The sequence below is a fragment of the Jaculus jaculus genome, chromosome 6 (genome assembly GCF_020740685.1).
Source record: "Jaculus jaculus isolate mJacJac1 chromosome 6, mJacJac1.mat.Y.cur, whole genome shotgun sequence".
Classification (NCBI taxonomy): Eukaryota; Metazoa; Chordata; class Mammalia; order Rodentia; family Dipodidae; genus Jaculus; species Jaculus jaculus.
This window is the reverse complement of record NC_059107.1, coordinates 89,089,566-89,161,654: the sequence shown is the minus strand read 5'-3', so window position 1 is coordinate 89,161,654 and position 72,089 is coordinate 89,089,566. Positions and strand designations below refer to the sequence as shown.

The 72,089-nt window shown below is 41.0% G+C and overlaps 2 pseudogenes; one reads left to right on the top strand and one right to left on the bottom strand.

The window, feature by feature from the left end:
• Window positions 1-17,169: 17,169 nt before the first annotated feature.
• On the bottom strand, window positions 17,170-18,926 carry LOC101617858 (annotated as a pseudogene).
• A 15,280-nt stretch (window positions 18,927-34,206) lies between these two features.
• Window positions 34,207-35,119, top strand: LOC123461523 (annotated as a pseudogene).
• Window positions 35,120-72,089: the final 36,970 nt, after the last annotated feature.

The following is a 72,089-nucleotide window of genomic DNA, read 5'->3' as shown; positions in this document are numbered from 1 at the left end:
GAGGAGGGAATGAGCTATGTTGCTCAAAGTTCAATCCCCAGGCCCTGGAGTGTCACTGAGCACACAGCAAGGATTCAACAAATATTTATTGAATGAAAAAATGAACAATTAAAATCTTAAACTTAAAAACTTAAACTTCTTCATTTTTTATATACCTGTATTATTAGCATGGACTTCAAATTTTCTTTTATTTACTTATTTGAGAGGAAGGGGGAGGCAGGAAGACAGGGAGAGAGAAGAGAGAAATGGGCGCACCAGGGCCTCCTACCACTGCAAACAAACTCCAGATACATGCATCACTTTGTGTGTCTGGATTTATATGAGTACTGGGGAATTGAACCCAGGCTGGTAGGCTTTGCAAGCAAGCACCTTTAACCCTGGAGCCATCTGCCCGGCCCTGGTCTTGCACTTTTCTAAGCTGACCATAAGGGCCTACCTACTGTCCGTGTCTCTAAGGGCTTCTCATTCCCTCCGATGAGGAGACGTGATTTAAGACTAAGCGCCTCTGCACAGTGTCCAACATAAGGCAGAAAAGTTGGGTTTGAATACAGGTCAGCTACTTACTAGCTATGTGGCCAGAGATAAGTGACTTAATTTTGCTTACCTGGGCTGATAAATTGTTAATTCCTGTGCCTCTCTGTGATTATTGTTAAAGGTCTAAGGAGTTTAACGCAGTGTGTGGCATGTGATGCGTGTCTGTTGCACGTCCTTACAGAAGAATTGTTCCTTGATAGGATGCCTCTGGAGACGCGATGTTCATCCTGCTGACTGTCAGTAGGACACCAGCGAAGGGCGAGGTTCTACTCGGCAATGCCGTTGGGGCTTCTGAGGTCTCAGCAGCCTAAAAGACACTGAACTCCAGAGAATGACGAGTGCATGTGTTTAAGGAGACCCAGGGCTTCTTTGAATTTTCAGTTCAACACAGAAAGGCTAAATGAAATGAGAAAATCCACCAAAAGATAAACTTTCTGGCTCTTCATCGCACTCCAGTGGACTGTTCTGAAATAGGAATATATCCAGGTGCCCGGCTCCTCCCCGGCGGGCAGGTAGTGCTGAGGGGGGTCCAGGCCCGCTCGTTCCTCCCGAGGGGCTGAGGAGAAGGAGGAGCGTTGGACGGCTCAGAACCTCCCCTAGTCACCGGAGAAAAACCACACTGAGCCGGGCGGGAGTCTTGTGGAAGCAGGAACTCACAGGAACTCGCTTTATTGTTACAAGCAGCTGCCTACATAATGTTGGGGATGAAGGTGGGGATTTTAGGATGGAGGAAGAGGTAAGGGCCAATAGTAAACTGTGACTATAGAAATGATAATTCCAACTCTTGCGCGGGAGTGGCAGGCCAGAAGCCATTAGGCGCCTTGCTGAGTCCTAGCTGGCCAGAGACAGGTCGCCCAACTTTAGCTCGGCTCAGGAAGTTCCCCTAGGTCTCACAGCCGGGCCTCTCAAGGCCCAACACCCAGGAGCATTGCCCATGCCTCTCTGCCAAGGTTCACCTGACCTACAGGGGACAGTGGTTCCTTGAATGGATGGAGAAAACAGAGGGGATATTGGGATGCATTAGCATATCTGTCACTGTGGTCTGGCTAGCCCAGTTTTTATCCTGAGAATCTGACCCTGTGGTCTGGATAGCCCAATTTTTAAAAAATGTCTTATTTATTTGAGAGAGAGAGAGAGAGAGAGAGAGAGAGAGAGAGAGAGAGAGAGAGAGAATGGGCACATTAGGGTCTTCTAGCCACTGCAAACGAACTACAGATGCATGTGCCCCCTTGTGCACCTGGCTTTCATTGGTCCTGGAGAATCAATCAGTATCCTTTGTCTTTGCAGGCAAATGCTTTAACCACTAAGCCATCTCTCCAACACCTAGACCAATTTTTATCCCAAGACTCTTTTATCGTAAAGCCCATTCTTGCCAGATGCCTTCTAGCTAAGGTGGTCCTGTGACAAGTCTATGACTGATTACACGTAGGAGAACATCCGTGTGCTGAGGCAAGTGGGAAAGTTTTGCTTTTCTCATAGTAGAGAGACAGAGGGCTGGATAGATGGCTTAGTGGTTAAGGCATTTGCCTGTGAAGGCAAAGAACCAAGGTTTGATTCCTCAAATTCCACATAAGCCAGATGCACAAGGTGGCACATGTGTCTGGAGTTCGTTTACAGTGGCTGAAGGCCCTAGCATGCTCATTTTCACTCTGTCTCTCTCTGTTTCTTTCTCTCAAATAAAATAAAATGAAATAAAATTTAAAAAGAAAGAGAAGACCCAAATTAAAAGAGAGAGAGAGAGAGAGGGAGAGGGCTAGCACGCCCCATTTCCCCTCTGCCCTTCCTCCTCCCTGTTTAGGGCAGATGGGCTGTCTTGAGGCCTAGCAGCCATATGGCAACAAGTATTAAGAAAAGTGAATCCAAGCTAAGGAAACCGAGGGCGGGAGGGGCATGGAATAGAAAAGCGTGGGTCCAGGACACCATCGCAGAACTGCTCTCACTTTGGACTGCCCACCCTACCCTTTGTGTTGGCGATACGTAAAAAGGGAGACAAACTCTTTTATTTTTTTAATTTGAGAGAGAGAGGGAACAGGAGCACTAAGACCTCTAGCTATTGCAAATGAACTCCAGATGCATGCACCACCTTGTGCATATGGCTTATGTGGGATTTGGAGAATTGAACCTGGGTCCTTAGACTCCTCAGGCAAGTGCCCTAGCTGCTGAGCCATCGCTCCAACAACCCCCCCCCCCTTTTAAAAAGTGCAAGTTGGCTGAGTTTTCCTACCTTTGAGTGGATTTCTAACTAATAAATATTCACATAGCCTAAAGCTTTATACCACAGTATCTTATAAACACTGGTTTTCTTTCTGTTCTACTAAATGTCAGTTCCCTGCAGATAGGGCTCGGGGCTTGCTTATTTCTATGTCTTTGTCATATAGCAGGCTCCTATAGGTGTGCCATGAGTGGGCTCATTTACTTGATGTATTGTAACCAGGGGCCTGTCAGTCAGGGTCTGGTGTATGGAAAGGTCTCCCTTGATGTGGGGTCCAGTCGGAAGACGGGTGAGGCTCCTGTAAGGAGACGGGCTGCACTTGAGCAGACACGGCCTGGAGCCACAAGGAACCTTTCTAGTTTCTTTCATTTCTGGACGCACTAGGATAAAGCAGCTAACACATGTAAACAGGAAAACGAAGACATGTTGACTTGATAATGAAAGCATATGCTCTTCTCCGATGGAGTTAGGCTTCGTAGAAGGAAGGTGTGGGAGGAACAACAAAACAGAAGAGGGCCAAATCTTTTCCTCCCCTGACTCATCTTGCTGCTCCCTGGCGAGATGGACTTTGATTATGCCAGAAAAGTCCAGGCGTTTGTTCTTTGAAAGAATCTGGAGCGATGACTGATTGAAAAATGCTGGGTCTTGACCTTATCAGCTGTACTCGGGGCTTTTGAGAGGCTGTCTCACGAGGCGCGGCGCTTGCGAAAGGCCACTCCTCGGGCCTGTCTCTCTGCATCTGCCTTCCCTTGCCTGTGGCAGATGTCATTTCCTTCAGCCTCACTGAGGCTACTGAGCCAATTTACCCAGAGACTTCCTGTCACTTACATTTCAGCTGCCCACTTCTCTCCAGACCTTCTATTTTTAAAATGCTTATGGAGCAACTTTGAGTGTGTTAGGGGTCTTTTAACCCCAGTTGTAATGAGATTGGCTTGAATGCTCCTATCACACCCTGTGGAAAGTCTCTCTTCTCCAGGATTTCTGCTAATTCCCAGGGCAGCCACAGGGACACCTCTGGCTTCAGCTTCCCAATGCATGCTGGGCAGAGACCTTCTCCCAACATTTCACCAACACAGTTTTGGCCCCCGGTCCCTTTATTTCACTTGTCTTTCTGTTTTTGGGTGAACAGACTGACTTTCAGGACTAAATGTAAGCATTGTGTAACCCTTCTGTGTGACACCAATACTTCCTTAGTGACTAGCATGTGGATCTATTCTATGCTTGCCATGTTCAGGCCAAGGACACTCCAGTGACCTACACAGTAGGTGATGGAGAAGGAACCTGGGTGGGAGAGCAGCAATCCTTATTCACGCAGGGTAGCAGTGGAGCCAGCAGGGCTGAACAAGGGGTACCGTGACGCAGCGCTGTTGGCTGTGGGGGCTGGGACACACCCTGTGCTGCCACATGGTTCTGTGAAAGCTTGTTTCTTTTTTATTTAGTTTGTATGGTGTGAATGATGTGTTCATATTTGTGCGTGGCACGTGTGTGTATGGGCATATACAGGGTCTCTCACTACACCCAGAGCTCAATGATTCAACCAGAGGAGCTGCCTAGTAAGATCCAGGATGCAGGGTCCTGCTGGCTCTGCCTCCCATTGCTGGGATGACAGGTATGGCTGCCATCCACTTCACTGATTGAACTATCTTCTCAGCCCCATGACGTTCTTTCATATGCTGGCTAAGCTAGTGGAGTTGCTGTTCCACTCTCTCTGTTCTTAAAAAATATTTTTATTTATTTATTTTGTGTGTGTGTGTGTAAGATATATATATATATATATGTATATATATATATATATATATATATATATATATATATATATATATATAGAGAGAGAGAGAGAGAGAGAGAGAGAGAGAGAGAGAGGGAGGGAGAGAGAGAATGGGCCCATCAGGGCCTCCTGCCAGTGCAAACAAACTGTGCGTCTGGCTTATATGGGTACTGAGGAATTGAACCCCAGACCATCGAGCTTTGCAAGAAAGTGCCTTTAACTGATGAGCCATCTCTCCAGCCCTCCACTCTATTTTTTTAAAGTATCTATCTATCTATCTATCTATCTATCTATCTATCTATCTATCTATCTACCTACCTACCAAACCTACCTACCTACCTACCTATCTACCTATCTACCTACCTACCTATTCATTTATTTATTTGCATGAGAGCAAATTGGTGTGCTAGGGCTTCCTGCCACAACAAACATGAACTCCAAATGCATGTACCACATTGTGTATCTGGTTTTACATGGGTACTAGGGAATCACAGCTGGGCTGTCAGGCTTTGTGAGCAAGCACCTTTTGCTTCTAAGTCATCTGTCCATGGCCCATTTCTGTTTCTTTCACACTGTACACCTTTACAAATGAACTATTTCCTGCTTGGAAGCCCTGAGAGTTCAGTCAATGCCTGGTGCATTAGTGCCTGTAAAAACCTCACTCATGCTGGCCTAACGGGTCCCAGGAAGGAAAACGCTACTGCACTTAAGAAATAAAGCTTGATTTCATCTAGTATACACAGTAGGCCTTAGACCTTTGAATGAAATTTTTCCAGTTTTTTTGCGCACAAGAAAATAAATAGAGGTTTTCCTTCAGTATCTGGTCTACTTATATATTATAAACGTGTGTGTGTGTGTGTGTGTGTGTGTGTGTGTGTGTGTGGTGTGTTGCACATTGATAAATGTGGGCTTTAGTGCCATCTAGTGGTACATTTTCCTTGTGATTTCTTGAATATAGAATACTAAAACTTACCTGAGTGGGGAAAACAAATAACTTTCAAATTTGATACAAAGCAGTTCTTAGAACTTTTAAAGACAAATATCAGAAAACTTGTGGTATCTTATGTACATATGTATGCATGCAGACATACATCCTTTTTTCCAAATCAAAATGCTACCATATTTGCATTCCATTCAAATAATGTGGACACTGTAATAACCCATATAAGTTCCTGGACTGATAGAATTTTGGTGTCTCATAGGATGTGTAAGTGGTTTTAGTATCCTGACAGACAAGAGTTTACTGGCCCCAATATTCACATTTTTTTTTATTAATTACTTTTGTATTCAGCAAATACAGTCAGTTTGGTACCATTATTAGGCTCATCTGTGACTTATCCCCTCCCTTTGGCCCCTCCTTGTTGAGGTATATAGGTCGTGCATTGTGGAGTTAGCCATCAGTTATGGGTAGGATAAATGTCTCTGCATATCATGACCCAACATGTGGCTCTGACATTCTTTCTGCCCCCTCTTCCACAAAATTTCCCTGAGCCACATTGAGTTCATTTTTGGTCTGCTTCAGTGATGAGGTGTTGGGGGCCTCTGGGTCTCTGGCTGTCTGGTTTGGTAGGAATTGATTTTTCTCTGTGTTGATCTCCTTCACCCTTGTGCTGGTATCCGGCTCACCAGGAAAATAGCACCCTTGCTTGTTTCGCCAATATTTCTTAGTTTCAGCCGGGGCCCTTTTGAGGTATGATGTGGTGGATCTCTCCTTAGGATCTACATCTATCTGAAAAAGGGAAGCAGATTCTCCAACTGAGAGTAGGTTAGCACCAGGACAAATGAGATAACCCTTACTTTTTTTATAGAGAATTTTATAGGTGTAAGCCCTCTTGTAGCCCACAATTGATGGTAGCTTGATAATGGAGAGTGGGCTTATGTTTGGATATGGTTCTGACTTGTTTCCCAGCTCCAGCTATGGGTTTCGTACCACTGAGGGGATCACTTAGCTGAATCAAGAGAAGTTGGTTCCCCATCATGGCTGTGTGCCACTATTGCACTTGTGTGGGCATCACAACAGGTTGTTTGCTGCTAAGTAGGTTAGATGCTTAAACAGATATTGGTCATTTTCCCCCAGTCACCCATGTAGCATATTCTGGCACTAGACGTGCTGACTGTGGGGACTGACTCTCTTCCAGCTTCCAGCCATGCCATTCCATTTTACGTGTCGACCACATACAGTGGCTTCAGCAGTAGGGTCTTACCACTAACTTTTGGTGGGTCATCAAGTACTTGGACAGCAATCTGTTTTTCTTTTAGGAAACCTTGTAGGTCTCTCTGATCAAAAGCTCATTGTGGATGATAGCCACATGTTTGTACTGGGAGTTACAGGTCAGTGCCCACCAAGAAAAGGAAGAAAAAGATAACTAATAAACAAGAATTAGAGAGAAGAGAGAGAGAGAGAGAAGGGGGGGGGAAGGGAGGGAGGGAAGCTGTAGAAGATTAAGGTCAGTCTTCATCATACCCTCTCCAGTGTCTTGTGGCTCAGGTGTTCCCTCTAAGGGCCTGGTAAAGGTTCAGCCATTTGGTCTGCCTTTTAGGGAGTAGAATTTTATGGTACCATTGTCGTTTGGGTCTAGATTTGTATTTTCCGCCCCTCCATTGTCCTCCCCTCCCTCCCCATCCATCCTATTTCTAGTCCACGAGATGCTTGCTGGGTATATAAGGCATCTTAGGTAGATTCAGGTTAGGTACTGTAGATGAGTGTGACTATGTGGTGATTTTTTTCCCTGTGATTGGGTAAGTTCAATGAGAATGATCTGTTCCAGGTTCAGCTATTTTTCTTAAATTTCATTGTTTTATTTTTTCTTACTGTTGTATAGAATTCCATTGTGTAGATATACCACATCTTTGTTATCCATTCTTCTAGTGATGGACATCTGGGTTGATTCCAGCTCTTAGCTATTATGAATTGAGCCGCTACAAACATGGTTGAGCAAATCTCTCTGTCCTGTGGTTTGAAGGTTTTAGGGTAGATGTCCAGTAAGGGAATAACTGGGTCTGTTGGTATCTCTATAGTCAGCTTTTTCAGGAGTCTCCATATTGCTTTCCAAAGTAGTTGTACCATCTTACATTCCCACCAACAGTGGATGAGTGTTCCTACTTCTCCACATCCTTGCCAGCATTATTTTCAATTGATTTTTTGATGTTTGCTATCCTTACTGGGGTTAGGTAGAATCTCATTGTTGTTTTAATTTGCATTTCCCTGATGATTAGGGATGATGAACATTTTCTTAATTGTGGGTCTGCCATTTGTATTTCTTCCTCTTTGAACTTCCTGTTCAGCTCTTTGCCCCATTTTGTGAGTGGGGTGTTTGACTTGTTACTGTTTAGATTTTTGAGTTCTTTGTAGATTCTAGAGATTAGGCCTCTGTCAGTTGGATAGCCTGCAAATATTTTCTCCCATTCTGTGGGTAATTTATTGGCTTTGCTTATTGTATGCTTGTCTGTAAAGAAACTCTTCAGCTTCATGAGATCCCATTGGTTGAGTGACTGTTTCAGATTGTGAGCTACTGGGGTTTTGTTCAGGAAGTCTTTTTCTATTCCTGTATCATGGAAGGTACTTCCTAACTTCCAGTACTAGTCGAGTTTCTGGTCATATATTGAGGCCTTTGATCCATTTGGACTTGAGTGTAGTGCATGGCAAAATGTGTGGATCAAGTTTCAGTTTCCTGCATATGATTATCCAGGTTGTCCAGCACCATTTGTTGAAGATGCTGCCTTTTTTCCAGCCTATATTGTTAGGGCCTTTGTCGAATATCAAGTAGCTATAGTTGCTCAACCCAAAGTCCGGTTCCTCAAGTCTATTCCATTGGTCTATACTCCTGTTTTTATGCCAGTACCATGCTGTTTTTAATACTATGGCTTTGTAATATAGCTTTAGATCAGGCATGGTGATGCCTCCAGAGGGATTTCTTTTGCTGAGGATATGTTTGGATATGTGAGGCCTTCTGCCTTTCCATATGAAATTTGAGATCATTTTTTCTATCTCTGTGAAGAACCCTGTAGGGATTTAAATTGGAATTGCGTTAAACCTGTATATTACCTTTGGTAGTATTGCCATCTTCACAATGTTAATTCTGCCCATCCAGGAGCATGGGAGGTCTTTCCATTTCCTCAAGTCCTCTTCAATTTCTTTTTTGAGTGTTTTTATGTTTTCTTTGTATAGACCTTTCACTTCCTTGGTTAACGTTATTCCAAAGTATTTTTTTTTTTGTTGTTGTTGTTGTTATTGAAAATGGGACCATGTCCCTTATTTATTTCTCTCTATTTTTGTCATTTGCATATAGAAAGGCTACTGATTTTTGTGCATTGATTTTGTATCCTGCTACTTTGCTATAGGAGTTAATCACCTTCAGGGGTTTTGGAATGGAGCCTCTCAGGTCTCTTACATATAAATCATGTCATTGGCAAATAGAGCTAACTTAACTTCTTCCTTTCCAATTTGTATCCCTTTTATTTCCTTCTCCTGTCTTATTGCTTGAGCTAGGACTTCCAGTACTATATTGAAAAGCAGAGGTGAGAGTGTACAACCCTGTCCTGTTCCTGATCTTAATGGGAATTCCTCCAGTCTCTCTCCATTAAGTATTATTTGGGCCTTAGGAACTTTGTATATTGCCTTTATTATGTTAAGATATGAACCAACCATGCTAATTCTCTCAATGTTTTGATCATGAAGTGATGTTGTATCTTGTCAAAGGCCTTTTCTCATCTATCGAAATGATCATGTTGTTTTTATGTTTAACCTTGTTTATGTGGTGTATTACATTGACAGATTTCCGTATGTTGAAGCACCCCTGTGTTCCTGGGATGAATCCCACTTGGTCAAGGTGGATAATGCTTTTGATGTGTTGTTGGATTCGGTTTGTGAGGATTTTGTTCAGGATCTTTGCATCTAAGTTCATCAGGGAAATAGGCTGGCAGTTTGCTTTTCTTGTGGCATCTCTGCCTGGTTTTGGAATTAGGGTGATACTAGCTTCATAAAAGGAGTTGGGTAGCTTTCCCTGTTCTCGAATTGTGTGGCACAGTTTGAGGAAGGTTGGTTTGAGTTCTTCCATAAAGATTTGATATAATTCAGCTGAGAAGCCATCTGGTCCTGGACTCTTCTTTTGGGGGAGGTTTTTTATTACTTTTTCAATCTCCATGAGTGTGATGGGTTCATTGAGGAGATTAATCTGCTCTGAGTTTAGCTTTGATAGATGGTATGTGTCCAGAAATTTATCCATCTCCTCCACATTATCCAGTTTTGTGTGGTAGAGGTTTTTGAAATAAGTCCTGATGATTCTCCCAATTTTACATATGTCTGTTGTGATTTCTCCTTTTTCATTTTGAATTTTGTTAATTTGAAGCTTCTCTTTTTTTGATTGATCAAATTGGCCAGGGGTTTGTCAATCTTGTTTATTTTTTCAAAGAACTAGCTCTTTGTTTTGTCAATTGTCTTAATTGTTTCCTTGGTTTCCAATTCATTAATTTCTGCTCTGATTTTAATTATTTCTTTCCTTCTGGATCTCTTTGAGCTGGATATTTCTTGCTTTTCCAGTGCCTTTAGGTGGATGATTAGGTTATTGGTTTGGGATCTTTCTGTCTTTTTTATGAAGGCATTGAGTGCTATGAATTTTCCCCTGAGGACCACCTTCATTGTGTCCCATAAGTTTTGGTACAATGTGTTCTCATTGTCATTCCATTCTAGAAATTTTGCAGTTTCATTTTTTATATCATCCACTATCCATTTACTGTTTAAAAGTGTGCTGTTCAGTTTTCAAGTGTTGTTGGGATTCTTGTTGTGTCTTTTGTTGTTGATTTCCAGCAATATAGTATTGAGGTCTGATATTATGCAGGGAATTATGGCAATCTTCCTAAATAAGTGGAGGCAGTCTTTGTGACCCAGTATATGGTCTATTTTAGAGAATGTTCCATGGGCTGCTGAGAAGAATGTGTAGTCTGTGGATTTGGGATGGAAAGTTCTGTAGATGTCCGTTAGGTCTAAGTGATCTATGGTTTTGTTGAGGTCTCTTACTTCCCTGTTGAGTTTCTGTTTGGATGATCTGTCTATTACTGATAATGGTGTATTGAAGTCCCTAGCTATGATGGTGTTGGTGGTTATTTCTATTTTATTGTCAAGTAGGTTTTGTTTTATGAACTGTGGTGCCCCTGTGTTTGGTGCATACAGATTTATGATTGCAATATCCTCTTGATGGATCATTCCCTTGATAAGTAGGAAGTGGTCTTTTTTGATTATTTTTGGTTTGAAGTCTATTTTATCTGATATTAATATAGCTACACCTGCTTGTTTCTTATTCCCGTTTGCTTGGAATATTGTTTTCCACATTTGCAGCCTGAGGAGGTGTCTGTCCTTAGTGGTGACGTGGGTTTCTTGAAGGCAACAGACTGAGGGGTCTAATTTTTTGATCCATCCTGTTAGCTTGTGTCTCTTGATGGGTGAATTAAGGCCATTAATATTTAGGGTAATGACTATGAGATTTGATTTGATCATTGCCATATTGTGATGGTATATGTGGGTTGGTGTTTTCATGAACTTTGAAGTTTTTTGTGCCTACTCTGAATTTGGTTATTATGGTCTGCTTCTTGTAGGCATTTGAGATTGATTATTTGTTTCTTCTCTGTGGAGAATTTGCTGAAATACTCTCTGTAGGTTCAGTTTTGTGTTCATATAATTGTAAAGCTGAGTTTTGTCATGGAAAGATTTTCCTTCACCATCTATTATGAGGGATACTTTTGCTGGGTAGAGTAGTTTGGGTTGGAAGCCATAGGTTCTTAGACTTTGCAGTGTTTCATTCCAGGCCCTTCTAGCTTTCAGGATTTCCATTGAAAAGTCTGAAGTAATTCTGATGGGGTTACCTTTGAAAATGATGTGTTGTTTTTCCCTAGCTGCTTTTAAGGTTTTCTCTTTGGTGTCAATGTTTAGAGTCTTAATGACAATATGTCTTGGAGAGTTTCTCCTTTGGTCCAGTCTGTTTGGCATTCTGATATCTTCTTGTATCTTGATGGGCCTTTCTTTTATGACACTGGAGAAGTTTTCTTCAATTATTTTGTTAAATAAGTTCTCCATGCCTTTGGTCTAAATTTCTTTTCCTTCTGGTATTCCAATGATCCTGATATTAGGATGTTTAAGAGTATTCCACAATTCCCTCATGTTCTGTTCACAGAAACTTTTGAACTTACTGAAATTTTTGAACTCTCAAACTGTTTCTTCCATCTTGTCTTCAAGATCAGAGTTTCTGTCCTCCACATGGCTGACTCTATTCTTGAGAGCTTGTAGAGAGTTTTGGACTTATTCAGTTAGGTTTGCATTTTCTACTGCTTTTCTGTGTATAATTTCCATCCCTTTGTCAAGCTCCCTTTTCACATCATTTTCTGATTTTCTTGATGATTCCTGAAATTCATCCTTGCATTTCTTTATGTCTTCATTTATCATGGCCAGCTGATTTTTGAGGTCTTCTCTTTTTTCACTCTCCCCTAAATCTACTAACTCTCTTTGAACTCCTTCCATTTTCTTATCTATTAGATCTAGTTTAATGATGGTAGCATCCACATGATTATCAGTCCTGTGTTGCTTTTCTACAAGTTCTACCAGTAGCTTGGTCAAGGTTGCATTGCTCATAGCTTCATTTTGGTGTTCTGATCCTAATGACTCTTCTATGTTTTGATTTGAGATGTTCATTGTAGGACTGGGTGATCTAACTGCATTTTCTTGCATTTGATTTTTCATGTTATTTCTTTTGTGCTGTGGTTTGCCCATCACAGTGTATGGGTACTTAGGTGGGTGGATCAGCCTGGGCTCAAGCACAATGGGAATCTGAGGCAGCCTGAGGCAGTTGCCAAGTAGCCTGGCCTTTGGCTCTCACTTGCCAAAGCTGCCTGATCTACTGCCTGGCCAGGGCTCCAAAGTTGCTTGATCTCTGAAGTGGTAATACACAAAAGCTACCTGTGTTTGAGCTAGGAGGGACACTGAGGCACCAAGCACTGAAGCAGCCCAAACTCTGGCCTGGAAACACTGGGACCTGGAAGCAGTCTGTGCTCCTCTGCCACAGGACAATGGTGGATGGCTGGCACATCAGACAGGTAGGGGATGGCACCAGAGTTGGTGCAAACAACAGACACAGTCTGAGCTTGTGAGGCAGTTGCTGTGGGCCTAGACTCACTGAACGTGAGGTGGCAAGAGCAGTAAGTGGGAGGGTGGGTGGAGCAGTCTAAGCTTCCCCAGCAGGGATCGATCAGCATGTGGGGCACCGCTGTGGATAAGGTGGCTACTTGGGGGGAGGGGTGGGCTATCTGCCCAGAGGGAATCAGTGATTCCCTGGACCCACTGAACCTGTGGCAGCTGGAGCAGTAAGTGGGTGAGTGGGTGGAGCAGTCTAAGTTTCCACACGCAGTGATCGATTGGCGAGTGGTGGTGCTGTGGATACTGTGGCTACTTGGGGGGAGGGGTGGGCCACCCGCCCACCAGGGAATCAGTGATTCCCTGTTTTCCCCCCCTCTATGCCTCCCACTGGCAATCTATTGAAGATTTGCTTTCCCCTAAAAGACCCAATGAACCCTTAATGTCTTGCCTTTCTTTCCCCAGGATCTGCAGCATAGCTAGACAGTTGCCATCTTCAACAGAAGTCCCAATATTCACATTTTTTCCTAGAATATACAGTTTGAAAGAAATCAGTGTATCCATTGTCACATGTAAATCATGGCTTGTGATTTTAACTCACAGTTACAGTTTGTTGGCTGCTTGGCTATCACCAACACAACCTGCCTGTAAGTCAAGCTTGCTCACTTCACAAGGCTTTGGAATTGTCTCAGAGTGGGGGAAGGGAAAGGCCAAGTTCACTGAGAATTGGATGTGGGATTTCAAGTGAGTCTTTCAAAACGGGACTCAGGATTAGGTAAGGAACAGACTATAACAGTACAAGATTCTTGAAAATAGCAAGGCATGGGATCCCACTAAATTTAGGTGAAAATTGTCAGCTGGCACTTTCTGTCAAAGAAGTCTTTGAGAAGCTCCCTGGAATGAACATTCCATTCATTTGCTCAGACCGATTTGTGAAAAAATAAAGCCATGTTGTTAAGACAGAGGAGCAGCAAATTCACTTAATATAGAGAGCTGATGTGGTAGAAGTTTTCAGTCTAAGCTGAGGATCAGGGTAGACAATTTCCATTCTTAGTGACCTTCCACAACTTAGATACTATCGTGGATTCAAAGTTTTCTGTTAAAAATAGAAACATAAAAGACTGGAATATGGCTCAATGTGTATTACACTTGCCACTAAAGTTATGACCTGACTTCAGATCTACAGCACTCACATAGAAGCCATGCTTGCCACTCAAGTAAGACCTGACTTCAGATCTATAGCACCCACATAAAAGCCAGGCATGGTGGCACATGCCTGTATTCCAAGCTCTGGGAGGTAGAGATAGGTGGATCCCTGAGCTTTGTTGGCTAGCTAGTTCAGAAGCATTGGTGAGCTCTGGGTTCAGTGTGAAAGTCTATGTCCAAAAATAAGGTAGGGATGCTGGTTGTGGTGGCACATCCCAGCACTTGGGAGGCAGAGGTGGAGGATGTCTATGAGTTCGAGGCCACCCTGAGAATATATATGAATTCTGGGTCAGTCTGGGCTAGAGATTGAGACCTTACCTCAAAAAAAGAAAAAAAGAAAAAGAAAAAAGAAAAAAAAAGAAAGACAGAAGAAATGATAGAGAGAGCAAGACACTTGGTGCTGACTTCTAGCCTTCATATGCACACATACCCACACAGTTGCACACACATGTACATATACATGCATATACATATACATACATATGTAAAAAATAGAAACATGGAGAGAAGCAACACAATAAACTAATCCAAGTTGGACTGGGGATGTGACTCAGTGGTACAGCACTTGGTTAGCATGTGTGAAATCCTAGGTCATTCTCCAGTGTGGTGGTTTGAATCAGATGTCCCCCATAAACTCCTGGGCTCCACATGATTTTCCCCAGCTGTTGGCTATTTCAGAGGTGGAGTCTTGCTGGAGGAGGTGTGTTATTGGTAGGGGGCTTATAGCTAGCTCTCCCTTGCCAGAATTCAGCTCACTCTCCTACTGCTATTTTCCACCTGCTGTGGTAGAGCGATGTTCAGTCTCTGCTCATCCCATGATTTTCCTTGTCATCATATTGCTTTGCCTCAAGACTGTAAGCTAAACTAAAAACTTGCCTCCCTCCCACCCACTAGTTTCTGCTGTGTGTTTTATCTCAGCTATGAGAAGGTCACTACAACAGAAGGAAAATGGCTTTCCAAATAGGCACCCCTTGCCCCATTTGGGTAGCTTCTAGAATCTAAAGAGGTAGAGATGTGGTTTACAAACTTAGTCACCTATTAGAGGGATGTGAGTTATATGATTAAAATATAGATTCAAGGGCCACAGCTTGGGTTGCCTCACATAGTATGACATTTTCCAGTGTCATCAATTTTTCTTAAAATTCTATAATTTAATTTTTGTTTCTATCTTAATAAAGCTCCATTGTGTATATGTACCACATCTCCATTACCCACCCATTATTTGTTGGATGTCTAAGCTAATTCCATTTACCAGCTATTATGAATAAAATAGTGAAAAACATGAATGAGCAAGCATTTCTATAGTTAAATCTAGAGTCCTTACCGTATATATGCCCAGGAGTGGTATAGCTGGACCATATTGTAGATATATTTTGAGCTGTTTGAGAAGCCTCCACACTGATTTTTATAGTGGCTTCACCAGTTTACACTCCCACAAAAATATGAGTAAGTTTCCCTTTCCCCCCACATTCTCACCAGCATTTGATTTCTTGATGATAATTATTCTGATTGGAGAGAGATGGAATCTCAAAACAGTATTTTTTTTTTTGTGACCAAACCATTTAAATATAATTACACATATTTGCCAAAGTCAGGGGAACAAAGTTCATGCACACATAATTTCTATTTAACATGCACGTATAAGTGTCAATTATCACAGTTTAAAAATTCATCTGGGGCTGGGCAGTTGACCAATGTCTCTTTATTGTCAGGCTTACCAACAGTAAATTGTAGATGAATTTGGGTTCTTTTCGTTTCACATCGCTCACTCTCCTTGTCCAAAGATAATTCTCTGGGAAGTTTCTGTGCAGCTTATCTCCAGTCAAAGGTAATCTTTTGAGGTCAGTATTCAGTTGCTCTGAGTTTTGATTTAATTATAACCCATTTAATCACAGAAGAAAGCCTGCTGAGGTGGAGTTCCAGGTTGCATACAATAATAGGAGATAACAGTTTTGAAGTCTAGTACAGATTAAAATGCACAGAGGTACCATTTATATAAAGACACACTGATTGTCTCTGAAACTACATATTACCCACTTATGAACATTCTTTCTTTCTTTTTTTTAAAATTTTTTTAAAATTTATTTATTTGAGAGCGACAGACACAGAGAGAAAGACAGATAGAGGGAGAGAGAGAATGGGTGCCCCAGGGCTTCCAGCCTCTGCAAACGAACTCCAGACGCGTGTGCCCCCTTGTGCATCTGGCTAACGTGGGACCTGGGGAACCGAGCCTCGAACTGGGGTCCTTAGGCTTCACAGGCAAGTGCTTAACCGCTAAGCCATCTCTCCAGCCCTGAACATTATTTCTTTTTATTTACTTACTCGAGAGAAAGAGGGGGGAGAGAGAGGGAGTACTCCAGATGCATGTGCTACCTTGTACATCTGGCTTACAAGGGTCCTGGAGAATCAAACTTGGGGCTTTTGGCTTTGCAGGCAAGTGCCTTAATTACTAAGTCAACTCCCCAGCCCCAACATTATTTTTTTTAAAATAAAGTACTGTAGAAGAAAATAGAAATATTAAAAGAAACTTATACCAGGTTACAACCCCCACCCCCACCCCGCCAACAGGCCAGGAATTATTCATAGAGAATAGAGAGAAGCCCCTGGTCGCCCACAAGCCACCCACAAGGAGATCCCAAGGAACAGAGGGATAAACTCCCTCTTGCCCACAATTCCCCACAGGGAACAGAGAGATTAGTTCCTTTTCTGCAAGTTACCCACAGGGAGAGACCAGGAAGGGAGAGAAGTTCTCCACTGGCTCTGCGAGTCTCTGATAGTCTTGGGCTAAATGGAACAAAAATTACAAGAAATCTAAACTATGTAGCTGCCCACTTATGCCACATATGCTTCTGTAACCTTGCTGGCTTGCATCTGCTGTAGAAGGAAGGTATAAAAAGCCCCACATGGGCTGACGCCATTACAGAGAGAGCTGGGTGTCAGTCTGCTGGCATGAATAAATGCGAATAAATCTTCCTCTCCTCTGTCTGACCTGCTCTGAGTCTCAATCTGTCAGGAAATTCCTGCAACAGTAGTGCATCTAGGACAATCAGCTGCACAATTCACACAGCCCTGAAAATCTTTTCAGTGCCATCTACCAGCTGGTCATTGACTTGAGTGAGCTTGAGACACTGTTCATTATTAAGAGTCAATGAAGGATTGGCTAAAACATTGAATCACCTCGGCTTACGAAGGCTCTAGCTCCTTTCCCCCCCTTCCCTCACAACTTTATTTGATTTTCATTTTCAGTGAGTGTAGCTTGGTTGTACGTGGCTAAAATATATTTGATCAACACTTTGGGAATCAGAAGGACCAATGATGCAAAACAGGATCTTAAGTAGATTGGTTTGTCCTTTCCAGGTCACTGGTTGAGAGGTCAAGGCCCTTCAGTGTTCTTTCTGTGCCTCTTGGAACTTTGATCAGAGGAGCCTGAGCATCATGCCTTGGAATTCTTTTAAGCACATTGGCTAACACTGGAATGTCCAACCTAGCATTAAAAATCAAGCACACAAAGAGGTTCTGCAGGTCTTCACAAACCTGCAATTTCCACAAGGGTGTCTGATCTTTATTATCCAAGCAGTGAGCATCAAACTCAAGCTTTTAGGAAGCAGTTTTGTCCTTATAATCCAAGCAATCAGTGGTTGAATTAAAATCCAAGAATGAGGGCCTGAAGAGATGGCTCAGTGATTAAAGATGCTTGCTTATAAAGCCTGTGGCTGGGGTTTGATTCCTCAGTGTCCATATAAAGCCAGGTGCATAAAGTGTTGCAGTCCGGTTCGCATTGCTGGTAGAAATCACCCAACCAAGAGTAGCTTCTGGGAAAAAGAGATTTATTTTGGCTTACAGGCTCGAGGGGAAGCTTCACGATGGCAGGGGAAAACGATGGCATGAGCAGAGGGTGGAAATCACCCCCTGGCCAACAGAAGGTGGACCACAGCAACAGGAGGGTATGCCAAACACTGGCATGGGGAAACTGGCTACAAAGCCCATAAGCCCACCCCCAACAATACACTCCCTCCAGGAGGCATTAATTCCCAAATATCCATCAGCTGGGAACCTAGCAGTCACAACACCTAAGTTTATGGGGGACACATGAATCAAACCACCACATAAAGTATCACATTTTGTCTAGAGTTTTCACGTTGTATGAGCGCATGTGTGTGCATGCGTGTACGTGTGCGCGCATGCACGCACACACAGACACACACTTTTTCTCTTTTTCTTTCAAGTAAATAAGTAAAAAAGTATTTTTTTAGCCGGGTGTGGTGGCACACGCCTTTAATCCCAGCACTCGGGAGGCAGAGGTAGGAGGATCGCCATGAGTTCAAGGCCACCCTGAGACTACAGAGTTAATTCCAGGTCAGCCTGGACCAGAGTGAGACCCTACCTCAAAAAACCAAAAAAAAAAAAAAAAGTATTTTTCAAAACCCAAGCTTGAAGCTTCATATCCCTGGGTGGAAAGAGAAGCGGGGCCCTGACTGAGATGGCTGGAAACTGCATTGGCATGCACAAGACTGGCTTGGTCCAGGGTGCCCAGGGGTCAAGTAAGATCCACACTTCATGCCCCCAAAGTTGGAAGTTGAGCCAGTATATCCTTGACTATAACCTGCAGCCTGGATATAGGTCATAGGATAGACCTCTGAAAGCAGGAGGAGGGCTGGACCAGGGGTCTGACAGTGAGGAGGTGGAAGCTGGGTTTCAGAGAGACGCAGAAGCCCTGCTGCTGGCAGGGTCAGGACTAAGGTGCTAGAGTGCGGTGAACTGGCCACTTGTGCCGCTCTCTGAACTCACTTCCAGAGCTTGAGAAGTCTACTCTTTGTCAGGTCTCACTTTGTTTAGATGCCCACACTGCTGTCGTTAGCACTTAGCTGTTCCATTCTTAAACCATACCAGCAACCTGGACTCAGGCAAGTTGATTTTTAGCGCACCTCCTCTCACATAATGCTTGGATTCCGTAGCTTGGCAAACAGTGCTTCCAGTCTGTCTAGCTGCACCTGAGTGAATGTGGTCCTGTCCTGCCACTGTTTCTGAGGGTGGCTATGGGGGAAGAAGCCCAAGGTCCCTGGTAGCCCATGGTGTAGCAAATTCATGCTATTGTCCAGTCCTTGAGATTATTAGGTATATCAGCATCTTGGGCTGATCCAGGTTAGGCTGCAAATGAGTCAGACCAAGTGATGACTGCCTTTCTGTGACTGTGTGAGTTCATTGAGTATAATCTGTTACAAGTTTGACCAATTTCTACCAATTTCATTGTGTCATTTTTTCTAACTGCAGAGTAGAATTTCATCATGTAGATATACCAAATCTTGGCTATCCATTTGTCCAATGATGGGAAGCAGGGTTGATTCCAGTTATCATCTATTATGAATTGAGCAGCTATAAACATGGTTGGGTAAATATCTTTGAACTGAGGTGTGGAGCTTTTAGGGTAAATACTCAGTAAGGGAGTAACTGGATCTGTTGGTAACTTTGTAATCAACTTTTCTAGGAGTCTTCATATTGCTTTCCATAGTGGTTGTACCATATTACATTCCCACCATCAGTGGATGAGGGTTCCTATTTCTCCACATACTCACCAAAATTTGCTTTCATTATATTTTTTAATGTTTTCTATCCTTACTCGGGTAAGGTGGAATCTCATAGTTGTTTTAATTTGCATTTTCCTGATGGTTAGGGATGTTGAACTTTTTTTTTTTTTTTTTTTTGGTTTTTCAAGGTAGGGTTTTACTCCAGCCCAGGCTGACCTGGAATTCACTATGGAGTCTCGGGGTGGCCTTGAACTCATGGCAATCCTCCTACCTCTGCCTCCCAAGTGCTGGGATTAAAGGTGTGTGCCACCACGCCCGGCAAACATTTTCTTAAGCGTGTGTTAATACTTGTATTTCTTCTTCTGAGAACTCTCTATTCAGTTCTCTGCCCCACTTTGTGAGTGGGTTGATTTTTTATTGTTTAGGTTTTTGAGTTCTTTGTAGATTCTAGAAATTAGGCCTCTGTCAGTTTTATAGCCGGCAAAAAATTTCTCCCATTCTGTGGGTGATCTATGGGCTCTGCTTATTATATGTTTGTCTGGGAAGAAACTTTTCAGCTTCATGAAAGTCCAATGGTTGAGTGATTGTTTAAGTTCCTTAGCTACTGGACTTTTGTTAAGGAAGTCTTTCCCCACTCCTACATCATGGAAAGTTCCTCCTATTTTTTCTTCCAAAGAAGCCCTCCTCAATTTCTTTCTTGAGTGTTTTTATATTTTCATTATATATGTCTTTCACATCCTTGGGTAGTGTTATTTCAAGGTATTTTATTTTATTTTTTTCTATTGAAAATGGGACAGTGTTGTTAATTTCTTTCTCTGTATCTTTGTCCTTTGCATATAGAAAGGCTACTGAGTTTTGTGCATTGAGTTTGTATCCTGGTACTTTGCTAAAAGAATTAATCACCTTTAAGAGTTTTGAGATGAAGGCTCTTGAATCAGTTATGTATAGGCTCATGTCATCTGTAAATAGGGCTAACTTGACTTCTTCCTTTCCAATTTGAATCCCTTTTATTTCTTTCTCCTGTCTTACTGCTTGGGCTAGGACTTCTAGTACTATGTTGAAGGGCAGATGTGAGTGGGCACCCCTGTCTTGTTTCTGATCTCAATGGGAATTCCTTGAGTCTTTTCCCATTAAGTACTGTTTGGGTTTTAGGTGCTTTATGTATAGCCTTTATTATGTTGAGATATAAACTGTCTATGCCTATTCTCTCCAATGTTTTGATCATGAAGTGATATATTTTGTCAAAGGCCTTTTCTGCATGTATTGAAATTATCATGTGTTTTTCATGATTAAGCTTATTTATGTGATGTATCACATTGACAGATTTCTGTATGTTGAACCAACCCTGCATCCCTGAGATGAAGCCTACTTGATCAAGGTGGATACTGCTTTTGATGTGTTGTTGCATTCAGTTTGTGAGGATTTTGTTCAGGATCTTTGTATCTAAGTTTATCAGGAATATAGGCCTATAGTTTTCTTTTCTTGTTGTATCTTTGTCTGTTTTTGGTATTAAGGTGATACTAGCTTCATAGAAGGAGTTGGGAAACTTTCCCTGTACTCTACTCTGATTATGTAGAACAGTTTGAGAAAAATTGGTTTAGTTCTTCCATGAAGGTTGGATAGAATTCAGTTTTTTTTTTTTTTATTATCTTTTCAATTTCCATGGATGTGGTAGGTTTGTTTAGGAGATTAATCTGCTCTGAGTTTAGTTTTGGTAGGTGGTATGTGTCTAGGAATTTATCCATTTCTTTCTTTTTTTTTTTTTTACTACCATAATTATTTTTTTAAATATTTTTATTTTTATTTTTTTATTTGACAGAGAGAAAGGGGGAGGGAGAGAGAAAATGGGCACACCAGGGCCTCCAGCCACTATAAATGAACTCCAAATGCATGTGCCACCTTGTGCATCTGGCTAACGTGGGTCCTGGGGAATTGAACCTGGGTCCTTTGGCTTTGCAGGCAAATTCCTTAACTGCTAAGCCATCCCTCCAGCCCATAATTATTTTTATTTTTTATTTTTTTAAATTTAATTTATTAGTTTTCTTTTCAGTAAATACAGGCAGTTTGGTACCATTATTTAGGCTCATCTGTGATCTACCCCCTCCCATTTCTTCCACATTATCCAGTTTTGTGAAATAGAGGTTTTTGAAATAAGTCCTGATGATTCTTCCAACTTTACTTATGTCTGTTGTGATCTCTCCTTTTTCTAATTTCTAATTTTGTTAAGTGTCTCTTTTTTTGCTTGATCAAATTGGCCAGGGGCTTATTAATCTTATTTATTTTTTCAAAGAACCAGCTCTTTGTTTAATCAATTTTCTTGTTTTCTTAGTTTCTTATTCATTAATTTATTCTCTGATCTTGATTATTTCTTTCAGTCTGGAGCTTTTTGGGTTGGATTCTTCTTGTTTTTCCAATGTGTTTAGATGGATGGCTAGTTTATTGATTTGGGATCTCTCTGTCTTTGTTATGAAGGCATGTAGTGCTATGAATTTTCCCCTAAGGACTGCCTTCATTGTGTCCCATAAGTTTTGGTATGATGTGTTCTCATTGCCAATAAATTTTAGAAAGTTTACAATTTGATTTTTTTTTTTATTTCATCCACTATTCACTTATTGTTTAAAAGTGTGTCACTCAGTCTCCAGGAGCTGCATGTCTCTTGTTAATTTCTAGCTTTACAGCATTGTGGTCTGATATCATACAGAAAATTATGCTGATTTTCCTAACTATATAGGGAAGTATATGATCTATTTTGGAGAAGGTTCCATAGGCTTCTGAGAAGAATGTATATTTTGTAGATTTTGGGTCTGTTAGGTCTAATTGATCTATGGTGTTGTTGAGCTCTCTTACTTCCCTATTTATTTTCTGTTTGGATGATCTATCTATTGATGATAGTGGAGCACTGAAGTCCCCAACTATGATGACATTAGTGTTTATTTCTATTTTGTTGTCAAGTAGGTTTTGTTTTATGAATTGTGTACACCTGTGTTTGGTGCATAAAGATTGATGATTGCCATATCCTCTTGTTGGATCATTCCCTTGATGAGTAAGAAGTGGCCTTCTTTGTCTTTTTTGATTACTTTTGGGTTGAAGTCTATTTTATTTGATATTAGTGTAGGAACACCAGCTTGTTTCTTATTTTTGTTCATTTGGGATATCATTTTCCACCCTTTCACCTTGAGGAGATGTCTGTCTTTAGTGATGAGGTGGGTTTCTTGAAGACAGCAGTTTAAGGGGTCCATTTTTCTGATCTGCCCTGTAAGCTTTTGTCTCTTGATGGGGGAATTAAGGCCATTAATGTTTAGGGTAATAACTGTGAGGCTTTATTTAATCCCTGCCATATTGTGGTACTTTATGGGTTTTGATGTTTTCTTGGACTTTGTAGTTGAGACTTCTCTAGGTTTGGTTATTGTGGTCTGCTTCTTGTAGGCTCTTGAGATTGGTTGTTTGACTGTTCTGTGTGAAGAATTCCCTGAAGTACTCTCTTTAGGTTTGGTTTTGTGTTCATATAGTTGTAGAGCTGGCTTTTATTGTTGAAAGTTTTTCTTTCACCATCTATTATGAAGGATACTTTTGCTGGGTAGAGTAGTTTGGGTTGGAAGCCACAGGTTCTTAGATTTTACAATGTTCCATTCCAGGCCCTTTAGGCTTTCAGGATTTCCATTGAGAAGTCTGAGGTAATTCTGATGAGGTTGCCTTTATATGTAATGTGTTGTTTCTCTCTTGCTGCTTTTAGGACTTTCACTTTGTTTTCATTGTTTAGAATCTTAATGATAATAATCTTGGAGAGTTTCTCCTTTTGTCCAGTCTGTTTCGAGTTCTGTTAGCTTTTTGTATCTTGCTGGGACTCTCTTTTGAGAGGGTGGGAAAGTTTTCTTCAATAATTTTGTTGAATAAGTTCTCCATGCCTTTGGTCTGAATTTCTTCCCCTTCTGGTATACCCATGACTTGAATGCTGGGACATTTAAGGGCATCCCACAGTTCCTTCATGTTCTGTTTACAAAAAAATTTTGAACTTATTCAAGTTTTTGGACTTGTGAACTGTTTCTTCTGTCTTGTCTTCCAGTGTTGGGGGGACATAGGATGGTGCTGACCCATTGACAGGGGATGGGACTGCCAGGATTTGGTGGTGTGGCAGGGCAGGGGTATGGGACAGAATAAACTTGGTGATATGGACCCATGGCATGAGCCAGGTGACTCAGACTGGGTGTCTGGTGGGTTGGGGGGAATGGGATAGTGCAATCCTGGTGGCCGGTGGCAGGTGGCGGATGGCGGGGCAGGGATCCAGAGGCAGGGAAAGGGAGAAGGAAGAGAGGAAAGGTGTGGGAGGGAGGAATGATCCCAGGTCGGCAGGAGGAAAGGTGAGAAGAGTTTGGGCCGCAATCTGTGGAGCGAGCAGGTAGTGCAGGAGTGAACCTTGTCTGTGGATTGTGGCTGGGATGGCTGCTTGAGGGGTTTGGGGGACTAGTGGGCTACCAGAGAGTGAGCCTGAGAATCAGGGGATTCCCTATTGAGCTTCTTCATTCCCTCCCACTGGAGGCCTGCTAAGACCTGCTGACCATGGAACCCCACAGATCTTGCTTGCAAGGAGGAGAGAGAATTGGTATGCCAAGGCCTCATCCACCTAGTGGGCATGTGTGACCTTGCACTTGCCTCACCTGGGATCAGGAGAAAGATGGAACATGGGTTCTTAGGCTTCATAGGCAAGCCCTTAACTGCTAAGCCATCTCTCCAACCCCACACTCCACCTTTTTTTTTCTGAAAAATTTTTTTTTATTAACGACTTCCATGATTATAAAAAATATCCCATGGTAATGCCCTCCCTCCCTCCACTTAATCTAAGTTTTCATTGTAGGGATCTTTCACTTCCTTGGTTAAGTTAAAAATACTCCCAGGTCTTTTTTTTTTTAGGCAATTGTGAGTCAGATTGTTTCCCTGATATCATCCTCATCACACTTGTTATTGGTACACAGGAAGGCCAACTTCTATGCACTAATTTTGTATCCTGCTACTTTGCTGAAAGTGTTTATCAGCTCTAACAGTTTGTTGGTGATGATGTCATCTGCAAATGAAATGAATTTGACTTCTTTTTTTGTCATTTGTATCCCTTTTATTTGTGTCTCTTGTCTTATTGCTGTAGCTAAGACTTCCGGTGCTGTTTTGAATAAGAATAAAGTAGACAACCTTGTCTTGTTCTGACTTTAATAGAAATGTTTTGATATTTTCCCCCACCTAGTATAATGTTGGCTATAGTTTTGATGTATATATCCTTCATTATGTTGAGATATGTTCCTTTTCTTCAGGACTTTTATCATGAAGGTATGTTAGATTTTTTTAAATGCCTTTTTTGCATTTCTTAGATGAGCGTGTAAATTTTGTTCTTGAGTCTATATGATACTACATTTATCCATTTCATATGGTGAACCAACCCTGAATCACTGGAATGAAACCCATTTGATGATGGTGAATGATTTAAAAAACATATTTTTATTTATTTATTTGGAGAGAGAGAAAGATAGAGAGAGGGGGATTTGGGTACACCAGGTCCTCTGGCCACTGCAAATGAACTCCAGAACTCCATGTGCCACTTTGTACATCTGGCTTTACATAGGTACTGGAGAATCAAACCTGGGTCATTAAGCTTTGCAGGCAAATGCCTTAACCACTGAGCCATCTCTCCAGCCTGTGAATTTTTCATTTGTTCCTGTGTTTTGTTTACAAGTCTTTTGTTTAGCAGCTTTGCAGCTATGTTCATGAAGGAGCTTGGTCTCCATTCTCTTTATTGTCGTCTTCATCTGATTTTGGTATTGGGGAAATACCAGCTTCATATTATTATTATTATTTTATTTGTTGTTTTTTAAACATATTATGCTGCTTATTTATTTGAGAGAGAGAGAAAGAGAGAGGCAAATTAAGAGAGAGAGAAGGAGAAACTGGGCACATCAGGGCCTTCAGCTGCTGCAAATGAGCTCATAGACAGATGTGCCACCTTGTGCATCTGGCTTATGTGGTTTCCTGGGGAATCGAACCAGGGTTTTTTTGGCCTTGCAGGCAAGCACCTTAATTGCTAAGAAATTTCTCTAGCCTGGTTTTTTCCTTTTTGAGATAGGGTTTCATTTTAACCCAGGCTGACCTGGACCTCACTATGTAGTCCCAAGGTGGCTTTGAACTCACAGCAATCTTCCTACCTCTGACTCTGGAGTTCTGGGATTAAAGGTGTGTGCCTCCATGCCTGGCCTAGTATATGTTTTAATTGTATGTCCTCATGGTTTTCTGAATTTCATTAATATCTGTGGAAATGTCTCTCTTTTCTTCTTTGATTTTGATTTATTTGAATTTGTTTATAGGCAAGAAGAGAGAGAAAGAGAGAGAGAAGAGAATGAGCAAGCGAGAGAGAATGAGAATGGACACCCCAGGGTTCCTGGCTGCTGCAAATGAACTCTCTAGATGTATGTGCAGCACTCTGTGCATCTGGCTTTATGTGGATACTGGGGAATAGAACCCAGACCTTCATGCTTTGCAAGAAAGCACCCTAACTTCTGAACCATCCCTTCAGCCCCCATGTTTTTAAAATAGGGTCTCTTTTTCTTTTGATCAGTTTTGCTAAGGGTTTATCAATCTTGTTTATCTTTTCAAACAACCCACTCTTTGCTACATTGATTCTTGTATTGTTTTCTGTTTTTGGTGTTTCTATTCATTAATTCTGCCCCAATCTTCATGATTTCTCTCCATGTATTGATTTTGGGTTTGGTTTGTTCTTTTTTTGTCCACGGATTTAAGATTAGCACTAAATTACCTATTTGTGACCCAATTTCTTTTTTAAAAAATATTTTTATTATTTATTTATCTGGGGGTGGGGAGAAAGAGAGATAATGGGTATGACATGGCTTTACAGCCACCTTGTGCTTTGGTACTGGGGAATTGAATGTGGGACTTTTGGCTTTGCAGGCAAGCACCTTAACCACTAAGCAATATCTCTAGCTCTCTGATTTCTTGAAGCTACATATTTTCCTCTTAAGACTGCTTTCTCTTTATCCTACAGGTTTTGGTATGCAGTATTTTTATTGTCATTTGATTCTAGACATTTTTTTGACTTTATTCCATGACTCATTCATCATTCAGTAGTGTACTGTTTAATTTCCATGAGCTTGTGTATGTCCTATAGTTTTTCTTGCTATTGATTTTTAGTTTTTCTTTTTTTGTGTGTAGGATATGCTTTTATTTATTATTATTATTTTATTGAAGACTTTAATATATGAATGTATTGAAATTTGGCCATATTCCCAGTGGGTTATACTCTTATATCCCTCTCTCTCTTACCCCCATTCCACTGAGGAGGGTCTTCAGTCTTCACAAATGAGAAGTGTTGCAAAGGTACATCTAGAAATACCATGGCTGCCAGTACTGAATGTATTTTTTTTCACATTTAAAGCAAAGAAAGTCAAATAGCATTTTTCTTTGTGAATGCTGTAAGTCTATTGTGGAATGCTGAGCTCTGTGATTTGAAAATGGGGATCACCCACTTTTCTCCTTACTTGGCTCCTTTGAGCTTTCCAAGAGTCCTTTGAGGTCAGCTGTGATGAGAGCTGGACCTAGGACCCATGAAACATGGAAGACAGCTGAGGGATGCCCCTTGTCTGCAGTGTTGAGGGGCAGGTAGAGGAATGAATGAAGCCAGAACATTCCTGGAAGAAAGAGAGATGTTTTCCCAAAGGCAAAGGGTTACTCTGGAGAACATAATGTTTGGGAAAGTTCAGGTGCTTTAGAAGGGCTGCTTTGTCTGAGTGTACGGGACATGGAGATAAGAGAGACAGGGTCCACAATACACAGAGCCAGGTTAGGAGATGGAGTTACAGCTTTCTCCTGAAGGCAACAGAGAGGAGTTTCATTAGACTTATACTTAGGTGAAAAGCACTGTGTCTGCTGGGTAGAAGATGCATTAGAGAGTAAGAGGTGAGTTTGGAGAGCATATTATTACTATAGTATCTAGGCAGGATCTGATGTTAATCATAACTTCATTAAGTCAGTAGGAGGGATAGGGCAAATGTATTTTAGAAATAATCAGGCAGGAGACTTGTCTATAATTCTGCTAACATGGTAGTGTATGGCAATAAATATGATTTACCCTGGAGATACACTACCTACTTGCAAAAATTTGCAGGCTTGTCTGGTATAGTATAGCTTCAAGCAACTTGCTTATCTTATTTAACCTGGAAACCTCATCCACAGTATTGTTGCAGGTGAAATAATACATGATGCAACTGTGTTTGCTATGTTGCTGCTGACTGGTCAGACTGGTCAGAAGGTTGGGTGTGAGGACAGGTCTAGACTGGCTCATGGTTATCTGACTTGATAAAGTGCATGCTGCATATACTTTGTCTGATATGTTTGAAACCAGTAGTATTTTAGATTTCAGGATTGTTTCAGATTTTGGGAATATGCATGAAATATAATGAGATCTTGAGGACGAGACCCAAGTCTAAGCATGATGCCCATTTATGTTCCAGATACACCTGTGTAGGTAGTCTGATGGTAATATTTGGGTGTGTGTGCATGCATGTTGTGCAGGTGCACGTGCACATAAGTGCACATGCATGAAGAGGCCAGAGGCTAATCCCGAACGTCATTCCTTAGGAACATTGTTTCTGCGAAGAAAGGTCTGTCATTAGCCTGGAGCTCACCCAGTAGGTTACACAGGCTGGCAAGTGAGCCCTAGAGGTGCACCTGCCTCTACCTCTTCAGCTCTAGGAGTAAAAGTATGTGCCATCGTGCGGGGCTTTTACACGAGTGCTGGAGACCTGAACTCAGCTCCTTGTGGTTTCAAGGCAGGCATGGACTAAGCTGTCTCCTCAGTCCCTGAAGGTAATTTTGAACAGAATTTTAGTTCACTTGTGCTTTGACTGTGATCTGTGATGTGAAGTTAGGTGTAGAAGTCTTTATTGCAACATTGTATTGATGCACAGAAAGTTCTAGATTTCTTAATATTTCAGATTTTAGACTTTGGATTTGAGATGCCCAACAATCAGGTTTGGAAAGGAATACTAAATGCTTGACTCTGTCCTACTGTTTAGTTGTAGCTGGACAAAACAATTTATGTTGAAATTTGGCTAAAGTCCAAAAGAATGCCCCAGAGATAACTTGATAACATATATGTGTGTGTATATACATACACATATATATCTGTTTTGTATCAATACATAAAATTAGCTAAATTATACAAAACGGCTTTTCATACACACACACATATATTATATATAGATGGTATATGTATCTGTTCCACTTTATTTGGGGATATGAGGTTTTTTAAGACATGTATGAAAAAGATGGGGCCAAGCAGCAACTAGGAATGCAGAGCTTTGCACTGTGTATTGGTGTCCGTTCCCATATCTTGGGTCTACACTGGGAAGAATTCTTTAGTTACACAAAGCTAAAGAAAAAGTGTTGTGAGTGTACTATGCTAGACACATAGAAAGACATGTTTCTGTTGTTCTGCAATGTCATAATTTATTGATTGCAATCAATTCACAAGCTATAAGTTGCTAAGTAGTCCTAATTTCTTTTGACCATTTCCTATGGCCATTGGCAAATATGTGTTATTTTTTTCCAATTGTAATTGCTAGTATTAACCCTCAAAACATTACACATTACATAGTAAATGCATATTTACATATACACTACAAAAGGGTTAAAGAGGCCATAGAGGAGTTCATGGGGTTCAAAGAGCTTACTGGAGGTAGAGAGTTGATATCAATGCTCAGTCACTGCAGGCAGTTAGAATAACTTAACAAAATATTAAGGATGGGCTGTAGAGATTGCTTAGTGGTTAAGACACTTGCCTGCAAAGAGTAATGACCAGAGTTTGATTCCCCAGTACCCATGTAAAGCCAGAAGCACAAAGTAGCACATGCATCTGGAGTTGTTTTTAGCTGCTGGAGGCCCTGGCATGATCATTCTCTCTCTTTGTACTCACAAATAAATAAATTAAAATATTAAAACAATATTAAGGAAAGCTAGGCAATTGTTTGGCATATGGCATCTAGAAGAAATGTGTGTGTGTGTGCGTGTGCACATGCATGCATGTGCAAGTGTGTGTTCATGCACATGCAAGTAGGAAGTAATTTATAAACTGTGGTGCCCCTGTGTTTGGGGCATATATACTTATGATTGTGATGTGCTCATGTTGGATCATTCCCCTGATGAGTAAGATGTGGCCTTCTTTGTCCTTTTTGATTACTTTTGGTTTGAAGTCTATTTTATCAGATATGAATATAGCAACATCCACTTGTTTTTTTATTTCCATTTGCTTGGAATGTCATTTTCCAACCTTTCACCCTGAGGAGGTGTCTATGTTTAGTGGTGAGGTGGGTTTCTTGAACACAGCAGATAAAAGGGTCCAGTTTTAGTTTTTTGATCCACCCTGATAACCTGTGTCTTTTGATGGGTGAGTTAAATCCATTAATATTTAAGGTTATTACTGTGAGGTTTGAATTAATCCTTGCCATGATGAGGTGTTTTATGGGGGTTGGTGCTTTCTTGTGTTTTATACTATTTTGGTTATTGTGATCTTCTACTTGTTGGCTTTTGAGATCGGTTGTTTGACTGGTCTGTGTGGAGTATTACCTCAAGTATTCTGTATAAGTTTGGCTCTGTGTTCATATAATCATAGAGGTAACTTTTTTCATGGAAAGTTTTTCTTTCACCATCTATTATGAGGGATACTTTTGCTGGTAGAGTAGCTTGGGTTGGATGCCATAGTTTTTTAGACCTTGAAGTGTTCCATTCCAGGCCCTTCTGATTTTCAGGCTTTCCATTGAGAAATCTGAATAATTCTTATGGGATTACCTTTGTATGTTGTGAGTTATTTCCTTCTTGCTGCTTTTAACACTCTCTCTTTGTTTTCATTGTTAAGAGTTTTAACTGTGATGTGTCTGTTCTTTGGTCCTGTCTGTTTGGTGTTCTGTGGGCTTCTTGTATCTGGATGGGCCTCTCTTGAGAGATTTGATAAATTTTCATCAATAATTTTGTTGAATATGTTCTCTATGCCTCTGGCCTGGATTTCCTCTCCTTCTGGTATACCCATGATCCTGTTGTTTGGTCATTTTAGGGTATCCCACAGTTTCCTTGTATTCTGTTGACTTGATTTTCTGAACTTAGCAAAGGTTTTGGCCTCCCAATCAATTCCTTCTGTCTTATCTTTCAGGTCAGAGGTTCTGTCTTCCACATGAGTAACTTTTCTGGTAAGTGGTTCTAGAGAGGTTTTTTCTAATTTCTATTTGATTTTTTTGTTGTATTATTTTTCATCGTGTCCATGTCTTTTTTTGAGGTACGATTTCAATTCAAGGTCTGTTTTTCTTCATGCTTTTTGTTCATTCTTGCATTTGATCAAGTCTTCATTAAGCTTAATCAACTGGTTGAGCTCTTCCATTTCTTGACTCACCTTCAATTTATTTATATCTCTTTGGAGGGTTCTAACATTTTCTTCTGTCAAGTTAAGCCTTCTGTCAGAAGCTGAATGATCTAGGAGATTATTCTATTCAATTTCATTGATATAATTGTCTGCTCTTTGATGGTTTGCTTCCAGTTCAGCATCTTTTTTAAAATCAGGGTCTTATTGGTTGTTGTGTTTTCATTTTGGGAATGAATTTCTGTTGTTTCTCTATGATTTCATTGGAAGCTTCCATTGTAGTACTAGGAATCTTTGATGGAGATCCTTCAGTTTTCTGACTTTCGTTGGCTTTTTTGCATTGTTGTCTATCTATTTTAGGGTGACTATTTTATTGAGGAGGAAGAAAGTTTTTGTTCTTTGGTTCATGCACCCTCTCATGCAACAGGAATGTTGGTACCTGGTGGCCAGTCAGCATACCAGAGCAAAAGGCTTAATTCCACAGCTTACTCAGGGAGCAGGCCTCTCCAAGCAAGGCACAATGGGACCTACCAGGACCAGCTTGGAGGAGCTGGGAGACAGGGTTCTGGCCTACTCACTCCATACCATCATGCCTGCCAGCTCACACACTGTCAGCGCAGGGAACCCAGACCAGGCCATTGGGAGGAGCCAGGAACCAGGGGTCTGGCCTGCTCACTCCATACCGCAATGCTGCCCTCACATAGCACAGAGAACACCAAGTAAGAAGTAATTTATGAAGGACACTGATCCAAATGGAATCTAAATACTTCATCTTCTTTAAGCATCTTCGTGCTGCTACTTAAAAGTGAATACCAGTGGGGGATATCCTGATTTTTTTCTTATTCTTTTAGAGACAACTAATATAGTTAGAGAATAGAAGAGCCAGCTTGAAAAAGTCATGTTAATTGCTAGTTCATGTCTCCCTGGTGCCTATTCTTCCGTATGTTTTTTCCCTCTTAAGAGCTTCCTATTGTCAGCTTCTCTAAGTCCAAATTATATGCTTTTCCTTGTATCATTGTCTCAACCCCACAGAGAGGGCGAAAACAAGAGTCGTGACCAATCACTTTCTGGCATTTCTAGCCTCCCCTGTCTCACACTATGACAAAGGGCACAGCTGGGGTAGGCAGGGGTGTGCTGGAGCTGACCATGGAGCCAGTGGTGAAAGCTGATTATGGATTTGCGTTTCTAACTCACTATTCAATGACCTCAAGTTGATCCTTAAAATGGACCACAGTAGGAGAATATATAGCACAGTAATGGAAAAACCAGAACCCCCTCCAATGAGAAGGTTCAGTGTCATTGATTAAATATCAGAAATATAAAAAAAGATCTGTCTGGATCAGAAAGACTCAAATCATATGTTCTTTCTAAGATGCAGATCCTAGCATGTAATATCTATAGGTATGTATGTATAGAGGGAAAATATGGGTAAAACCTATAATGATAGAATGGTAACTAAGAACAGGTATAGAGAGATGAATAGCAAAAGGGGTGCACTGAATGCCAACCAAATTTCTTTTAAGGGACTGGAGAGATTTCTTAGTGTTAAGGTGCTTGCCTGAAAAGCTTAATGACCCAGGTACTCATGTAAAAGCAGATGCAGAAAGTGGTACATACATTTAGAGTTTGCAGTGGTTAGAGACCCTGGCATGCACATATTCTCTCTCTCTGTATCTTTATGCTTATAAGTAAATAAAATATTAAAAAAAATTAAATCTGCTTTGAGTGGTTTCAGGTAACAAAATAGGAGAGGTTTTGGCTGCTGGAAAAGTGAAAATGTTTTAAATCAATATATAAAATTGACCAAATTATATAAAACAGCTTATCTTTACCATTTTTTCATTGTGTATATGGGTACATGTATGTGCTGCATGTGGAGGCCTGAGGTCAACATCAGGTGTTTCCCTCTGTTGCTCTCTATCTTATCTTATTTTTATTTATTTATTTTGAGAGAGACAGAGAGGGAGAGAGTCACTGCAAACAAACTACAGATGCATGTGCCCCTTGTGCATCCAGCTTTATGTGGATACTGGGGAATTGAACCCAGGTCTTTTGGCTTTGCCAGCAAACACATTAATTGCTAAGCTATCTCTCCAGCCTACCACCTTATTTTATGAGACAGTCTCTCACTGAACCCAAAGCTCACCAATTTAGACCAGATAGCCAATATACTCTAGGGATTCTCTGTTCTCCTCCTCCTGAGTACTGGTATCATGGGCTTGCACCACCAGGCCCAGCTTTTAGTGTGGACACCGGGGATCTGAACTCAGGTCATCATGCTTGTATGGCAAACACTTTATCCACTGAGTCACTTCCCCAGGCCCCTGGTTTTGATCTACAGAAATGGCAATACCATATAGGTTAATGTAATATACAATGCTTTAAGCAACAGAAAAAGCTACAAGCAGGACTTATGAGTAAAATTTTGTGTCACATAACAAAAAAATCCAAAGGGGAACAATAGCTCATTAATGAATTCACAATGTCAGAGACCTGCCATCTTTGGGAAGTTGACCTTTATTCTCATGCTTGTCATCTCATGGTGACAGATCTCTTCTGTGCCTCCAGGGACAGGTCCATGGACTCAGGCAAAAGAATGAGCAGGGAAGGGAAAGGGCTGTGTTTGGCAAGTTTGTCTATGTTAATCAGGAAGGCAAAAATTTTCTACAGATCCTTACCTAATAAATCCCAGTAATATCACATTGGCTGAAATTTGAAATCAATCTGGGATTAGGACAATGACAATTCATTCCGGGCCCTAGTGTGGAGACCCACTTGCCTCGAGAGAAAAGGTGACCCAGCTGTCCCCTGTAGGAACTCGGGTTGCACTGGGGAGAAAAGGAGGGAGGAAGACAAAGGGCCCTGCCCCCTGCACCAGTGCCGAGCCATGATCCTGGGGCTCTTCAGAACACTTTTAACAAACTTTCCCCAACCCTTTCTTGGTTTATCCATGTGCATGTAGTGAGTTATTTATGATCATTTACCCTGGTTGCTTAGCATTGTATAGAATTAGCATGTAGCTCAGAGAAGTATGCAATACATGTAAATAAGTTTTGCAAAATTTATGTCATCACAGCACTAAAATTTATTCTTGAAACCTCAGCCTTCATACTTTGGTTATTATGTGGCACAGTGGTGTGTTTACAGCTTTGAATAAAAGACAGGGAGGAGTTTTCATTTAAGGTAAAACTGCTGACTTGACACCTTGCTCTAACAGATCATTAAGACAAGAGTGATACAAGATAACACAAAATATCAAAATTCTGATTAAAGACCCTAATACTGTCATTTGGAGGAAACTGGAGGACTGCATACACTCCTCTGTGGTTACTGATTACCTCCTTTAAAACCCTGACAATGCATTTATGCATCTGAACATAAAGGGTCATGTTACCCCAATCTTGTTAGCCTGGCTTCTGCAATGTCAGCTCAGAATTACCCATGCAGCCACCCACTGGCCCTCCTTGCACTGAACCTCTCTGGGGTCACTGGCCCTACTCCACCACACTCACTTCCCCATCTTTTCCTCTTCTTGGGTCTCCCACCCTATGTCCTCCTGTCTACCCTCTTCCCCAGCTCACCCCACTACCTCTCCTTCAGGTTTTGGCCTTTAACTCCCCCTGGATGGTCCTTCCTTCAGGAAAGAGGGAGGAGGGACCAGGACTTGAGTTAAACAGTTGTTGTCTAGGTGGGCTTAGGAGCATATATATACATATATATGTATAAAACATGTATGTATATATACAGATATATGTATATAGTAGAAACTTTGTATGGATACATCATATGCTGGTACCAGCATTTCCCTCCTTCTTGCTTTTGAGGGACCTCACTGTCCCAATTCTGTGGTTTTGATATGTTTTGAAGCCCTGGAACTATCCATTCTTCTGTAGCCACTCCATCAGGAGATGAGAGTATGGAGGAACACCTAGATGGTGAAGTTGCTGAGAGTATGGAGGAAAAAAGCTGTTATGTATGAGAGCCTGAGACAAGAGTTTCTCAACCTCTTCCTTCACTCTCACAACTGCTTTCTCCAGTTATCAAATGTGGAGTTCATCAATGTTGATCCTAGCCATACATACAAAAGGCCACACATGGAACACTACGGCACTATTGTGTTCAACCTTGGTTAGAGGGCTACAGTGGCTCTGCTTCCCTGAGAAGTGGATCATTCCAGCTCCCTGGCAGCTCATAGGATTGCCCGTTCTCATGCTCCTTCTGCACCTCTACAAGCCTGGTAAAAGGAGCTTTACCAGACCTGACCTTGAATTCCAATGGCCTCATCTGTCACAATCACCTAGACAAGCTGGTGCCTTCACACTCACCTCCAAAGCCTGTGAAAAGTGGCCATTAGGAGCCTTGGTGGTCCTGGGGCTGCCAGACCTTAGTCCAATTTACATGTTCCAAGGCCTGATCCAGGAACCCAAGTGGAGGCAGCTGTGGGGATTTGATTAGCACAAGAGGAGGTGGAAATGGACAGGAACTTGCAGAGCCATCTGCCTCCCTTCTGCTCACTCTTTCCTCCCCTCCATCTCATAAACTTTAAATGATGATATGAAAAAACATAATAATGGCAGGTCAGCCACCATACAGTCCCAAGAGCTATTGCTAGTCTGAGTTAACTATCGTTCATGCTTTACTTTCCTATTGGTTTGATTATGGCAAATGAGAAAGACTGCTTGGCCACCCAGCTCTTAACTGGGCTTCATGAAGAATTATGCACAGTGCATGTTTTCATAACATGGCTACAGTGATTTTGTAATAAGAACAACATGTAGGCTGGAGAGATTGCTCAGTGGTTAAGGTGCTTGCCTGCAAAGCCTAAGGACCAGAGTTCAATTCTCCAGAACCCATGTAAACCAGATGCACAAGATGTCGCATGCATCTGGAGTTTGTTTGCAGTGCCTAGAGGCCCTTGCACACTCATTCTCTCTTTCTCATAAAATACAAAAGAAGAATGACATGTAACTGCTGTCTCCAAGGGTAAGCATGCAAAAGTCAATTTTCCTATTCTCATCTGCTTCATTATTTGACTTCTTTCCAAAACTACCTATACATGTTTGGAAAATATGAATACATATATATAGATTTAAAATGTCTTCATTTATTTATTAGATAGCTAGAGAGAGAAAGAGGCAGATAGGAAGAAAGAATGGGTACACTAGGGCCTCTAGACACTGCAAACGAACTCCAGACACATGTGCTACCTTGAGTATCTGGCTTACATGGATACTGGGGAATTGAACCTGGGTTCTTAGCTTTGCAGGAAAGTGCATTAACCACTAAGCAATCTCTCCAGCTTTGATTTTATATTTTTGTCCTTTTGACTTTAGTAGCAAATCCATTCATTCCCTCATAACTTGTTTATGAAAATTAGATAGTTTAAAGAATTCCTTTCCCTTTGAGATGGCTAGAAAACAAAGCCTCTGAAGGCGTTTTTATAATTAAAAGTAAAAAATAATTAATATATTTCTCAGTGGTTAAAGACACTTGCTTGCAAAACCTGCTGTCTCAGGTTCAATTCTCCAGTACCCATGTGAAGCCAGATGCACAATGTGACCCATTTGTCTAGAGTTCATTTGCAGCAGCAAGAGACCTTGACATGCCCATTCTCTCTCTCTTTCTCTTGCAAATAAATAAAATTACCTTTTCTTATTTTTTTTGACTGTTTATCAAAGGTCTGTCTGAGGAGATCACTGAAGAGAATCACTTGAGGGTTCTGTTCGAGCAAGAATAGTCACGGATCGGGAAACTGGGTCCTCCAAAGGGTTTGGTTTTGTGGACTTCAACATTGAGGGAGATGCCAAAGCTGCCAAGGAGGCTCTGGAAGATGGTGAGGTTGCTGGAAACAAAGTTACCTAGGACTGGACCAAGCCTACAGGTGAAGGTGGCTTTGGGGGCCATTATACTCTGTAACCTGTTCAATGACAGAGCCTTCTGAGGACATTGCAACACAGTACACAGTCTTGTGGTCTCCTTGGAATCCGTATAGATAACACTTCAAGAGAGATGCCCTGTTGGTTTTGACTGGATATTCATAAAAACTTATTAAAGAGTTAACCCTTATCTGTAAATTTTGAATTTGCATTGTTTTATCCCATGTACAAAACCATTTTTTCCTTACAAATAGCTTTTTTTTTTTTGCGTTAGGGTTGTAAAAGAATGCTTTGTCTTTATTTTTTGCTTCAATGGCTTTAGGACAAATTAAAAGTCCTAAACTCTGGAAAAAAAATCAAAAAGCTCAAAACACATAGTACAACTAAAACTGAGAATTTATATTCAAAGTATAGACCTATGGGATCCTAAAATACCATAGCAATAACAAGAATAAAGTTAAATCAAATTTAAGTTTAGGGTTAAATACATTTTTTTAATCATATTTTGGTTCATGGTATAATGCAAGTAAGAAAATGGTTTGTATATTGTGATATAATCAATTAGCAAATATTGTCCTGGTTGCTTCATTTATTTTATTAGCTAAATAAGTTTCTATATCATATCTTTTACATTTTAGGATGACTCAGCATTCTCCACTGCCTGTTTCATACCCCAGTCTTATCTGTGCATTGTTCCAAAAAGACTTTCCTTAGCTTGTTCCCTGTATCATTAATTGTGCCCCAACAAAGCAAGGAAAAATACTTCCCATGGGGCACTAGATGGCGCACTAGCAGCACTGTTACTCTAGCATCAGGACAAAACGCATTTTGAAATCTGTAGAAAATTAAAATAGTAGATTTTATGACTATAAATTTCCATTATTGAGCAAAATTAAGCAACAAAAAGTTGATTGTAGATGTGAATTTCTGTCTTTTCCCCATTGATTTCTATTATAAAAATCAGATTTTTCCACTTAAAATAGTGACTGTTGATATAGAAGATATGATAAATTATTGTGTAAGAGAGCAACAAATCTTTATATTGACATGTTTAAAAGAAATTTTACTTTGACATTTTAATAAAGGTGTCAAAATGTCAAACCTTGAATGCTGTGTGGTGAAGATTAATTTTATGTTTGGTACAACATCGTACAAGTCTAGAAGAGTAAATGACATTTTAACTGCACCAAATACATGGGCTGAAAATCACTGAGATGCAGTTCACTTGAGTTGCTCTGAAATTAATCCAAACACTCACTGGATGCTGATGAATTTTAGCAATAAATGGTCTGGGCCAAAGGAAAGGAGGGGGAAAGCGAGCAGTAGAGACAGCTGTATGGACAGGAAGAAGTGAACACACGGCAGCGGTTCTGCAAGCCCACAGCAGGAAGGGAGCCATGGCTGCCCACTGACTGATATGGGGTAGGCGGAGGGGGTATGGAAACTGTGAAGAGTCCTGAGTGATGCAATGGTTCGTTTTCTCAAACGTTTTGTATGTGTGTGTTTGTATATGTGAGTGTGGGTGTGACTGAGCCACAGCACATGTATGGAGGTCAGAAAACAACTTTGGAGGCCTGTCTTCCCACCTTATCTTTTTGTATGTATGTATGCATGTATGTATGCATGTATGTATGTATGTACGTACGTACGTGCGTGCATGTTTGTTTGTGGCAGGGACTCTTGCAATTGCAAAGAAACACCAGATGCTTGCTCTAGTGTTTGTGCCTGGCTTAGATGGGTGGCTTGGAAAGCGATCCCCTGTGGGTAGCCTTTGCAATAAGCACCTTTAGCTGTTGAGCCATCTTCCTGGCCCTGTCACCCTGTTTTTGAGACAAGGTCTCTTTGTTGTTCACTGCTGCATAAACCAGGCTTCTTTGGGATGCTGTCACCACCTGACATCTTGCTCTGAGAGGGCTGGAAGTACAGAGGTACCCTACTGCATCTGGCTTTTATGTAGGTGCCGAGGAGCTACACTCACACTTGTGTGGTAAGTATGGGACTTGTTTTTTAAATTAAGTTGTGAGTTTCCATTTTAGGAAGGTATTCTTGAGTTAAAACCAAAATTCATTTTGTTTGTTTCTCTCTCTCTCTCTCTCTCTCTCTATATATATATATGTGTGTGTGTGTGTGTGTGTGTGTGTGTGTGTGTGTATACAATATTTTATTTATTTATTTATTTACTTGAGAGAGAGAAAGAGGGATAGGTCGAGAAAGAGAGTCAGGGCCGCCAGCCACTGCAAAGAACTCCAGATGCATGCTCCTCCTTGTGCATCTAGCTTACGTGGGTCTTGGGGAATCAAACCAGGGTCTTTTGGCTTTGCAAGCAATGCCTTAAGCACTAAGCAATCTTCTCTAGCCCTGTTTTTATATATTTTATTTATTTATTTGCAAGGAGTTAGGGAGGAAGGAATGGAGAGAGAGAATGAATGAGTGAATGAATATTGGTGTGCCAGGGCCTCTTGCCACTGCAAACAAACTCCAGATGCATGCACCACTTTCTGTATCTGGCTTTATGTGGGTACTGGGGAATGGAACCCAGGCTGTCAGGTTTTGCAAGCAGGAGTTTTTATCTGCTGAGCCAACTCTCCAGCCTTCAAATTCATTTTATAAATAAACACCACTGTTTATCAAATACTTCTTCAAGGTGTCATTCACACCTGCCACAGTGAAAGTAAAATCCTTAATAGCTAAGTCATGAGTCTCCTGCTACTTGGCTCTCTCCCTCCCGTTGTCTACACTGTCCTCATCTGCCATAAGCACCAAATCATGCTTTAGTCAGGCAAGCCTACTCACTGGCCTGCAAGTGCTTTTTTTCTCCCCTTGGGCTTTCTGTAGCAGAGGTGGTTAACTCCCTTCTCATATGGGCTGAAGTGAGGTGTGCCATCCCTTGGCCAGGATGGGTAAGAAATGGTGGTATCTTCTCTTTCTTTCTGTCTTCCCAGCTGAAAGTTGTTGGAAGGCAGAAGGGTATTAGAGGCTCATGTGGAAGGTGATAGACTCCCAGCTCAAGATTTCAGATGATGGTGAGGATTTTTATGTGAGTGAGAAATGAGCTTCTATTGTGCTAACTCATTAAGCATATCTCCTGTCTGTCTGTTTATCTATGTATCTACTTACCTATCTCCCTATCTCATCTATCTACATATGTATGTGTATATATATGATTAATGATAGATATAAAGTAAGTAGCCTTACCTTAATTTATTTACAAAATCTATTTTACTACCTAGAATCCCTTGTCCATTTTAGAGGAAGACCCAAGCTATTTATTGAGTATAAATATGTGCTAGGGACATCATGATGGTAGCATCTCCATAGTTCTTTACATACTACCATTTTTAAACCTTTCAGTCTCAAGAGCTAGTTAGCACTTATTAGTATAGCCCTAATGTATGCTATTGGGTAATTTGGTTTAAATTTATGACTTTGAACATCTTCTTCATCTCAAGACTTAATTCACAATTAAGGTTGATGTTTCATAAACAAAGATGATAAGGGAGATACAAAAGATAGTCACATGGCCTTCTAGAATATTTCAATCTAACTGTAGACTTGGGTTGTATAAGAAATATGATTAAGTTGTCAGGCAGGTAAACTAAAGATCAAGAGCAATACTGGGTATCAGGCTTACCTGTTACTTCAGCCCTTAAAGGACAGGTGTGTGCTATAAAATCTTAGGTGCAGGGCTGGAGAGATGGCTTAGCGGTTAAGCGCTTGCCTGTGAAGCCTAAGGACCCCGGTTCGAGGCTCGGTTCCCCAGGTCCCACATTAGCCAGATGCACAAGGGGGCGCACGCGTCTGGAGTTCGTTTGCAGTGGCTGGAAGCCCTGGCGCGCCCATTCTCTCTCTCTCCCTCTATCTGTCTTTCTCTCTGTGTCTGTCGCTCTCAAATAAATAAATAAAAAATGAACAAAAAAAATTAAAAAAAAAAATCTTAGGTGCAGCAGCGAATCATTGCTCTTATCTATTTTTCAAAAACTTTATACAGAGACAATTTGCAAATTCACTTTTAGAAAAGTTTTTACTTATTTATTTATTTTTTCTTTTTTCTTTTTGAAAAGTTGTTTTTAATGGTGATGGGGCACCCTGGACTCTGAGGGGTGTTTGGCAATTGTTGGTCTCTGCAAACCAGCCGCCACTAGCAGTGGTCACCCCATTCAGATTATGACAAACAAAAATATCTCCAGATAGTGTTATGTATCTCACGGGACATCAAATCAGTTCTGATGGAGGGCTTAGTTTCAGAGAAGCAAACAGTTCACAAAACGAGACTTGGCTTCAGTTGTTTGAAGACATACCCCTGCTCCAACTTCTCCGGACAGAGAAGGGCCTGTGGACAGAGGCCATGCTCAGCGGGACTGGGTGGGGTAATTAGAACCAGATACGCATAGCCTGTTTCTGCTTGTATCCTATTTCAGTCCGATAATATAGATGCTACAGTCTGGTATGAGGGGGGCATGGTAAGAGGAGGAACCTGGAGCTTTGGTCGTAAGCTCTCAGGTCATCCTGGAGTCTGCCTCTACTACTCACTTGTCAGCTGAGTTAGGCCTGGAAGGAAGAAAATGTTCTGACCAGGCAGAAGTGAAGAAGGAGCAGAGGAGTATGTGGAAAGGCCTGAATATGTTTACCATGTACTCAAGTGTCTGAGAGTTGCTTAGGGAGTCAGAAAACCAGGGAGTGGCTGGAGGATAGTGTGTGGGGAGAAGAGTAGGGGAGGAATTTGCGAGGACCCGGAAGAGGGCCCGAGGGCCACTCACAGGGCCCGACGTTTACCACAGCAGTGAATGTTGGACATCACAAGCCAGGCCCGAGTGTCTTTCTTCATCACCGTTTAGCTCTGGATGGGAATGGAAGAAAGGCTTCCAGATTAGAGAGAAAGTGGTTTTAAAACTTCAGACTCGAGCTCCAGGACTGCACAGAGACAGCAGTATGGAAGGGAAGCTGAGAGAAAGTGGCACCTGGTGGAGGTGGGATTGTTCGTAAGAATGACAGATAGTGATAAGGGCGTGAAGCAGCACACTGGTTTTCAAAAGATTTTGTTTTTTACACAGGGCTGCACCAGATGAAAATCTCAAAGAGGATTTAAAAGTTTTGCTTCCTTTCCATCTTTAGGTCACACACCTCCATACTTATTTTAAATTTTGCATTGTATTCCCATGAACATATGCTTAAAGTGTATTTCCACAAATATGATTCTAAAATTAGAAGCTTAAGGCTGACTAAAAACCAGGAGAGACTACATTGAGGAGAAACAGATTTTGGTGTTCCTGAAATCCCTTTATCTTCCTGCCTCCTTTTGACTGTGACAGGGACAGCATCCTGTCTCTCCTGCAAAGGTATTCACCTGCGTGCACGGATGCAACACAGGCGACAGGGGATCAAAAGCAATGCCATATCGAATTTAAATAAAGGGAACAGAGTCTTTTGGGCTCCATTTTAAAAAAATGAGTCCTTTAATACATGAACATATTGCAAATTGATCATACTCCTATTGGGTTATACCCTCTCTCTGGCCCCCATTCCACTGAGGGCTGCCTTCCTCAGTGGGGCTATCAGGATTCATGGTGGGGTCGTGAGGATTCCAGTCAGTCTCTGTTGGGGGGACAATTCCTCAGAATATACCTTCCCACTCTGTGTCTCTTAAATTCTTTCCACCCCCTCTTCAGGAATGTTCTCTGTGGGCTCCATTTATTTTTTTTTCGCTTTGTCATTATCATTTAAATTAAACATTAAGTCTGTATACAACTGTCTTCAGCTATCTACAAGGACAGGAAACTAGTAAAAAGCCTATACCTGGAACTTCTCAACAGATAATTACATTCACATTAACCTTTTGCTGGGACATCTCTAGTGAAGAGCTGTCTGAATTATTAGTGATCTGTTTCACCATTGGAAAATTCCATCGTTCCCAATGCACTTTGTAGAACCATCTACTTTAGTCCAATGTGACTGTAAAATGCCAATTAGAAAATTTCAAACAATGGTCTCACAAGACCTACAAGAATTTGAAATTATTTCGTGGGCATATCAAGTCATTTTCTGAACAATGACAGAAATGTGGGAAATGTAGCAGCCACTTTACAGAGCACTGTTGTTCAGCCGCAACTGCCTTATACACAATGTGCTTTGATACACTTGAAAATTCATAAAATCAGGTCATCTTGGGCTAGAAGAGGACTTACTGGAGTAGTTAAATCAGCCATTATTTTCCCATTTTTTAAATTAACAACTTCCATGATTATAAAAAATACCCCATGGTAATACCCTGCCTCCCCCCACTTACCCCTTTGAAACTCCACTCTCCATCATACCCCCTCCCCATCTCAATCAGTCTCTCTTACTTTTGACGTCTTGATCTTTTCCTCCTCTTATGATGGTCTTATGCAGGTAGTATCAGGCACTGTGAGGCCATGGATATCCAGGCCATTTTCTGTCTGGAGGGAGCATGTTGTAAGGAGTCCTGCCCTTCCTTTGGCTTTTACATTCTTTCCGCCACCTCTTCTGCATTAGACCCTGAGACTTGGAAGGTGTGATACAGATATTGCAGTACTGAGCGCTGTGGTCATTTCTTTCCATCACCATGATAACTTCTGAGTTGTCCCAAGGTCACTGCCATCTGAAAAGAGAAGATTCTCAACCCAAAGCGAGAGTAGCATTAATATAAGGGTGTGAACATTAACAGAAGTGCTTACTGGGTGGTTTGATAAGCATAGTATATACATTTGGCAAGACAACAGCAGATGTTATACCCCTAGGGCTCATGACTACCCCTGTTTTCAGTTTTCAGTATCAGGATGTATTCCCTTCCCATGGCTGGACCAGAATGCATTCCCCACCAACAGTGTAGAAGGGTTATTCTTTTTCTACATCCTCACCAGCATTTATGGTCATTTGTTTTCATGATGGTAGCAAATTAGAGGGCAGTTGGTTTCCCCCATAACAGATGTGCCACTATTGCACCCGTTGGCTCATTTGGCCTGGCTGGTCAATTATAAGGATTACAGAATCCACTGATGAGTATCTTCACTGGTGATTTCTCTTTCTCCCATTGAACTGCATGCAGAATGGCTTCTTCCAGCTTTATGTCAGCTGGTATACATGGAGGAGGTTATCAACTCAGATCCAGCAAGATTTCTCAGTGGCCTTGCAACCCAAGAATATGGAGTCTTCAGCAATAGAGTCTTACCATCTATTCCTGGTGGGAAACCAAGGGCCTTGGCAATGGCCTATAATGTTTTGAGGGCATCAGGGATCTCCCTGGACAACAACTCACTGGAAGATATCCCATCCGTGGCACTGAAATTTTTCTAGCAACAATCCACAGCTCCTAAGTGTTCCATTGTCCAAAAAAGTAGGATTACATATGTTTTATTTATATCCTCTTAGATTTTGACTAGCTGTCCCTCCACCTTTCCTTTACTCAATCTCTTCCCCAGACCTCATTTTGGGCCTTTTCACCCCCATTAATCTATTCTTCTACTTACATATATACAATACCATCCTATTAAGTACCCCCCTCCCTTCCTTTCTCTTCCCTTTCTATCTATGTTCTAGCTTACTGGCCTCTGCTACTGAGTTTTTTCCTTCTCACACAGAAGCCCAGTCATCTGTAGCTAGGATCCACATATGAGAGAGAACATGCAACACTTGGCTTTCTGAGCCTGGGTTACCTCACTTAGTATAATCCTTTCCAGATCTATCCATTTTCCTACAAACTTCATAACTTCAGTTTTATTTACCGCTGAGTAGAACTCCATTGTATAAATGTGTCATATCTTCATTATCCATTCATCAGTTGAGGGACATCTAGGCTGGTTCCATTTCCCAGATATTGTGAATTGAGCAGCAATAAACATGGTAGAGCATGTACTTCTAAGGAAATGAGATAAGTCCTTTGGATATATGCCTAGGAGTGCTATAGCTGGGTCATATAGTAGATCAATTTTTAGCTGTCTTAGGAACCTCCACACTGATTTCTACAATGGCTGGACCAGATTGCATTCCCACCAAAAGTGTAGAAGGGTTCCTCTTTTTCCACATCCTCACCAGCATTTATGGTCATTTGTTTTCATGATGGTAGCCAATCTGATAGGAGTGAGATGGAATCTCAACGTAATTTTAATCTGCATTTCTCTGATGACTAGGGATGTAGAACATTCTTTTAGCTGCTTATACACCATTTGTATTTCTTCTTTTGAGAACTCTATTTAGTTCCATAGCCCATTTTTCAATTGGCTTGTTTGATTTCTTATTATTTAACTTTTTGAGTTCTTTGTATATCCTAGATATTAATCCTCTATCAGATGTATAGCTGGCAAAATTTTTTTCCCATTTTGTAGGTTGCCTCTTTGCTTTATTCACAGTGTCCTTTGCTGTACAAAATATTTGTAATTTCATGAGGTTCCAGTAGTCAATCTGTGGCTTTATTGGAGCAATTGGGGGTTATATTGAGAAAGTCTTTGCCAAGACCAATATGTTGAAGGGTTTACCCTACCTTTTCCTCTAGCAGTTTCAGAGTTTTAGGTCTGATGTTAAGGTCTTTAATCCATTTGGACTTAATTCTTGTGCATGAAGAGAGAGAAGAATCTATTTTCATCTTTCTACAGATAAATATCCAGTTTTCCCAGCTCCATTTGCTGGAGAGGCTGTCTTTTCTCCAATGAGTATTTTTGGCATTTTTATTGAATATAAGGTGGCTATAGCTACCTGGACTTGCATCTGGGTCCTCTATTCTGTTCCATTGTTCTACATGTCTGCTTTTGTGCCAGTACCATGATTTTTTTGTTACTATGGCTCTGTAGTATAGGTTAAAATCAGGTATAGTGATACCACCAGCCTCATTTTTGTTTCTTAGTATTATTTTAGATATTCGAGGTTTTTTGTGATTCCAAATGAATTTTTGGATTGTTTTTTCTATTTCCATGAAGAATGCCATTGGAATTTTTATGGGGATTGCATTAAATGTATAGATGGCTTTTGGTAAGATTGCCATTTTCACAATATTGATTCTTCTGATCCAGGAACAAGTGATGTTTTTCCATTTCCTAGTGTCCTCTGTAATTTCTCGCTTGAGTGTTTTATAGTATTATGTAGAGATCTTTTATTTCCTTGGTTAGGTTTATTCCAAGGTACTTTATTTTCTTTGATGCAATTGTGAATGGGAGTTATCCTCTGATCTCATTTTCTGTGTTTGTTGTTAGCAAATAGGAATGCTACTGATTTCTGTGTATTTATTTTGTATCCTGCTACATGGCTGTAGGTGTTTATCAGCTCTAAGCATTTGCTGGTAGAGTCTTAGGGTCCTTTATATATAGAATCATGTCATCTGCAAATAATGATAACTTGATCTCTTCCTTTCCAATTTGTACCCCTTTTATGTGCAACTCTTGACTTATTGCTATGGCTAAGGCTTCCAGTACTATATTAAGTAAAAGTGGGGCAGTGGTCACCCTTGTCTTGTTCCTAATTTTAGTGGAAAAGCTTCCAGTTTTTCCCCATTTAGTAATATGTTGGCTGTAAGCTTGTCATAAGTAGCCTTTATTATATTGAGATATGATCCTTCTATTCCTAGTCTCTGTAGGACTTTTATCATGAAGGGATGCTGGACTTTGTCAAATGCTTTTTCTGCATCTAATGAGATGATCATATGATTTTTTTCCTTCAGTCCATTTATATAATTAATCGATTTGCATACGTTGAACCATCCCTGCATCTCTGGTATAAAGCCTGCTTGGTCCGGGTGAATGATCTTTCTGATATATTCTTGTATTCTGTTTGCCAATATTTTGTTGAGAATTTTTGCATCTATATTCATGAGGGAGATTGGTCTGTAATTTCCTTTTTTTGTTCTATTTTTGCCTGGTTTTGGTATCAGGGTGATGCTGGCTTCATAGAAGGAGTTTGGTAGGATTCCTTCTTTTTATATTTTATGGAAAAGCTTAAGAAGCAATGGTGTTAGTTCTTCCCTGAAGGTCTGGTAAAATTTAGCAGTGAATCCATCTGGGCATGGACATTTTTTATTTGGGAGATTTTTGATAACTGCTTGGATCTCTATACTTGTTATAGCTCTGTTTAAGTTATTAATCTCATCTTGATTTAATTTAGGTAGGTCATATAAATCAAGGAAATAATCCATTCTTTTCAGATTTTCATACTTAGTGGTGTATATGTTTTTATAGCATATCCCTATGATTTTTTTGAATTTCTCTGGTATCTGTGGTGATGTTGCCTTTTTTCACCTCTAATTTTATTAGTTTGTGTCTCTTCTCTTTCTTTTGTCAGATTTGCTAAGGGTTTATCAATCTTGTTTATCCTTTCAATGAACCAACTCTTTGTTTCATTTTTTTTTTTTGTGTGTCTATTTCATTAATTTCTGCCCTAATCTTTATTATTTCTTCCTGCCTACTGATTTTTGGTTTGCCTTGTTCTTCTTTTTCCAAGGCTTTAAGGTGAAGCATTAGGTCGTTTACTTGCGACCTTTCTAATTTCTTAATATAGGCACTTAAGGCTATAAATTTACCTCTTAGAACTGCCTTCATTGTGTCCCAGAGATTTTGGTATGTTGTGTTCTCATTATCATTTGACTCTATAAATTTTTTGATTTCCTTCTTGATTTCCTCACTGATGCATTCATCATTGAGTAGTGTATTGTTTAGTTTCCATGACTTTGTGTATGCTCTATACCCTTTCTTGCTATTGATTTGTAGTTTCATTCCATTGTGGTCAGATAGAATGCAAAGAATTATTTCAATTTTCCTGAATTTGTTAAGATTTGCTTTGTGTCCTAATATATGGCCTATTTTAGAGAATGTTCCATGTGCTGCTGAAAATAATGTGTATTCTGCAGCATTTGGATGAAATGTCTTGTAGATATCTGTTAGGTCCATTCCTTCTATGACCTCATTTAGTCCAGATGCCTCTCTGTTTATATTTTCCTGGGATGACCTGCCAATTGATGAGAGTGGGGTGTTGAAGTTTCCCACTACCACTGTGTTTGGTGTTATCAGTGACCTTAGTTCTAATAGCATTTGTTTGATGAATTTGGGAGCCCCCATGTTAGGTGCATATGTGTTTAAGATTGTAATGTTCCCCTGTTGGATTGTGCCCTTAATCAATATAAAGTGACCTTCCTTATCTTTCTTGACTAACGTTGGACTGAAGTTTACCTTGTCAGATATTAGGATAGGCACCCCTCCTTGTTTTCTAGGCCCATGTGCTTGAAACACCGTTTTTCAACCTTTCACACTAAGATTATGTCCATCCTTTGTAGAAAGGTGAGTTTCTTAGAGACAACAAATTGTAGGATCCTGCTTTTTAACCCAGTCTGCAAACCTATGTCTTTTCGTTGGGGCATTGAGGCCATTGATATTAAGAGATATTATTGAAAGGTGTGTATTTATGTTTGCCATTTTTTTTTGTTTTTGTGGTTCTGGTTCTACCTTTGCTCTCTTGTGTTAACTAATATTTGAGTATTGTTTGTTTTTTCCGGGTTTCTTCTATGTGTGCTTTACTTTTTTCAGCATGGAGGGTTCTTTCAAGTATTTCCTGTAGAGCTGGTTTTGTCTTCAAATACTCCTTTAGCCTGCTTTTGTCGTGGAATGTCCTTATTTCTCTGTCTATTGGAATGGATAGCTTTGCAGGATAAAGTAAACTTGGTTGACAGTTGTTATCTTTCAGAACTTGGAATACATCACTCCAAGCCCTTCTGTCTTTTAAAGTTTGTGTTGAGTAATCTGCTGTAATCTTGATGGGCTTGCCTTTGTAGGTAACTTGATTTTTCTCTCTAACTGCTTTCAATATTTTTTCTTTGGATTGTGTGTTTGGTAGTTTGATTATAATATGGCGAGGAGAGGTTCTTTCCAGTTTTTGTCTGGTTGATGTTCTAAAGGCTTCCTGTATCTGTATTGGCACCTCTTCCCCAATTTGTGGGAAGTTTTCTTCTATGATTTTGTTGAAGATGCCTACTATGTCTTTGGAGTGAAATTCTTCCCCTTCTACTATGCCCTTAATTCTTATGTTTGATCTTTTCATAGTGTCCTGAATATCTTGAAATTCCCACTCATACTTTTCTATTAGTTTGTCTTTCTCTTTGTTGGACTGTATTAGATCTGCCACCTGGTCTTCTATCTTAGATATTCTGTCCTCTCCTTCATCCATTCTACTGGTGAGATTTTCTACAGAGTTTTTGATTTCATTAACTGTGTTCTTCATTGCTAGTAATTCTGACTGGTTTTTCTTTACTATTTCTATTTCCTTATTTATGTCTTATATTAACTTCTTTATTTCATTAAATTGGTGTCCTGTGTCTTCTTTGATTTCCTCTTTGATTCCTTTTATTTGTTTGAACATATTTACAATCATTCTTTTGAAATCTTTCTCAGGCATTTCCTCTAAGTCACTCTCACTGGAGGTCATTTCTGATGCATTAGTACTTTTTGGTGGATTTATATTGTCTTGATTTTTAGTGTTTCTTGTGAAATAATGTATATATTTTTGTATCTTGGATTAAGTTAATGCTTGGATTTTTTAGCTAACTGGGTATTCTTAGCTATATCTATTGATCTGATGTTATATATCTTCAGGGTAGGAGCTTAAGGTGTTAGGTGTGGTTCTTAAGACTCCAAGAGTATCTACAAAGGTGTTCTGAGGGGTTGGGTTTGCCTGCTATGGGAGTATTCAAGTAGGCTGAGTGAAACAAAATACAGATAGATTCTAAAATTTAACTAAACAATGTACACATTCAATGAAAAACAGCACCACGTATTTATGCAAGAGTAGGTATTATAACAACCAGATTCTCTGTCAACAAAGAGGTTAAGATTTCTGGTCTGTTGAGGGTTCCAAGTCAGCTTGTGACCAAGTGAGACCGTTCCCTGGCGCAATCCCACTTACCTTTTTGGATGATTTTAGTCTCAGTTATGCTGCACTCTGCTTGCTTCCCTCTTTGGTGCCCTGAGGATTCAAGTAGGCTGGCTGGATCACTGGACCACTGTTCTGTTTTCTGGAACTGGGCACTGGCTTTTCCTGTGGGGCAAGCCGAGCCTGGCAGCTGTGGCCCCACAGAGTTGGCACTGCCACTGCTGGAGCTGCCACTGCTGGAGCCCCCACTGCTGCTGCTGAAGCTGCCGCTGCTGTATCTGCTGCTGCTGTAGCCACTGCTGCAGCTGCTGGATCTTCTGCTGCCGGCGCCACTGCCGCTGCTGCCAGTGTCGCTGCTGCCAACGCCGGAGCCAGAGCCGGAGCCCCTGCTTCCGCTTCTGCTGCCAGAGCAGCTGCTGCCAGAGCCGAAGTCACTGCTGCCCGAGCCACTTAGGCCTGCTGTGTGGGCTCTGGATGCTTTGGATCTCTCCTACTTCTCTGCTGCCATTTTAATTTCTTATACACCTCACTTTTTAGCAAAACTGTGTATTTTGCTGGGTATTCTTTGGCTTTTTCTCCCCTAGGCTGCTTTGGTGTGGTTCCTAAACCACCATCTTAACCGGAAGTCTTACTTTCCCAATTTTTATAGACAAATTTTTATTTTATTTATTTATTTATGTTTTTGGTTTTTCGAGGTGTGCTCTCACTCTGGCCCAGGCTGATGTGGAATTCACTATGTAGTCTCAGGGTGGCCTCGAACTCATGGCAATCCTCCTACCTCTACCTCCCAAGTGCTAGGATTGAAGGCATCCTCCACCATGCATGTCTATAGACAGATTTTAAATGGACTATTAAAAGTATTTGCTATGCAGAGTGAAGGGAGTACAAAGACACAAGAATAAAGTTTCCATGTGTTGAGGAGATGTTGTGCTCAGTACTTCCTAGCATATCACCCAACCCTCATACATCCTAGGTATCATGATCCCTATTTACAGATAGAACTTACCGTGAGTCAGTGGCTTACTCAGTGGTGCCATTTTGGCAAGTGAGAATGTCCTGCTTGTAACCCATGTTCTGTCCTGGCTTGTTGGGCCTTGAGAGGCCCAGACATGAGGACTAGTGGAACTTCCTGAGCCTAGCTAAAGTTTGGTGACCTGTCTCTGGCCAGCTTTGACTCAGCAGGACACCAAATTGCCTCTGGCCTGCTACTTCCGCTAGGAATTTAGCATTCCCACATGTGTGCGAGCTTAGAACCAATCATCTCAAAATCCTAAAATCCCCACCCTTGTTCTCAATGCTATATAAGCACCTGCATGTTACAATAAAGTGAGATCCTGCTTCGACAAGACACCAGGATCAGTGTGTTCATGGTCGTCAACACCCACCTCCTCCTCAACCCCTTGGGAGGAATCAGCGGTTCGGCTCCTTCCTCAGCACTGGCTACCGGGGGGGTGGGGGTGGGGGGTGGGGGTGGGGGTGGGGGGGGGTGGCGGGGAGGCCCGACACTGGCTCCATTCCTCATTCACAGGAAATGGCCTTCAAGAAACTTTCCATTAACTGGGCGTGGTGGCACACGCCTTTAATCCCAGCACTCGGGAGGCAGAGGTAGGAGGATCGCCATGAGTTCGAGGCCACCCTGAGACTCCATAGTGAATTCCAGGTCAGCCTGGGCTAGAGTGAAACCCTACCTTGAAAAACGAAAAAAAAAAAAAAACAAAAAACCAAAAATAAAAAACCAAGAAACTTTCCATTTAGGTCATAGCAAAGGGAAAAGTAAAATAGCAAATGTAAATAATATATCACAAGAACACCTATGGATTGTCCAAAGCAGGTTCATGATTCATTTCTCAGTGACTCACACTGTGGCAATTCAACTCCTCACACACAGAAATGCCATACTCTGTAAAGTACTGCTGCTTTCCCCACATGCATATTGGTTTCTTGAGATAAGACTTCACTGTTTAGCCCAGGTTGCCCATGTTGGCATCACATTGAGGACAATCCTCCTCCCTCAGCCTCCCAAAGCGCTAGGATTATAGGCATGAGCCACCATGCCTAGCTATAGAAACATATCTAAATCAACAAGAATTTTAAAAAAATATTTCTCTCTGCAAGGTGCTTGGAGTTGTGACATCACAACAACCAAGCCACCATGTACCAAGTCCTTGTCTGGAATGGTCAGCAAAGCCTTTGCAGAACAAGTGGGAGATGTAGTAGGAAGTGTGTCTGAATGGCTGGGCTGGACTGCATGTGAGCAGAGGGAGTGAGACTCAAATATGTGCAGAGGTGGCACAACAATGCCGGTCAGTAGGACAGCACTGTGCTACTTTGCCCTGGTGGAGGGTCACATGATGAGTAGGAGCTAGGGCACAGTTATTTTTGTAATCATTTATACAGGAATTTGGGGGTGTATTAGAGACTGACAGAGCCTTTTATCAGCTCTTGGTTATGCTGTAACTCAGGACTAGGGTGCTGGATGTTCATGGCCCCACAAAACTTCCACTGAGTCTGCGGCCTCCAGGTTCTTGTCTCATGAATTTCAACTAATGAAATCCACAGACTCTAGAAGGTGAAGTTTAGAAAGATTTCATGACAGAGCTTAAGAGAAGGAAAGAAGGTAGAGCTCCTGCTGGGAGGCGTGGGGGCAGGTCCCAGAAGTGAGAAATTCTACTTGGAGACCCCTGACTGTTTTTTTTTTTTTCTTTCTGGGAATTCACTGGGTGGGGGCAGATCTGGTCAGAACAGTTCTCATACCAGGTGTCCAGACACTTTCAAACTTATTCACATCATCCTATTAGGTTTTTAGAGAACAAAAATTCCTTCAGGAAAGAACTATAGAAAAACCAGATCCCATGCCATATGTTTAGGTATCCAGTGATCTTATTTACATCCCCCAGTGAGGTTTTAGGGGAAAAGAGAAGGAAAAAACCAGATTCCCTTTACAGGCTCAAGGACATTTCTCCCTTAGTTTATTTTTGGGGAGACTGATACCTCACTATTGTGAAACTGTCAGGCTTAAGGCTCACAGTAGAGAGCTCTGAAACAGACAGTTCCTTGGGCACAAGGTTTTATTTAATGCCAAGTGGCAGTGGTTGGGGTCAGAGCAAAGGGGAGTGGGCAGAGCAAAGTGAAAGGGAAGTCAGAACTGCTGCATAGAAATGCTTTTTTTTTTAAAAAATAATTTTTTATTCATTAGAGAGAGAGAGTGTGAGACATATAGAGAGAGATAGAGAGAGAGAATGGATATGCCAGGGCCTTTGGTCAATGCAGTTGAACTCCAGATGCATGTTCCACCTTGTGCATCTGGTTTACATGGTTACATGGGAATTGAACCTAGGTTCTTTGGTTTTACAGGCAAGTGCCTTGACTGTGAAGCCATCTCTCCAGCTCAAAGGAGATGTTTTTAAGACCTCCTGGAGAGAGGAAGGAAAGGGGGAAGATACTGCCCTGCATGGGGTATGGGGGAGGAAGATTGGCTAGAGCTTGAAATAGCTAGGTACACTGGCCCCTGTTGGACTAATTTTGGGAAGAGTCTACAGATGGTGGCTAGAAGGAAGTTGTGGGTTTTCCTCTCAACTCAGATTCAGGAAGGTTGAGTTAATTACCATGATAATAGGCAGGGATTCTAAAGTCTTAGACCTAGTCTGGCCATACAGGGAGTGAGGGTGGACAACACTCTCTATGATATCTCAGTTGCCATAACCAGAGGTAGCTTCAGGATCCCAGGCCTACTTGGAGCATGGGCAGATGGTAGAGGGAAGGGAGGGAGATAGGTAGAGAGTTCTGGGTCTCTTAGAGAAACAATGGTGAATACTGCAACTTATTTTGAGCAGAGACATTAGCTAATTGCCATATAAGGTGGTTAAGGAATTTAATCAGAAATAAAGTAAACTAGCGAAAAAAAAAAAAAAAAAGGCCACACTGATTCTGATCTAAGAGAAACTATGAACCAGACAATCCTGTTAAAAGAGATCTATAATGATGACTTTAATTTATGCAGGAATAGTTTGATTTAGAACTCATTTCTAGGAAACAATCTACTGCTTATCCCTTAATCCCCACCACCATTGTTTATTCCACCTACCAAAAACAAAGAGCAGCATCAGGTTTAGAGAAAGCTTACCAAAACTTTGGGGATATACTCTTTCAGGATCCTGCTAAAAGACCGGTGTGAGTTACACTGGGGACTATGTTCAAGTCTACTTGGGTTTTCATAGCAAAACATCACAGCCTGAATGGTTTAATTGACAGAATTTATATCTTACAATTCTGAGGGCTAGAAAGTCAAAGGATAAGGTCACAATAGGTTGGATTTCTTGTGAAGGGTCTCTTTTTACTCGATGGTCCCTTTTTACATTATTTTATTCTTCTTATCTTTATAAAGTTTAGAAATTATTTCTAAATGAGAATCCAGGAAATTGTACTTGACAGAAAGCATGTATTTATTATATCTTAACAGTTATAAATATGGGCAAAACATATCAATAGTCTTGAGCTTTGTCAGTATATGCAAATTAATTAGATTGTTTTTAAATACTTAAGTCAATATAAAGAGCATTTAAAAACCATCTAAATTTTTGACCTTTTAATGTAAGACAATTTTAAAAGCAGGGTTAAAATTTAGCAGCTGGTCTACTCTTAAAATCATCTGTCTTCCTAGAGGGATGCTTCTACTGTTCTCTGGCTAAATGAAGAGGTTATGTTTGTCCAAAAGTCTTTTAAATGTATATGTCTATCCCCTCTGATTCAGGTGATTTTACTCTCAGTTAGAGAATCTGCTTTTTACAGATGGCAACAAACACTAGAGAGACCCTAGACCTATTAGTAGGGCAAAAAAATAAAGCTGACTGCCTTGTACAAAATCAGTCATCTCTTTCACATCTGCTAGAGCTCAGGAAACATTACAGAGAAAGTAGTGGATTAAATATGAGTGCTGTTCTCATTGCTAGCCCGAGAATCTCCTCCAGGGAGATGGCAGTAGACACTGAGGAGATACAAAATTCATCAAACAGAAAATCCAAGGCTGCTGGGAGCTCAACAGCACTAGTGAAGACTTCTAACATGTCCTCCAACATTGGAGAGAAAGAATGTAAGACCCACAGGGTGGGAAGGTGTACTCTGAGGCATTTTCCCCCACGGAGACTGACTGGTACACTCATCACCCCTCGGTAAATACTGATAGCTCTACTGAGGAGGGACCTCAGTGGAAAGGGTGGGGGGAGTGAACATAAGTCTCAAACCTGATGTGAATATGACCTGAAGGCAATATGTTTATACAATAAAATTCTCAACTTAAAAAGAAAAAAATAACAACAACAGCAACAAAACAGAAAGTAGACAAAATTCAATTGTGCAGGCACTTAAGGGTTGAAATATCCAGGAATTACAGTCAGCATTCAGGGTAGCACCTTATCAAAATTATATGTGTTTAATCTCCTTGAGCTGGTCTCCTTCTAAGTTTTAAATCTATCTATGTAACACATTTGCACTTGGGCTTCAGAAATGATTTATAGAAAATGAACAAAAATGGATAAATGTCCCATCATGAATGTCTACATATGACAAATGTACCAAGCTTTCATATCTGAGAGGCACTTCCAAGTCAACACTGAACAGACTATATCATTAATCCAATCTTGCTAATAAATATAAAGCAGTCTTAGAGTAGTTAAAAAACACATAAAACATCTTCTATTATTGTAGTAAACATGAATAAGCATTTAAAAATTTACTGATTTTTTTTTTTTTTATAAAAAGGTTTCACACATAGGCCCTCTCTCCCCTACACAAATTCTGCTGAAGTTCTTCTTTGGTGGTATTATTGCTATTCACTCTGGGGACCAAGAGGCCTCAGTCAGTCGCTTTAGGGATGGGGGAAACACAGTTTTTCAGGCTATTCCCACCCACCCTGAGGCTCTTACAATTTTCTGCCACTTCTTCTACAATACTCCCTGATACCTGGTGGGCAAGATAGGAATCTGATTTAGTGTTAGTTTCTTGTACACTCTGGATCTCTGTTTTGATGACATTTGAGTGACCACAGCATTTGTCACCATTTCCCTGGAACTGGTTTTCAGGCTGACTATGAGAGCAGTATTTGTGTCACCTTGACCCTTGTGGTCTCTGGGCCTGGGCATATGAGGTGGAGGTGACACATCTCCTGACAGACAGTCGGCTCTTTCTTCTTGATGTAGTGATGTGTCCTGGTTCTCCTCTGTTCTCTCCTCCATCTGTAAAATAGAACAGATTCTCCAAACAAAAGTGAGAACAGTTTGAAAAAACAGTTTAAAAAGGGATAATCCAAGACAGACTTCATGAGACACATGACAGTGACTGGCGAGATAGATATAGAACAAAGATCATGTAATACTATTAAAGGGAGAGAGACATCTTTTTCTTTAAATTTTTGCATATGTTATAAATTGAGAAGAATTTGAGCTAATTTTATATTTTTAAAATTTATGTAAGCACTCATTTATAAGCCAGTGTTACCATATCAGCAATATATATATATTACCCACAAAGATCAAATGGATTTTGTAGCTTTTAAATTTGTCATTTGTCAGCTTTGAAGTTAAAGGGCTATCCTGATTATTTTTTCCATAGAATGAAGTAATTAATCAAAACCTGCATTTTCCAATGTATGACTATTCTTAGATAACTTATATCTTTTTTTTTTTTAATTTTTATTGACATTTTTCATGATTATAAAATATATCCCATGGTAATTCCCTCCCTTTCCACCCCCACACTTTCCCGTTTGAAATTCCATTCTCCATCATATTACCTCCCCATTACAATCATTGTAATTACATATATACAATATCAACCTATTAAGTATCCTCCTCCCTTCCTTTCTCCACCCAGATAACTTATATCTTAAGACAGAACAGCTATAGGCAATTTAGATTCAAAAGTGATACATTTTCTTATTTGCCTCTGGGAAGATTCCAATATGACTGCTATGTGGGAGAGACCTGCATGTGCTTGGCCAAGGTGCCCACCCTGGAGTTGATGGGCAGGTCATATTAACTTCACCTGACACCAGAAGGCACTCCCTGATACCACAGGCAACCCCTGTGGCCACTGCTCATACCCAGTAGGCCCACCACGGGTGGGCTGGTAGAGAGCAGAGTCTCTTTCTTATCATATGTGGCTATTGGTCATAGGCAGATTTCTCTGGGAAAGTGGGTCATGTTAGACATCTTCAAGGTGGAACACAAGAGGCACAAAAGAGAAAACCAGTGCCTTTGTAGAAGTGTCCAATTTATTTTATTTTATTTTTTAATTTTTTTATTGACAAGTTTCATAATAATAGACAATAAGACAGTAAACCATGGTAATTCTCTCCCTCCAATTGTCCCTTTGCAACTCCATTCTCCATCATATCTCCTCACTCCCTCAATCAGTTTCTCTTTTATTTTGATGTCCACCTTTTCCTCCTGTTATGATGGTCTTGTGTAGGTAGTCCTAGGCATTAAGAGGTCATAGATAGCAATGCCATTTTGTTCCTGCACAAGTGCATTGTCAGCAGTCCTACCCTTCCTTTGGCTCTTACTTTCTTTCTGCCACCTCTTCTGCAATGGACCCAGAGTCTTGTAAGGTGTGATAGAGATATTTCAGAGCTAAGCACTCCTCTAAGAGATGAAAATTTTATAACTGCACTTTGAGTAGCAGAAACAGCTTAAACAAACTTGGTTACAGTTTAGAACTATACTTTTGAATGAGAAAGAGATTGCCATTTGCTATGGCACAGTGAAAAAGTGTGGTGGTGTGAAACCCATTCTATGGACCCTAACTCCATTTCCATTCTTACCTGTCTTCTTTCTTGAAGAACATTTTCCAGATGCCTGATGTTTGTATTCTTATTTGTAGAATAAAATTAATTATGCACCTTCTTCCTAGGATGACCACCAAGAGTGTATGAGTTGATGTAAGATGCTGTGCACAGTGTGTGGAACATAGCAAGTACATGTAGCTCTAGTGTTGCCAAGGGAGCCTTGGTCTAGGAGGGTCTGGGGCAGGTTTTGGGGTAAGTAAGGTCCTGGATCTTTGCCCAGTGGGGAGGGTATGAAGGGAAAGTCTGGGGTGGGTATGTAGTAAGTGCTAAACTCTGGAAATAAATCAGGAAGATATAAGTAACAGGTATGAGTGTCCTTATACCTTTTTATATCTGCTGAAAGTGTGAATCAAAGTCACATGGAAAGAACTATAAACTAGAGATCAAACATCTTTGCATCTCTATTGGGTTCTGAGCCATGGGGTCCCAGACTCTGAAGTGAGTCACCTGACTCAGCTTTGAGATTTCCCTAACTACAGGTGTTTTGGCCACTGGACTCACCAGAAAATGGAGCTAGTGTTGAATGTAGGAACAGCAGGCAGTCTATGTTCCACACACTGTGCACAGCATCTTACATCAACTCATACACTCTTGGTGGTCATCCTAGGAAGAAGGTGCATAATTAATTTTATTCTACAAATAAGAATACAAACATCAGGCATCTGGAAAATGTTCTTCAAGAAAGAAGACAGGTAAGAATGGAAATGGAGTTAGGGTCCATAGAATGGGTTTCACACCACCACACTTTTTCACTGTGCCATAGCAAATGGCAATCTCTTTCTCATTCAATTCCAAGTTTTGGTACCATGTGTTAAGTCTGGAGTTCACAATGGAGAACCAAGACAGACAGTTTCTTGGATCCAAGACTTGATTGCAGTGGAGAAGAGGGAGAAGTGAGGAAAGGAGAGAGGAATGGAAAAGGGAGAGAAAAATATGGGATGCATACACCAGAGACAGTGAAAAAGACTGGAAGCATGGTATGATAGCTTGAATATATGGCCCCTAATATGCTCAGTGTTTTATTAGTTTGTAGTTTGCATCTGAGCCACTTGGCTGGAGGTGGTGTCACTGGGTGGATCTTAAGGTGTGGTGGTGGGTTTGAGATTTCAATCTAAAGATATGCAAAGTCTGCTAGCTGGAGTTCCTGAAGTGTGCTGTGCTGTGTGGCTTTGAGGCTTGTGCCTCTCTCTCTCTGCTTGGACCTATGAAAACAGGCCAGCTTCTTCTGCTATTATGGAACTTCCCCTGTATCTGTAAGCTTCAATAAATCCCTTCCTCCTTAACAGTGCCTGGTTTGGAAGTTCATCTCAGTGAACCTGAAGCTGTCTGCTACAGAAGTTGGTATTGAGAGTGGGCTGAGATGTACCTGACCATGTGGATGTTGGTCTTTTGGAACTTTGTTTTGGAGGAATGGGCATGGACTTTGTGCTTGCAACTGAAGATTCCTTCTGGAGTGGTAAGTCAAGCTTTATGGACTATTCTGATCAGAGTTTGAGAATGCTAAGTGCAGACAGCATTGAACTTTGAGGCTTGGCTTATGAGCTTTCTAAGGGGAAGGAAAGACAACAGAGGATTTTGTTGTAACTGGGCTACTGGCATAAAGGCTGGCTGTGTTCTGCTGCCCAGGCCCAGAGAGATTGATCAAGGTTAAAGTTGTTATGGACTGATGGATTGATGTGCTTGGCTAAAGATACTGGACTGAGAGATTTAATATTTTAAGTTGGAAAACCTCAAGCACGTTAAGATTATAGGCACTGAGACTGGTTTTAGGTTACTAAACCTGCTATTGTCAAACACATTAGAAGTCTTGAAAATGGCCCAACTCCTTTACATTAAAACAATGGAAAGAATGCCTGATCCAAGACTATGATAGAAATGCAAACTCTTTGGGAAAGAGTTGACTGGAAAAGGAACCTGCTTTTCAATGTTAGGATTTATTTCATCTCGGAATTAAGAATATGGCTGTGTCCTGTACACCTGCTATTGGTTTCAGAAGCATGAGAAATGCGAGGAGTTGTCGTGAATTGCACATGGTTCCAGGAGCTGCTGCTGAGATGTGGCATGAGGCAGGGCTTGATGCCCTGATAGGCTGAAAGAGCCTTTGGAAGGTGGACTGTGGTTTGCATGAAGACCTGAAGACACTTTGGATATACCAGGACTATTCAAGGACTACCATAGAGTGCACTGTTGGCTTAGGATGGAACTGTTCCCTGCCTATTCTGCCCAGCTGGAGGGGAGGAATTGGAAAACTCTGGAGACTGTCAGTTTCTGATTGTATTGGACTTGAACTGCAGAAGTTTGATGTTTGTTTGATGTGGTTGAGTTTGCATTGCTTTAGTCTCTTTGCTATGCCTTATACCAGTTGGAAATGTTTACTCTGTGTCTTTATGTGTTGGAAGTATTTAGCTTGTTTGATTTTTACAGGACTTACCATCTTAAATTGGTCAAGACTGTGGGGACCTTTGAAATTGAACTGAGTATAATTTACAATGTGTGATGGTTATGAATCTAGTGAGGCCCAGAGGTAGAATGTGGTAGTTTGAGTATATGGCCGCCAATATATTCAGCGTTTTATCAGTGTGCCTAGCTGGAGTTCCTGAAGTGTGCTGTGCTGTGTGTCTTTTGACTTTTAGGCTTGTGCTTCTCTCTTTCTGTTTGGTCCTGTGAAGGCAGGCCACCTTCTTCTGCCATTATGGAATTTTCCCTGGATCTGTAAGCTTCAATAAATCCCTTCCTGCACAACTGTGCCAGGTGTGGAAGTTCATCTCAGCGAACCTGAAGCTGTCTGCTACACAAGGGAGGAAGGGGGATGCACACATCTAGAGCAGGACAATAGGGAGGGATTTTACGCACTATGAGGGAGGGCCCTGGGGTGGTATGCAGAGGTAGGGCTAGGTGGAGGAGGCCTTCCCTGCTCTTAGTCCATAGAGATCCTCAACTTCCATACCAGGAAGCAGTCTCAGAGTCCCCAGACTAGCTTGGGCAGGTGATAAGAAAAAGAGAAGGGGATGGGTCTTGAGAGCTTTGGGACTCTGACACACAGAATTTGGCTCCACATATAAATTTGTGGATGTAAAACCCAGTTTGTAGCAAAAGTTCAGGTGCATCTCTGAAATCAGAGAGATTTTTCATTAACTCTGGATTATAAAACCTATAAAAGTTAAAAAACCATAGCAAAAGGCAGTGTTATTTTATATCAATATTGTGTGAAACTCTCCTTGTCTTCAAACTAATAATGATTGCTCTTTTTCTATATTAAAGTTATATAAAACATTATACAATTAATGCATTATGTTGAATAAATTCTTTAATTTATGTGGGATAAAGTCAGCTGTCAAATCTACATTTTGCTAAAAGCAATTTATATTTACTTGATCACTGAGCATATGCTAGGACTTTATATGTTATCTTTTAAATACTTCAGTTCCACAGTTAAGAAAAGTTGAAGCACAGAGAAAGTAGCTTATAGTGCAAGGAATAGCCATCTATGTCCGATGGCGGCATTTCTAACCTTATGTCTTCTCTTTGCTGTGTTAAGTCCTGGCTCATTGCTTACTTTCTATTTCTTTATCTAACCAACTTTGCTAGAATCACTCAGATCTTACTGTCTTTACTTCGCTGAATTCACTACTTAAAAATGATCTCCTCAGAAAAACCATCCATGACTCCCATTTCTATACCTGTCATATTATGCTTGACCATTTCCCATCACTGTTGAATCTCTCATTTCATTTTCTTTTTAGAACTTATCACTTGTCAGTTTATTTATGACCCAGAGAAAGTAGTTACATGTGGTGGTTTGAGTGCAAAATCTCTCCCAATTAGACTTGCGTGTTGGTGGCACTGTTTGGGAAGTTTGTTAGTCCTTAGGAGGTGTGCCACTGGGGGTGGCTTTCAGGGTGTTATAATGTAGCCCCAGTTGGTGCTTTTGTGCTTTCCACCTCCTTTATGCTGCTGTGAAGATGTGACACTGGATGTCTCTTCTGCCATGCTTCTCCCACCATATACTTCCTCTCCAAAGTATAAGATGAAATAAAACCACTCCTTCTGCAAGGTGCTTCTAGTCAGGTATTTTGTCTCAGCAACAAGAAGATAACTGCTGGGGCTGGAGAGATGGCTTAACAATTAAGGCATTTGGCTGCAAAGCCTAAGGACCCAGGTTTGATTCCCCAGTACTCACATAAGACATGAACATGGTGGCACATGCGTCTGGAGTTTGTTTGCAGTGGCTAGAGGACCTGGTGTGTCCATTTTCTCTCCTTTCTCTCTCTCTGTCCCTCTCTCCCTTTCTGTCTCTAAAATAAATAAATAAATACATACATACATACAAATGAAGTTTAAAAAAATTTTAAAAAGTAACTGCTACATTACACTACTTGCTCACAAAAATTGTCACAGGAGGTACACAATGAAATATCTGTTGCACTTAACTGACAAGGATTGCAATTCCCTTGGTTATGGTTAAAGTTTGCTCGATCCAACAATTTCATGGACCAGTGCCTTTCCATTCTTACCAGTCTTCTTTCTTGAAGAATGCTTTCCAGATGTCTGCTGTTTACACCCTTGTTTGTAGAATGAAGCTAATTATGCACTTGTTTCCTAGAATGACCACCAAGAGTGTATGAGTTGATGTGTGTAAGATGCTGTGCACAGGGTGTGGCGCAGAGCAAGTTCGTGTAAACTGTGATACCTGCTGCCACCTCTTAATGCCTCCTGGGAAGTCACTAAAAATGCAAAACATGGTAGTCTCTCTTCACTAATACATTATTGAAACATTATACATGTTAAGGTATACAGTATGCATTATAGCTGTCTGCTACCCTGGTGGTAAAATGAAAATGGCAAGTTTTGAATTGCTTTCCATTTATTCAGGTTATTATTTTATAAGGAAATATCTAGACTCAAAACCTCTACAATACTGGTTTGATTGCCTACAATATAACAGTTTAAAATATTCCAGTCTTTCGTCAAATGTGACATATTGAGGAGAAAGCAGAAAACTAATCCTTCTGATGACAGTGTTCAATGCATTATGGAGCATGATAGGGATCTCTGTTTGGCTTTTACTTTTAAGTTAAGAACTCAATCATACAGCTGAAAAATCACATCTGCTGCCTTCCACTTGACAGACCTGTTAAAGGTAACATAGTTATGCTAGTTAATCTAGCATCCTGGAGAATTTTTGTGAAAAGTGATGATCAAAACATTCCACATGAGTGGAACCAATCAGGAAATAGCTATGGAATACTTACAGACCCTGAGAATTTTCAGGTAGAAAAAGTGTTGACGAGATTACTTGTAAATAATTATGCTATTTGCCTTTGTAGGGATGATTTAGATAAAGTAGCTCTTGAGTTTTCAGTATTAAAATCTTATTCTTTAATGCTATAAATTAATTCTTTAGGTATAGTATTCAGTTCTTTAGTCAATAGATAGCCTCAGACTCCCTCTCTGCCATTCATGGTCTGGTTATATTTCCTTTCCAGACTTCTCCAAAGAAGTTAAAGATTCTATATATGATACCTCTAGGGCAAAGCATACATGCTCTAGATGGAGTTAGGATTTCTAATGGTGACAGAGATGCCATTCATCTGCTCTGATGGTGCCATTATTTTCAGACACTAGGAATCCCCCAGACATGAGAAAAATGATAAAAATAGAAGAGGGGGCTAGAGAGATGGCTTAGTGGTTAAGGCACTTGCCTGCAATGCCTTATGACCCAAGTTTGATTCCCCAATACCCATTTAAAACCAGATTCACAAAAGTGGCACATGCATCTGGAATTCACTTGCAGTGGCTGGAGGCCCTGGCCCACACATTTTCTTTGTCTGTGCCTCTTCTCTCTATTTCTCTGTGCTTTTAATTAATTAATTAAAAAATAGAGGAGGGGCCATTTGGTAAAAGGAAGGGATTCAGCAGAGAAGGATAGAAAAGGGGGGAAGGAAGGTGGTGGGAGGGGATTATGAACATGATATGTCATGTATATGTATGGAAGTTATCAATACAAAGTTAAAAAACAAATAAAAGGAATGGTTGTGGTTGGAAAAAAACAAAGTTAGCCATCATAGAAAGCTTGTTAACTTGAGAATCTATCTATTTAATTTTGGTTATTATTAAAAAATGATAAATAGAATACTTGACTGTGGATGAATGGAATCAAACTAATGCTCTAAGGACCTAAGACACTTTGACTATTAGAGACAGGGAGGAAATCAGACATTACCTAACCTTCATTTTACCCAAAGAACTGAATGCCTAGGAACCATCTCTGACTTGATCAAAGACGCAGTTAGCTGGACTTGGAGAGCTGAGCGGGTACTTCATATCAAGTAGCTAATGTTATTCTGTATCTATTATTGGTTATAATTGTGATTAGAAGCAAGAAGAGAGGAAAGAGACCTGCTATCCACTGCAAATGAACTCCAGATGCATGTGCCATCTTGTGCATCTGGCTTGTGTGGGACCTGGGGAATGGAACCTGGGTCCTTAGACTTTGCAGGTGAGCACCTTAACTGTTAAGCCATGTCTGTAGCCCTGATCGTGTGTGTGTGTGTGTGTGTGTGTGTGTGTGTGTGTGTGTGTGTAATTTGAAGGTAGAGTCTCACTCTAGCCCAGGCTGACCGGTAATTCACTCTGTGTTCTCAGGGTGGCCTCGAACTCATGGCAATCCTCCTATGCCTGCCTCCGGAGTACTGGGATTAAAGGTGTGGGCCACCATGCCTGGCTGTTTTTTAAAAAATATTTGTATTATTTGTTTGCAAGGAGAGAGAGAGAGAGAGACATTGAGAGAGAGAGAGAGAGAGAGAGGAAGAGAATGGGCATGCAAGGGACTCTTGCTACTAAAAACAAACTCCAGACACATACACCTCTTTGTGTGTCTGGCCTTACTGGGAAATTGAATCTAGGAAGTCAGGCTTTGTAAGCAAACATCTTTTTATTATTATTAAGAACAGACTTTGTATGGATACATCATATCATCTTTTCCCTCCTCCCTGCCCCCATTCCACTGGGGCCTCTCCTCAGTGGGGTTGCTGGTATTCCCCATCAGGTTTTGTTTTGTTGTTTACATAATACCAGTATATGATTTTATAAGATTTTTAAAATTTCTATTGACAAGACTATACCTCTGTCTGTGATAAATTCTGTTAACTTTGAGGTGATTGGGGTATGAATTAGAAATCAGAAGCCACTTTAGGGATTCTGCAGTAAATGGGAAAGACTGTGGCTATATTGGAAAGTGATTTACTGGGAGGTGAGGCTTTGTGAGTTATGCCTAACCTGACAGAGCAGATGCATGTAAACAATTTTACCTGTGTTCAGCCAAATTCATTCACTCATTCATTCTTTCTTTCTTTTTTAAAAATACTATTGGTGATGTTTTATTGGAGCAAATACAGTTCTAGCTGCATGGTTGAATGTAGGTGTTCCACCAATTGCCCAATTTCTTTTCACTGTAACAGCCTGGCCACAATATTCAGATGGTGGAGGGACCAATGGCCAGGTTCCATCTGGAATTACAATGATAGCCCTGGAGGAGGTGAGGTACAGGCTGACATGGGAGCGGGGGCATGATGCTTGTATTGCTTATGCCCATAGCACCTCCCATAGCCACCTGGCCCATTCCTATCACTTGCTTGCATGCATACAGGAATAGCCAAATTATTCACAGTCTTATAGGTAGGCAGGCATTAGGCTTTGGAGGTCACTGGAAGAAGGACCCTACCTCCTGTCTCTCTACTAACAGTGGTCAGGGAAGCATCACAATCACCCTCCCCCCACATAGAAGTTAAAATACCATATGAAAGAGAGGAGGGTAGAGCTATCAGAGCTATGGTTCCCTCCCTTAAGAGCTAATCCAGCAGAGCCTATTGGTCATTCACCTAATCATGAGACTTCCTGTTGTAGTTACCTGTCTGTTGCTGGGACAAACACCCAACCAGAAGCACTGATGGGAGGAGAGGGTCACTTTGGCTATAGTCTTGAAGGGAAGCTCCATGATGGCAGGGTAAAGGTAGTAGAGTAGGGGCTGGCCATCACCTCCTTGCCAACACCAGGTGGACAACAGCATCAGGAGAGTGAGCTGAACTATCACCAACAAGCTAGGGGCTAATAGTCCTCCATGTCCCCTCACCCCAGGAACACATGTCCTGTAGCAAGGTGCCACTTCCCAAGTTGCCACCAGCTAATAAGGACACGTGGTTCAAACTACCACCCAACTCCTTACTACCACTTACCTCAAAAACATGCTAAGACAGTGGGAGAAAATGTTATCCCCTTAATGAGATTATATACATATACTCTTCCCTCAGAAATCACCTTGTATGTCTGGTTTACCTGGGATCTGGGCAGTCGAACATGGGTCCTTAGGCTTTGCAGGCAAGCACCTTAACCACTGAGCAATCTCTCCAGCCCCACAAGTTATCCTTTATTGGTCTTTCTCCTTGACCCTCAGGCCAAGGCCTTTATGTAGGGACCTTTCCCTATGTTTTGCCCATGTGGTGGCACATGCCTGTAATCCCAGCACTTGGGAGATGAAGGCAGAAGAATCAGAAGTTCAAGGCCAGCTTGGGCTACATGAATTGTGTATTTCTTTTTTAGAGCAGCCTTCTGCAGTCCCATTGCCTATTTTCCCTCCTGTGCAAGGATGATTTGCAGAAGCATCCATTCATTGAGGAGCTCTGTTATCTTCCACTACAGTATTTGATCTGCCCATTCCTTCTCCTTTACTTACAGCATAGAAAAGACACTCTCAGGAGTGACCACACATTTCCTGGGTGATGCACATCTGTGGAGCAAAATCAGTCAGTCCTGCTATATCTAAACATACTTGAGTTTACTTCCACATCAGTGTCTGTCTACTAAAAGGTGGAGTTCAGGTCTAATTCATCTGTCATTGACACAGCTTTACTCTGAGTGACACTCATGTAAAGTTAGGATTAGTTACACTCGGGCTAGGGAGATGACTCAGGGGATAAAGTCTCGCCACTCACACTTGAGTACAAGGGTTGGATCCTCATCCCCCACATAAAAGCTGGAGGCCATGGCAGGCTTCTGTAATTCCAGCATGCCCATACTGAGATGGAAGGTGAAAGCAGGAGGATTTCCTGGAAGCTCGCCTTGTGAATGTACAACTAATCCATGAGAGGCCTTGCCTTAACAAGGTGTCCACATGAGTGAGCACTGTGACATGTACACCTGAATGCACACATATGAACACACACTTATGCTCATACATGAACACATACAAACATACCCACGTATACAGAAGGAAAAAATAGAGAAGGTACACTTCCTCTAGGAAGATTGGCACCTCATGGACTGGTGAGCAGAGCACTAGCTGATTTCTCTGCTCTTAGCCAGGTGCCAGGTGTCTGGGTGTGGGGCCCAATCTGCATGCTGCATGGTGTTTCCCATTCTGTAGAGGCTTGGTCTTATCAAAAACTACTGCCAAGGGACATTGTGAACAACAGAGAAGGTATTTACCATATCCTTCAGAAACATCTGCATTAGTATCATTTTATTGGGGTGCAGATTGCCAGAGGCATCTCCTCCCCTTTCCATCTTAGCAATGAAAACCCTCAAAGACCCATGGCCAAACCAGTTCCAAGAAATGGTGCATTCCTTAATGAAGGGAAGTCTGGTGTAGGATAATTCTACATCGCACCCTAGAGACCACCTTCCAGGACCAGATCTCCGAGCAGGAAACCTTTTTTTAAAAATTTAGTTATTTGATAGCAACAGACAGAGAGAAGGAAGGGGGGGGGGGGAAGAGAAAGAATGGGCACGCCAGGGCTTCCAGCCCCTGCAAACGAACTCCAGACACATGCGCCCCCTTGTGCATCTGGCTAACGTGGGTCCTGGGGAATCGAGCCTTGAACCGGGGTCCTTAGGCTTCACAGGCCAGTGCTTAACCGCTAAGCCATCTCTCCAGCCCAGGAAGACCTTTTTGTTAGGAGAGCCCTTCTGAACTTCTGTAGTGTATACGAAGCCTCTGATTATTTTTTCTCTATTGTGTTTCTTGCTGTAGTCCTCAGTTATCCAGGCTGTAATTCGTCCCACCAGAGAGGAATGAATAAACATACCAATATTATTGCCAGAACTTTTAGTGTTTGAATGTGTTCATTTCTTTATTTGATTATTTGCCATATTTTATTTATTTATTTTTTATTAACTTGCAAGCAGACAGAGAGAAGAAAGATAGAGAGAGGGAAGAAGGGAGAGAGGGAGAGAGAGAGAGAAAGAGAGAGAATGAGAGAGAGAATATGTACATTCCAGGGCCTCCAGCTGCTACAAACAAACTCCAGACACATGTGCAATTTTGTACATTTGGCTTTATGTGAGTACTGGGGAAATGAACCCATTAGGCTTTGCAGGCCGCTGCCTTAACTGCTGAGCCATGTCTCTAGCCTCTAAAGACATATTTTTATAATCAGGACATTCAGTGTTTATAATTACAATACCATTTGTATCCTCTTTTCCTATGTGAATTAATTTTATACTAAAGTAACAATTCACTGATTATATGAGTCTCCAGGGAATGTCTAGTGGACCTTAAGACTTATCTCTGCCTAACTGTGTTGGTCAGATTTTTAAAAAATTTTTATTAACATTTTCCATGATTATAAAATATATCCCATGGTAATTCCCTCCCTCCCCACCCCCACACTTTCCCATTTGAAATTCCATTCTCTATCATATTACCTCCCCATTACAATCATTGTAATTACATATATACAATATCAACCTATTAAGTATCCTCCTTCCTTCCTTTCTCTTCCCTTTATGTCTCCTTTTCAACTTACTGGACTCTGCTACTAAGTATTTTCATTCTCACGCAGAAGCCCAATCATCTGTAGCTAGGATCCACATATGAGAGAGAACATGTGGCGCTTGGCTTTCTGGGCCTGGGTTACCTCACTTAGTATAATCCTTTCCAGGTCCATCCATTTTTCTGCAAATTTCATAACTTCATTTTTCTTTACCGCTGAGTAGAACTCCATTGTATAAATGTGCCACATTTCATTATCCACTCATCTGTTGAGGGACATCTAGGCTGGTTCCATTTCCCAGCTATTATAAATTGAGCAGCAATAAACATGGTAAAGCACGTACTTCTAAGGAAATGAGATGAGTCCTTTGGATATATGCCTAGGAGTGCTATAGCTGGGTCATATGGTAGATCAATCTTTAGCTGCCTTACTGTGTTGGTGGATTTTTAATTTCAAGAAAATGCTTTAAAAACACATGTGAATCTGGGCATGGTGACACAGGCCTGTAACATCAGCTACTTGGGAGGCAGAAACAGGAGGATCACAAGTTCAAGGCCTAACTGGCCTACAAAATGAATTCAAGACTCTCTTGGACAACTTAGTGAGACATGTCTCAAAATTAAAAAATAGAAAGAGGTATGGGGGAATGTGCCCAGTGGAGTGCTTGCCTAGCATATGCAAGGTCCTAGGTTCAATCCATAATGCCACTGAAATAAAAAATTATATATATATATCTCAAGACTTTTTATCTAAGATAAGAAATGGGCTATTTAATGCTATTACTTAGCAATCTTAGATAGGGGGTGAGCGATGATTCTTCTTTGATGATGTTTTCAAAGCAAACTATGATAACATCATATATCATATACCTAGTGTTGGAGATACCAATTATACAAAGCCAACTACTTGAGTAAAATTTGTTATGTCTTTTAAATAAAACTATCTAATTAGTTATTGATGAATAGTGTCCTTGGATATCCATTTACATAGAGCAAAGTGTTGTACAAACATGGAAATACAAACACACTCTTATCATGGGAATTAAAATTAATTGTTCCAGTCCAATGCTACATGAGAAAGACTAAACAGTCTGACTCCTTGTTTCTCAAATATCTCCAAGAGGCTGTGTTCATGTGAGACTAGTTATCTGTGACCAGATGGAAGAGAGAGAGAGAGAGAGAGAGAGAGAGAGAGAGAGAGAGAAGGAAAGGATATTTATCTTGGTCATTCTGCAGTTGGTGAATACCTTCGATATGAAAGTGCACCTAGATCCTTACCCTTGTCCACTACCACAGTTGATTCAGGCAATCAGTCAAAAATCTGACATTTTATGTTTGAGAATCTAAAAATGAAGCCACTGGCCTGCTTCTGTAAGAAGTGGATTGGGGACTTGGGGCCCACTTTGCATCTCCGAATGGAAACGGCAACACTTGTCTGCCAGGGAGTCAGGTCTGTATGCAGCAGCCTCACAACACGGAATCTCACCCACTGCAACGGGCCAGCTGCCCCTTCCTCTGTGAACCCTTGCTGCCAACGTAGGAAAATCCATCACGTGATTGAGGAGATATTCTGTAGAATGATCGAAGGACTTTAGAACACCTAAAGGGGTCTGGAGAGTGAATCCGCAGTTAAGGTGCTTGCCTGCCAAACCTAATGACCCGGATTTGATTTCCCAGTACACATGTAAAGCCAGATGCACAAAGTGGCACATGCATCTATAGTTTGTTTGCAATATATAGAGGCCCTGGCATGCCTGTTCTCTTTCTCACTCTCTCTTTCTATCTCTTTTCTTTGTGTGTCTCTCTCTGCTTACAAATAAATAAATAAATGAATGAATTTTAAAAATGTTTTAAAAAATCATAGTAGGGTAATTTTGGTGCATGAGGTGGAGATGAAATGGATAGTGAATATCACAGGATCCAAGAGGTCAAAGACAATCTTCTCCAATCAAAACATGTGTTTAGGGCTGGAAAGATGGCTTAGCGGTTAAGTGCTTGCCTGTGAAGCCTAAGGACCCCGGTTCGAGGCTCGGTTCCCCAGGTCCCACGTTAGCCAGATGCACAAGGGGGCGCACACGTCTGGAGTTCGTTTGCAGAGGCTGGAAGCCCTGGCACGCCCATTCTCTCTCTCTCCCTCTATCTGTCTTTCTCTCTGTGTCTGTCTCTCTCAAATAAATAAATAAATAAAAATTAAACAACAACAACAACAACAAAACATTTGTTTAACATGTCTGTAGGGAAAAGGACAGTACCAACATACAGGTAGCTAAATCCTTATGATGGGACTTTGCCTCACTGATATGCACAGAATGAAAAATAGCATGTTACAATATGAATTAGAACTGTCCCTCACAGGTTTATGGTTTAAACCTATGGCCTACAGCTTGAGGTTGCTATCTTGAAGGCTACAGAGATTATCACAGTGTGGAATTTGGCTGGTGAAAATCAGTCACTAGGGACAAGCCTTTGAAAGTTGCTTCCACCCCTGGTTCTAGTTTAGCTTTTTTTTTTTTTTTTTTTCCTTGCCTACCCCAGTGTGAAGAGCAGTAACCTTGTGCTCTTGCTGGCATGGGCTGAGCTGCTCCCACCACTTTGCCTTCCCTACCATGATACCTTGCATCCCCTGAAAACAAGATTTGAAATACATCTTCCCACCAATTTAGCAACTTCACATGATCCATGCTGATCATGTCATCATTTCTGTTGATTAAGTGACCACATGTGCTGCCTTGTGTCCTCTGCTCAGGTTCTCATGGGCTGAAATGGAGGTGTTATAAACCACAGTGGCATCAGAGACTTGAAGTCCTTCTCCAAGTTCATAGATTACTGGCAGAATTCTGTTCCTTGCTGTTGTAGGACTGAGGTCCTCAAGTCACAGGGCCACCTAGTATATTCTGCCATTTGTTCCTCTCCCCGATGTGCTATGATGATCTCTCCAATCCAGCCACGGTCTGGGCTGCTCTGCATCTCTCAGAGAAGACCTGGTGTGTTTTACAGAGTTCACGGCTTCATTAGGCCATGCAGGATAATCTCCACTTTAATAATTCAGTGGACTGACTAGGGACATGGATGCCATCTGTGTAACCCCTTCCCTGTGCCTCAGTATGTAAACTAATGACAGCAGTGAAATCCGGCTGTATCCATGACCTCACATGTGAAGAGGGAGGAGACCAGACAGATTACTTCAGGAGTCAGGAATCTTGGGGTCCATCATCAAAGTATGTCTCATACAGGGCAGCTAAGGAACAATGAATTTTTAAATCTCTTAAAATATCATTAATCTACTTACCTCAATTACAAAGAAATGTAAGTTCTCATAGTAGGAGAGTGCTGAGTGAATTGGGATCTCTGAAGCTCAGTAAAGGGAGTCAACCTTATTTAAAAATAATGGAAAAGTTTGTGTCTATGACAAATGGGACTTAAAATTCAAAAGAAGCTTGAGATATTCTAAAGAATTGATTCCTTGTCTTATTTGTCTTATAAAGCTAACACTTAATTTTTCTCCAGTCACTGAATCTTTTGGAAAGTTCTTTCATGTGAATGCAAAGACTATCTGAGACTACTTTCCTTCCTATGATTAAGTTCTCAGAAGCCCATATTAGAATCTGATATCAAGGTATGATTTATAGCATTCAGAGGGGATCTAGGGAGAAAGAAAAAAATAATTTAAAACTTGCAGAGGGAGTGTACCAGAATAGTCCTTCCTTTATTTTCTGTCTTTGTAGATCCTCTCTTTATTTCTTTTTTGTGCCTTCATTCCTGCCTCCTTTGTTCCTTTTAGCAGGGAAGAAATTGTCAAGATGATTAGCAGTCTTCACAAGCTTCTATCATTACAACTTTATTTCTATTTATTTATTTATTTTTATTTTGTATTTTTGAGGTAGGATCTCATTCTAGTTCAGGCTGACCTGGAATTCACTATGTAGTCTCAGGGTGGCCTCAGACTCATGGTGATCCTCCTACCTTTGCCTCCCAAGTGCTG